The sequence below is a fragment of the Salmo salar genome, chromosome ssa11, assembly GCF_905237065.1.
Source record: "Salmo salar chromosome ssa11, Ssal_v3.1, whole genome shotgun sequence".
NCBI classification, from domain to species: domain Eukaryota; kingdom Metazoa; phylum Chordata; class Actinopteri; order Salmoniformes; family Salmonidae; genus Salmo; species Salmo salar.
This window is the reverse complement of record NC_059452.1, coordinates 87,897,386-87,969,474: the sequence shown is the minus strand read 5'-3', so window position 1 is coordinate 87,969,474 and position 72,089 is coordinate 87,897,386. Positions and strand designations below refer to the sequence as shown.

At 42.8% G+C, this 72,089-nt stretch overlaps 1 protein-coding gene and 1 long non-coding RNA gene across 4 annotated transcripts; one reads left to right on the top strand and one right to left on the bottom strand.

Annotated features, from left to right (window-relative positions):
• Positions 1 to 30,481: 30,481 nt before the first annotated feature.
• On the bottom strand, positions 30,482 to 65,525 carry LOC106563178 (protein mono-ADP-ribosyltransferase PARP14). Of its 3 annotated transcripts, none has more exons than XM_014128485.2 (14): positions 65,175 to 65,521; positions 64,895 to 65,010; positions 40,818 to 40,845; positions 40,283 to 40,540; positions 39,892 to 40,119; positions 37,015 to 39,683; positions 36,534 to 36,770; positions 34,455 to 34,676; positions 34,156 to 34,300; positions 33,879 to 34,028; positions 33,546 to 33,608; positions 33,131 to 33,316; positions 32,079 to 32,282; positions 30,482 to 31,948 (listed from the first exon to the last, which is right to left on the bottom strand). In XM_014128485.2, exons 1-14 carry the CDS (start codon positions 65,356 to 65,358, stop codon positions 31,293 to 31,295), a joined length of 5,346 nt encoding a protein of 1,781 aa, XP_013983960.2. In that variant the 5' UTR covers positions 65,359 to 65,521; the 3' UTR covers positions 30,482 to 31,292. The 3 variants fall into 3 exon arrangements, 2 of the variants coding, with proteins under 2 accessions (XP_013983960.2, XP_045545975.1); XR_006757675.1 differs by having other exon boundaries at positions 31,656 to 31,948; positions 32,079 to 32,166; positions 65,175 to 65,525; XM_045690019.1 differs by lacking the exon at positions 34,455 to 34,676 and having other exon boundaries at positions 65,175 to 65,523.
• A 4,179-nt stretch (positions 65,526 to 69,704) lies between these two features.
• On the top strand, positions 69,705 to 70,753 carry LOC106563353 (uncharacterized). The gene is made up of 2 exons (XR_001319234.2): positions 69,705 to 69,809; positions 69,926 to 70,753. It is a non-coding gene; the product is annotated as an uncharacterized lncRNA (long non-coding RNA).
• Positions 70,754 to 72,089: the final 1,336 nt, after the last annotated feature.

Below are 72,089 nucleotides of genomic sequence, written 5' to 3'. Positions count from 1 at the left end.
TTTCTCCGTAAAGCTATTTTAAAATCTGACACAGCGGTTGCATAAAGGAATTCTGTATCTATAATTCTTAAAATAATTGTTATGTATTTTGTCAACGTTTATGATGAGTATTTTTGTAAATTCACCGGAAGTTTTGGTGGGAATACATTTTCTGAACATCACGCGCCAATGTAAAATGCTGTTTTTGGATATAAATATGAACTTGATCGAACAAAACAGACATGTATTGTGTAACATGATGTCCTAGGAGTGTCATCGGATGAAGATTGTCAAAGGTTAGTGCTTCATTTAGCTGTGTTTTGGGTTTTATTGACACATGTCCTTGCTTGGAAAATGGCTGTGTGGTTATTTTGGTCTATGTAGTCTCCTAACATAATCTAATGTTTTGTTTTCGCTGTAAAGACTTTTTGAAATCAGACAATGTGGTTGGATTAAGGAGAAGTGTATCTTTAAAATGGTGTAAAATAGTCGTATATTTGAGAAATTGAAATGATTGGATTTTTGAGGTTTTGTATTTCGCGCCACGCTGTTCCATTGGATATTGGCTAGGCGTTCCGCACGTCTGTCTTCAACAGGCTAGATTCCCTCAATCTCACACAAATGACCAAGGAACCTACCAGGAACAACCCTAAATCCATTGGCACCCTCATAGATATCATCCTGACCAACTTGCCCTCTAAATACACCTCGCTGTCTTCAGCCAGGATCTCAGCGATCACTGCCTCATTGCCTGCGTGCGTAATGGGTCCACGGTCAAACAACCACACCTCATCACTGTCAAACGCTCCCTAAAACACTTCAGCGAGCAAGCCTTTCTAATCGACCTGGCCCGGGTTTCCTGGAAGGATATTGACCTCATCCCATCAGTAGAGGATGCCTGGTTGCTCTTCAAAAGTGCTTTCCTCACAATCTTAAATAAGCATGCCCCATTAAAAAAATGTAGAACTAAGAACAGATATAGCCCTTGGTTCATCACAGACTTGACTGCCCTTGACCAGCACAAAAACATCCTGTGGCGTTCTGCATTAGCATCGAATAGCCCCCGCGACATGCAACTTTTCAGGGAAGTCAGGAACCAATATACTCAGTCAATTAGGAAAGCTAAGGCTAGCTTTTTCAAACAGAAATTTGTTTCCTGTAGCACTAATTCCCAAAAGTTTTGGAACACTGTAAAGTCCATGGAGAATAAGAGCACCTCCTTCCAGCTGCCGACTGCACTGAGGATAGGAAACACTGTCACCACCGATAAATCTACGATAATCAATAATTTCAATAAGCATTTTTCTACAGCTGGCCATGCTTTCCACCTGGCAACCCCTACCCTGGTCAACAGCCCTGCAACCCCCACAGCAACTTGCCCAAGTCCCCCCCGCTTCTCATTCACCCAAATCTAGACAGCTGACGTTTTGAAAGAGCTGCAAAATCTGGATCTCTACAAATCAGCTGGGCAAGACAATCTGGACCATCTCTAAAATTATCCGCCAAAATTGTTGCAACCCCTTTTACTAGCCTATTCAACCTCTCTTTCGTATCGTCTGAGATCCCCAAAGATTGGAAAGCTGCCGCGGTCATCCCCCTCTTCAAAGGGGGAGACACTCTAGAACCAAAATGTTATTGACCTATATCCATCCTGCCCTGCCTTTTCTAAAATCTTCGAAAGCCAAGTTAACAAACAGGTCAACAAACATTTCGAATCCCACCATATCTTCTCCACTATGCAATCTGGTTTCCGAACTGGTCATGGGTGCACCTCAGCCATGCTCAAGGTCCTAAATGATATCATAACCGCCATCGATAAAAGACAGTACTGTGCAGCCGTCTTCATCGACCTGGCCAAGGCTTTCGACTCTGTCAATCATCTCATTCTTAACGGCAGACTCAATAGCCTTGGCTTCTCAAATGACTGCCTCGCCTGGTTCACCAACTACTTCTAAGACAGAGTTCAGTGTGTCAAATCAGAGGGTCTGTTGTACGGACCTCTGGCAGTCTCTATGGGGGTGCCACAGGGTTAAATTCTCGGGCCGACTCTTTTCTCTGTATATATCAATGATGTTGCTCTTGCTGCTGGTGATTCTCTGATCCACCTCTACGCAGACAACACCATTCTGTATACATCTGGCCCTTCATTGGACACTGTGCTAACAAACCTCCAAATGAGCTTCAACGCCATACAACACTCCTTCCGCGGCCTCCAACTGCTTTTAAATGCAAGTAAAACTAAGTGCATGCTCTTCAATATGTGGACAACTACAAATATCTAGGTGTGTGGTTAGACTGTAAACTCTCCTTCCAGACTCACATCAAGCATCTCCAATCCAAAATTAAGTCTAGAATCAGCTTCCTATTTTGCAACAAAGCCTCCTTCACTCATGCTGCCAAACATACCCTCATAAAAGTGACTATCCTACTCATCCTTGACTTCGGCGATGTCGTTTACAAAATAGCCTCCAACACTCTACTCAGCAAACTGGATGTAGTCTATCACAGTGCCATCCGTTTTGTCACCAAAGCCCCATATACTACCCACCACTGCGACCTGTATGCTCTCATTGGCTGGTCCTCACTATACATTCTTCGCCAAACCCACTGGCTCCAGGTCATCTATAAGTCTTTGCTAGGTAAAGCCCCGCCTTATCTCAGCTCACTGGTCACCATAGCAACACCCACCCCTGTAGGTATATTTCACTGGTCATCCCCTTTGGCCTCCTTTCCTTCCAGTTCTCTGCTGCCAATGACTGGAACAAATTGCAAAAATCACTGAAGCTGGAGTCTTATATTGCCCTCTCTAACTTTAAGCATCAGCTGTCAGAGCAGCTTACCGATCACTGTACCTGTACACAGCCAATCTGTAAATAGCACACCCAACTACCTCAATCCCATATTATTACTTACCCTCTTGCTCTTTTGCACCCCAGTGTCTCTACTTTTACATCATCATCTGCAACTCTATCACTCTAGTGTTAATGCTAAATTGTAATTTATTTCGCCTCTATGGCCTATTTATTGCCTACCTCCCTACTTTTCTACATTTGCACACACTGTACATAGATTTTTCTATTGTGTTATTGACTGTACGTTTGTTTATGTGTAACTCTGTATTGTTGTTTTTGTCACACTGCTTTGCTTTGTCTTGGCCAGGTCACAGTTGTAAATGAGAACTTGTTCTCAACTGGCCTACTTGGTTAAATAAAGGTGAAATAAAATAAAAATAAAATCGATGATCAGGAGTCATATGATGGTAAATATGTATGTAGCTAGCATGATGTTACCTTGTCATTACTTCATCATCCAAAGTAATCCCTGATCTTGTCATGAAAGGGATGGAAAGTGGCAGAAGAAAACGGTAGCCTCCTCTCACTGTGACTGGACACAAAGGAGGAAAGTTATAAATAATGCTCTAAGTTTGTGCTTCAACAGACTTGCAATCGCTGCTGGATAGCCTTAAAGTTCAGAGCTGTGGGGAGAACACAGAGAGGGAAGGTTGGTGCTGTAGAACCTTCCCTCATTGGCTAGCTCATAAATTCACAACATAGTCATCAATATTAATATTTACATATGCTCTATACACACACTGAAAACAAAGTATCTAGATTCAAGACTATAAATGGACCATGGCACTGTAGCTTAGCACAATAAATAGACCATGGCACAGTAGTTAAGCATAGCAAAACAAGACGTTTGAAAAACAAGCTGTGCATGTACAGTATGTGAATGCGTTTTGAAGTCCCTTCATCAGCAGCACCTTACATTTCTCTGTTCCTTGTTCGTCCTCCACACAGCCCCTGCCTCTTCTCTCCGTCTCCTCCTCCCTTCCTCCCTTCCTCCCTTCCTCCCACCTTCCACCAGCCTTCCTCACACCTGGAGGCCTGAGTTTAATTGGAGAGGGTGAGCAAAGAAACTCTGACTCTCTCCTGTCTGCTGAATAGATTCATTAAAAAATAAAATAAAACACTCCAGGCTGCACATATCCATGAAACTGACAAGAAATTAACAAGGTTGCAAACACGGTGGGTGGCAGTGGATAGTAGGTAAGAGGGAGAACAGATAATTCTGAAAACCTGCATGGAAAGTACAGTGTTTTCCCCCATTTTAATGGCTATGCAAGTTGCCACCCAGGGTTTCTGCAGGTTACCTGCAGACCCTGCGATGAGGCACTCACAGACAGACTGTAGTGAGAACAGAAACTACAGTAAAGCTTCACTCTGGTATTTTTCCACCAGTTTAATCAGATCTGGGTTCTGGACCCTTTCTGATATGAATCAGCGCTGCTTTTCTCCTGTTCATGCAGCTGGGGCTTTGCTCTAGCTTTAAGTTCTTCTAGACCCCAAACACACTGTTCAAACATGGATGGACTATGATCATGACAACCGTCAGAGGATGGAAGCCAGCAATGGGTTGTTTTTGGTTTGATTGGTGGATTATTCATTCCCTTGATGTTTCTTGCGATCATTCTTGCCTCTCACAAACAGGAATACAAGTCTGTTTTCATTGTCTTAAGTGCAGGAGTCATACTGTAGATAAAATACTGTTAGCATCTACTGTACTGTTTCCAGTGGTGTAAAGTACTTAAGTAAAAATACTTTAAACTACTACTTAAGTACTACTACTAAATTTGTTTTTGGGTTATCTGAACCTTACTTCACTATTTATATTTTTGACAACTTTTACTTCACTACATTCCTAAAGAAAATACTTTACTTTTTACTCCATACATTTTTCCTGACCACCAAAAGTACTCGTTACATTTTGAATGCTTAGCAGAACAGGAAAATTGTCGAATTCAAGCATTTACAAGGGAACACGTGGTCATCGCTACTGCCTCTGGCCTGGCAGACTCACTAAATACAAATGCATCGTTTGTAAATAATGTCTGAGTGGCTATCCATACATTTTTAAAACAAGAAAATGGTGCCTTCTGCTTTGCTTAATAAAAATAATTTTAAATTAGTTATACTTTTACTTTTGATACTAAAGTATATTTTAGCAATAACATTTACTTTGATACTTAAGTATATTTACAGCAAAATATACTGCTCAAAAAATAAAGGGAACACTTAAACAACACATCCTAGATCTGAATTAAATAAATAATCTTGTTAAATAATTTTTTCTTTACATAGTTGAATGTGCTGACAACAAAATCACACAAAAATAATCAATGGAAATCCAATTTATCAACCCATGGAGGTCTGGATTTGGAGTCACACTCAAAATGAAAGTGGAAAACCACACTACAGGCTGATCCAACTTTGATGTAATGTCCTTAAAACAAGTCAAAATGAGGCTCAGTAGTGTGTGTGGCCTCCACGTGCCTGTATGACCTCCCTACAACGCCTGGGCATGCTCCTGATGAGGTGGCGGATGGTCTCCTGAGGGATCTCCTCCCAGACCTGGACTAAAGCATCCGCCAACTCCTGGACAGTCTGTGGTGCAACGTGGCATTGGTGGATGGAGCGAGACATGATGTCCCAGATGTGCTCAATTGGATTCAGGTCTGGGGAACGGGCGGGCCAGTCCATAGCATCAATGCCTTCCTCTTGCAGGAACTGCTGACACACTCCAGCCACATGAGGTCTAGCATTGTCTTGCATTAGGAGGAACCCAGGGCCAACCGCACCAGCATATGGTCTCACAAGGGGTCTGAGGATCTCATCTCGGTACCTAATGGCAGTCAGGCTACCTCTGGCGAGCACATGGAGGGCTGTGCGGCCCCCCAAAGAAATGCCACCCCACACACATGCACATTTGTGGCCTGCTGGAGGTCATTTTGCAGGGCTCTGGCAGTGCTCCTCCTGCTCCTCCTTGCACAAAGGCGGAGGTAGCGGTCCTGCTGCTGGGTTGTTGCCCTCCTACGGCCTCCTCCACGTCTCCTGATGTACTGGCCTGTCTCCTGGTAGCGCCTCCATGCTCTGGACACTACGCTGACAGACACAGCAAACCTTCTTGCCACAGCTCGCATTAATGTGCCATTCTGGATGAGCTGCACTACCTGAGCCACTTGTGTGGGTTGTAGACTCCGTCTCATGCTACCACTAGAGTGAAAGCACCGCCAGCATTCAAAAGTGACCAAAACATCAGCCAGGAATCATAGGAACTGAGAAGTGGTCTGTGGTCCCCACCTGCAGAACCACTCCTGTATTGGGGGTGTCTTGCTAATTGCCTATAATTTCCACCTGTTGTCTATTCCATTTGCACAACAACATGTGAAATTTATTGTCAATCAGTGTTGCTTCCTAAGTGGACAGTTTGATTTCACAGAAGTGTGATTGACTTGGAGTTACATTGTGTTGTTTAAGTGTTCCCTTTATTTTTTTGAGCAGTGTACTTTTAGGCTTTTACTAAAGTAGGATTTTACTGGCTGACTTTCACTTTTACTTGAGTAACTTTCTATTAAGGTATCTATACTTTTACTCAAGTATGAGATTTGGGTTCTTTTTCCACCACTGACTGTTTCTGCATTCTCTCTCCTCAGATCCTTTCTCCTCTGCCATGTCTCCCTCATCTCATAATTATGCTCAGATAGTGGTGGAAAAAGTACCCAATTGTCATACTTGAGCAAAAGTTAAATATACCTTAATAGAAAACGGCTCAAGTAAAAGTGAAAGTCACCCAGAAATACTCCTTGAGTAAAAGTCTAAAGATATTTTGTTTTAAATATTCTTAAGTATCAAATGTAAAAGTAAATGCTATATATACTTTCAAATGTAAACCAGACAGCACATTCTTTATTTTTTTAATTTACAGATAGCCAGGGGCACACTCCAACAAGCAGGCATAATTTACAAACACAACATTTGTGTTTAGTGAGTCCACCAGATCAGAGGCAGTAGTGATGACCACGCATCCGCTTAGTAAGTGCATGAATTGGACCAGTTTCCTGTCCTGCTAAGCATTTGAAATGTAACAAGTACTTTTGGGTGTTTATAAAAAATGTATGGTAGTTAAAGGTAAAGATTTTCTTTAGGAATGTAGTGGAGTAAAAGTAAAAATTGTCTAAAATATAAATAGTAAAGTACAGATACCCCAAAACACGACTTAAGTATTACTTCAAAGTATTTTACTTAGTTACTTTACACCACTGCTAATAGATTAGGCATATATGAACTACACATTGACACATCCAGCCCAAAGGAGAGGTTTAAAAATTATATTTTTAGTCGCCAAAGTACCGGAGAATGTCTTTAAAGATAGTCCCTTTGTAACTCTTCCCCAAAACATAAGACTAATGCATCACACCTCAGTGGTTCAGTTTATGTCCAAGTGAAACAGCCCACTAAGTCTAGCATTACAGTGAAATCTTGACGTGTCCTAAGCACATCTACAGTATAACCCTCTATGATAACTCTCTATTCTCATCTGTTCCTTGTTCCACCACCTCTGCATCCTCTCATACATATCTCCAGTGTAATATCGTGTCCATCTTTACCCTTCCTAGTAAACCTTTCTGGACTGCTCTATTCCTTCTCCTATCGCTCACATTTCAAATTCTTCCTTGCTTCTAAAAACCTTGAAAAATATAACCTCAAGAGATCTCCTGGTAAAATAAAGGTAAAAATTATTGAATCTTTCCTTTCCCTTCACCTGCCATCCATTACCTTCACTCTTTTCATCATTCCTGTTCTCCTTTCAAGTAGCCCAGGGTTGCTAAAATGAACTTATTAAGGCAGGGATGCTTTAGTGGGTTTTTGTTTTCCATTTAGTAGGGTGTCAAAAACACATATTTTGACCAATGTAAGATAATATGTTAATTGTGTAGATAGTTCTCTAAGAAAACCAATGCCTCTATCATAATCCGTTCCAAAGTTATTGGAGGTTTCACCCTTGTAGAATGGCCAGAATTAGGGTAACTAAATCCATGGAGGCCAGAGAAAAAGTGGTCAACCTGACAGGCTCACTTTCCTGTTAACCTCGCCATCTTTCTTCTCGAATCTGCAGGACATATCGATTCTGAGACATTTTTATTATACGCTTTCATATTATTTCGAAATTCCTGTTCTTTTCTGAAGATCTCTCACAAAAACATGGTAATAACAAGCTTTTTATTTTCAAAGCATATTACAATTAAATCAGTTCGTGTCATGCAAAATGTAGCTTTTTACGACATGCGGAAACAACTTTGAAGACGATGGCCAGAAAATGTAAAATCCTCAAAAGTTGTTACGAGAAATCTGCTCCACTATGTCAACAGAGCTCAGTGCTTATTATCGGATGTATTAGGTTACGAAATCTGACTTTTGGGATATAATATTAATTATATGTTACAGAAAGATCTGAATGATTCAGAGTGGGTGGACACATTACATTTAGTGAAGAAATTTGGGAGCAGTCTTTTTGAATTTGTATTATTATTATTTAATCCACAATCCCCCGACCTCAACCAAATTGAGATGGTTTGGGATGAGTCGGACCGCAGAGTGAAGGAAAAGCAGCCAACAAGTGCTCAGCATATGTGGGAACTCCTTCAAGACTTTTGGAAAAGCATTCCAGGTGAAGCTGGTTGAGAAATTGCCGAGAGTGTGCAAAGCTGTCATCAAGGCAAAGGGTGGTGTCACGTCCTGACCCTAGTAAGATGTCATTTTCTATAGTAGAGTAGGTCAGGGCATGACAGGGGGTGTTTTGGGTTGTTCTATGTTTTCTATTTCTATGTTTAAGTTCTAGTTTTTCTATTTCTATGTTGGGATTGTTTGGGTTGATCTCTAATTGGAGGCAGCTGATCCTCGTTGCCTCTGATTAGAGATCATATTTAAGTAGGATTTTTTCTTCCTGGGTTTTGTGGGTAGTTGTTTTCTGTTTAGTGTATGTCACCTGACGGAACTGTTTTCGGTCATTTTGTTAAAGTATATTCATTAAAAGTAAATATGAGCACTATACACACTGCGCCTTGGTCCCCTTTCTACGACCCACGTTACAGGTGGCTATTTGACGAATCTCAAATATAAAATATATTTAGATTTGTTTAACACTTTCTTGGTTACTACATGATTCCATATGTGTTATTTCATAGTTTTGTCTTCACTATTATTCTACAATGTAGAAAATAGTAAAAATAAAGACAAACCCTTGAATGAGTCGGTGTTCTAAAACTTTTGACCGGTAGTGTATTTTTAAATGTCTGCTTTTTAAATGGAGCTGAATCTTTATGGAGCAACTGTGCTTTTTACCTCTGCCTTTCCCCTGTGTTCCCCAAAGGAATCACCATAATGGAGTATTGCAGCTTTGGCAGAACACTCATTCACACAAGCACGCCAACACCCACATACACCCACTTCCAAAAACACACACCCACATCCACACACATGCACACGCACAAACACTTACTCCCAATGCATAAACAAAATTACGTAAACACAAATTCAACACACGCATGTACCAACAGATATACATAATCTATACATGAAAAGAGGCAAAAATGTACGGTTTCTTAACATTTCCATCTATATAACCAAATGAGGACAGACACCAGGCAAAGAAACTGCAATCTGTGGAGGCCATCCACTTAACCAACTGGATCAAGAACCGTAACAACTTCTTAGTTTGACAATAGCAAGGTAAGGGCTTTGCACTACATAATGTGCTGTATAGATTATATCCTTTGTGCTATGTATATTAGACTTGGGGTCCTGTGTTTTCAGCTGTTTCCACTGGATGAGAGAAGAATATTCCTCTGTTATCTAGAAGGTAGTCTAGGGACCTACAGCAGACTGTGATGCTGATGGACTGCGTAGCGCGCTTGAAATGTATAATGCCCTGATCATACGGTTCATTCGTAAAGTATTCAGACCCCTTAATTTTTTCCACATTTTGTTACAATACAGCCTCATTCTAAAATGTATTAAATAATTTTTTCCCTCATCAATTTCAACATAATACCCTATAATGACAAAGGAAAAACTGGTTTTTAGAAATTATTGCAAAGTATGACATTTACATAAGTATTCAGACCCTTTACTCAGCACTTTGTTGAAGCACCTTGGGCAGCGATTATAGCCTTGAGTCTTCTTGGGTATGACACAACAAGCTTGGTACGCCTGTATTTGGGGAGTTTCTCCCATTCTTCTCTGAAGATCATCTCAAGCTCTACTCAGGCGTCACTGCACAGCTATTTTCGGGTCTCTACAGAGATGTTCGATCGGGTTCAAGTCCAGGCTTTGGCTCTGCAACTCAGGGACATTCAGAGACTTGTCCCGAAGCCACTCCTGCGTTGTCTTGGCTGTGTGCTTATGATCATTTTCCTGTTGAAAGGTGAACCTTCGCCCCAGCCTGAGGTCCTGAATGCTCTGGAGCATGTTTTCAAGGATCTCTCTATACTTTGCTCCATTCACCTTTCCCTTGATCCTGACTAGTCTCCCATTCTCTGCCGCTGAAAAACATCCCCACAGCATGATGCCGCCACTACCATGCTTCACCGTAGGGATGGTGCCAGGTTTCCGCCAAACGTGACACTTGGGATTTCAGGCCAAAGAGTTCAATCTTGGTTTCATCAGACCAGAGAATCTTGTTTCTCATGGTCTGAGAGTCCTTTAGGTGCATTTTGGCATTCTCCAAGCAAACTGTCATCTGCCTTTTACTGAGGAGTGGCTTCCGCCTGGCCACTCTACCATGACGCCCTGATTGGTGGAGTGCTGCAGAGATGGTTTTCCTTCTGGAAGTTTCTCCCATCTCCACAGAGGAACTCTGGATCTCTGTCAGAGTGACCATCGGGTTGTTGGTCACCTCCCTGATCAAGGCCATTCTCCCCCGGTTGCTCAGTCAGCTCTAGGAAGAGTATTGGTGATTCCAAACGTCTTCCATTTAAGAACGATGGAGGACACTGTGTTCTTGGAGACCTTCAATGCTGCAGAATTGTTTTGGTACCCTTCCCCAGATCTGTGCCTCGAGACAATCCTGTCTCAGTGGGAAATTATATAGACAGGTGTGTGCCTTTGCAAATCATGCCCAATCAGTTGAATTTACCACAGGTGTCACGTCCTGACCATAGTAAGATGTTATTTGCTATGGCAGAGTTGGTCAGGGCGTGACAGGGGGTGTTTTGTGTTTTTCTATGTTTTCTATATATATATGTTTAATTCTAGTTTTCTATCTCTATGTTTTTTTGGGGGGGATGATCTCCAATTAGAGGCAGCTGGTCCTCGTTGTCTCTAATTGGAGATCATAGTTAGGAAGGGTTTTTTTCCACCTGTGTTTGTTGGTAGTTGTATTCTGTTTAGTCTATGTACCTGACAGAACTGTGCGCTTTCGTTTTCTGTTTGTTATTTTGTCTTTAGTGTTTTTGAGTTATAATAAATTTCATCATGAGCACTCAACACGCTGCGCTTTGGTCCCCTCTCTACGACAGCCGTTACAACAGGTGGACTCAATTTAGAGTCTCATAGCAAAGGGTCTGAATACTTATGTAAATAAGGTATTTCTGTTTATTTTTAATACATTTGCAAAAATCTCTAAAAACCTGTTTTCGCTTTCTCATTATTGGGTATTGTGTGTAGATGGATGAGGATTTGTATTTATTTAACATCTATTGGGTAGGGGGCAGTATTTTCAAGTCTGGATGAAAAGCGTGCCCAAAGTAAACTGCCTGTTACTCAGGCCCAGAACCTAGGATATGCATATAATTGGTCGATTTTGATAGAAAACACTCTACAGTATGTCTGTGAGTATAACAGAACTGATATGGCAGGCAAAACCCCGAGGACAAAGCATCCCAAAAAAAAAAATTCAGCCTACCACTGTTTTCAATAACTGTCACTTTTATTATAAGGCGAAATCCTCCCAGATTGCAGTTCCTAGGACTTCCACTAGATGTCAACAGTCTTTAGAAAGAGTTTCAGGCTGGGTTTTGGAAAAATGAGCAAGAAATTGTAGTTTTTCTAGGTAGCTCCCATTTTGGCTGTACTGTTTCCAAGCGCGTGGAAGAGAACGCGTTCTTTGGTATTTTTCTCCGGTAAAGACAATAACGATTCTCCGTCTTAACCTGTTATGGCTAGGGGGCAGTATTTTCACGGCTGGATAAAAAACGTACCCGATTTAATCTGGTTACTACTCCTGCCCAGTAACTAGAATATGCATATAATTATTGGCTTTGGATAGAAAACACTCCAAAGTTTCTAAAACTGTTTGAATGGTGTCTGTGAGTATAACAGAACTCAAATGGCAGGTCAAAACCTGAGAGATTCCTTTACAGGAAGTGGCCTGTCTGACCATTTCTTGAACTTCTTTGCCATCTCTATCTTTTACAAAGGATCTCTGCTCTAAACGTGACACTTCCTACGTCTTCCATGGGCGCTCAGAGCCCAGAAAAAACCTGAATGTCGTCATCCCAGCCCCAGGCTGAAACACATTATCGCCTTTCTCAAGTGGCCGATCAAGGGACTGTGGGCTTAGGCGCGTGCCCTGGCCTTTGTGATTTTTCCTTTGTTTGCCGAAAAGGAGATTCCCGGTCGGAATATTATCGCTTTTTTACGAGATAAATTGCATAAAAATTGATTTTAAACAGCGGTTGACATGCTTCGAAGTACGGTAATGGAATATTTAGAATTTTTTTGTCACGAATTGCGCCATGCGCGCGACCCTGATTTCCCATTTCGGATAGTGTCTGGGACGCACGAACAAAACGCCGCTATTCGGATATAACGATGGATTATTTTGGACCAAACCAACATTTGTTATTGAAGTAGCAGTCCTGGGAGTGCATTCTGACGAAGACAACAAAAGGTAATCAAACTTTTATAATAGTAAATCTGATTTTGGTGAAGGCTAAACTTGCCGGGTGTCTAAATGGCTAACCCGTTATGGCTGGGCTATGTACTTAGAATATTGCAAAATGTGCTTTCACCAAAAAGCTATTTTAAAATCGGACATATCGAGTGCATAGAGGAGTTCTGTATCTATAATTCTTAAAATAATTGTTATGCTTTTTGTGAACGTTTATCGTGAGTAATTTAGTAAATTGTTAGCGGATTCCCAGGAAGTTTGCGGGGGGTATGCTAGTTCTGAACGTCACATTTTTTTTATATAAATATGAACTTGATTGAACAAAACATGCATGTATTGTATAACATAATGTCCTAGGGTTGTCATCTGATGAAGATCATCAAAGGTTAGTGCTGCATTTAGCTTTCTTCTGGGTTTTTGTGACATTATATGCTAGCTTGAAAAATGGGTGTCTGATTATTTCTGGCTTGGTACTCTGCTGACATAATCTAATGTTTTGCTTTCGCTGTAAAGCCTTTTTGAAATCGGACAGTGTGGTTAGATAAAGGAGAGTCTTGTCTTTAAAATGCTGTGAAATAGTCATATGTTTGAAAAATTGAAGTTTTTGTATTTTTGAGGAATTTGTAATTCGCGCCACGCCTATCATTGGATATTGGAGCAGGTGTTCCGCTAGCGGAACGTCTAGATGTAAGAGGTTAAATTTGATTGTTTATTTACGTGTTAGGGTACCTAAGGTTTGATTATAAACGTTGTTTGACTTGTTTGGAAAAGTTTATTAGTAATGTTTGAGATTCATTTTGTGTGCATTTTGATGGAGGGAAACTGGGTGAATTATTGATTGAAGCGCGCCAGCTAAACTGAGTTTTTATGGATATAAAGAAGGACATTATCGAACAAAAGGACCATTTGTGATGTATCTGGGACCTTTTGGAGTGCCAACAGAAGAAGATCATCAAAGGTAATGCATTTATTATATCGCTATTTCTGACTTTTGTGGCGCACCTGCCTGGTTGAAATATGTTTTTCATGCTTTTGTATGCAGGGCGCTGTCCTCAGATAATCGCATGATGTGCTTTCACCGTAAAGCCTTTTTGAAATCTGACACAGCGGCTGGATTAACAAGAAGTTAAGCTTTATTTTGATGTATTACACTTGTGATTTTATGAAAGTTAAATATTTATAATTCTGTAGTTTGAATTTCGCGCTCTGCAATTTCACCGGATGTTGGCCAGGTGGGACGCTACCGTCCCACCATAAGAAGTTAATACATTTTAGAATAAGGCTGTAACGTAACAAAATGTGGGAAAAGTCAAGGGGTCTGAATACTTTCCGAATGCACTGTCTATCACACTACTCTCTGGAAGATATATTCTCTCCACATCAAGGTAAACAAAAAAAGCACATCAAATACAACTGACACAATTCTCCGTTGCATACTATGCTGTAATGACGAGCACCCCAAAAATCTTAGTGGGTACAAAGTACGTGAGGATGGCTGAGGGGTGGTCCTGAGGGGGGCCTCCCTGACCTGAAACAGTGTTTTCCTGCAATCTAGAGCCTTAATCATACTTAATTCAATGTAAAAAATATGTATGTACTTTTCTGCATATGTAATCATCCCTCTTGAGCTGTCTGTATCCTGCTGACTGGTGGTTCTTATTTATAGAAACTAAATATGCTTCAACGCATCTTTGCTAAAATCTGGGTAAAAGATTGGGTAAAAGTTTATCAACCTTGCCAGCAGGCATACCAGCTAAGATAATTGTTAGACTAGCTAGCTACTCTAACTTGATTGATAGCCTGAAATGGCTTCATGGTAGCTAGTTATGAGGTTGGGAAATTAGGTATCTTTCTGGGCTAGCAAAACCAACTTCTGTCACACACTGATCTGTTTCACCTGTCTTTGTGTTTGTCTCCACCCCCCCATCAGGTGTGTCAAATCTTCCCCCATTATCCCCTGTGTATTTATACCTGCGTTTTCTGTTTGTCTGTTGCCAGTTCGTCTTGTCCCATCAAGTCCTACCAGTGTGTTCCCGTGTTTCCTGTGCTCTAGTTTTTGTTTTTCTTAGTCTTCCCAGTTCTGACCTTTCTGCCTGTCCTGATCCCGCCTGCCGTCCTGTACCTGCCTGACTCTCATTTGGATTATGACTATTTGCCTGCCTTGACTTCCCTTTTTGCCTGCCACTTGTACTATAATAAACTCTGAGACTCGTACTATCCGCCTCTTGTGTCTGCATCTCGGTCTTAGCCTTAGCCGTTATAACATGATATGATTGCTAGGTGGCTAGTAGTATTACAGAGAAACAACAACAAATTACAAGAAATATATCTATATATATTTTTTATCCTTTCACACGTACCATCACACGGGTGTGATCGTTCTACAGTTGTCCCTGAAGTGTACGATCACACCCGTGTGATTAGAACGCTTATTTAGAATGCCAGTTTCGAATGACGCAACAATCACCATTTGAGCTGGCCACACTTTTTTTCAGAAACTATTTACACAAACACAGTCCTTACAAAGTTATGTCCAGAATGTGAGCAGTTTATTTTTGGATGCAATGTTCAGATATTCACAGAAGTATCTATAGCATAACACAATCATCCTAACCGGGAAAATGTAGGCTACATTTGTCCTAGCGATAACTGAGGAAAGATTGACACAACACAAGCGGTCATATTTTCTTACTCTCGGCTGACATAAACTACAATATCAATTAGCTAATAGCAATTACTATGTATAATTAATCACATCACAGGTGAGCTCACGATTGAGCTCACCACAGCCACTGCTAGCTAGCCAACTTTACCAACTAGCAGCACTGTAGAAACTAAATACATTACAACGGAACGATTTGATTAGTGTAACGTTAGCTAGCTACATAGTTGTCTTTGTGTCAAAGATAAAGGTAAACGCAGCCACTGCTAGCTAGCCAACTCTACCAGCTAGCGGTACTGTATCATTTTAGTCAATAAGATTTTTGCAACGTAAGCTTTCGAGTTGTGTAGTCCACTTGTGTAGCTAGCAGGACTGACTTTGTGTTAGCTAGCCAACGTTTAATTACTTCTGCGTTATGAAAGGAACTAGACACGGACACGAATGATCCATTGGTAGTTTGTTGTAACCAAGTATTGGTGCTAACCATGTGTTATTGGATGCTAGCATGCTAGTTAGCTACGGCGTCATAGGACACGGTGCACTGGGTGGGTTTCACGGAAGAATACTGTACCAAGTTATCTAGCTGAATAAACTAAGTTTGAGCCTATTCCAGGAAAAATTGAACCACTGTAGTTTACATCAATTATAATTTCTAAGTGGAAGTTGGAAAAGTTATCCTGTTGGGGATAGGGGGCAGTATTGACACGCTGGATAAAAAACGTACCCGATTTAATCTGGTTACTACTCCTGCCCAGTAACTAGAATATGCATATAATTATTGGCTTTGGATAGAAAACACCCTAAAGTTTCTAAAACTGTTTGAATGGTGTCTGTGAGTATAACAGAACTCATATGGCAGGCAAAAACCTGAGAAGATTTCATGCAGGAAGTGGCCTGTCTGACAAGGTGTCGTTCTTCTTGTCTCTGTTTATTGAAGAGTGAGGATCTTAGCTGTCCCGTGACACTTCCTACGGCTGCCATAGGTTCTCAGAAGGCGGCAAAACGCTGAATCGTGGCTTTGCAGGCTCTGGCTGAAAAAAGTAGCGCGTTTGGGTAGTGGCTGGTTACAGTACTGTGAGACTCAGGCTCGTGCCCGCGTCGACCGAAAGCTGTGTTTTCTTTCCTCTGTTTAGCTAAATGGACATTCCCGGTCGGAATATTATCGCTTTTTTTTACGAGAAAAATGGCATAAAAATGGATTTTAAACAGCGGTTGACATGCTTCGAAGTACGGTAATGGAATATTTAGATTTTTTTGTCAGGAATTGCGCCATGCGCGCAACCCTGATTTACCATTTCAGATAGTGTCTGGGACGCACGAACAAAACGCCGCTATTCGGATATAACGATGGATTATTTTGGACCAAACCAGCATTTGTTATTGAAGTAGCAGTCCTGGGAGTGCATTCTGACGAAGACAACAAAAGGTAATCAAACTTTTATAATAGTAAATCTGATATTGGTGAGTGCTAAACTTGCCGGGTGTCTAAATAGCTAGCCCGTGATGGCTGGGCTATGTACTTAGAATATTGCAAAATGTGCTTTCACCAAAAAGCTATTTTAAAATCGGACATATCGAGTGCATAGAGGAGTTCTGTATCTATAATTCTTAAAATAATTGTTATGCTTTTTGTGAACGTTTATCGTGAGTAATTTAGTAAATTGTTAGCGAATTCCCCGGAAGTTTGCGGGGGTATGCTAGTTCTGAACGTCACATGCTAATGTAAAAAGCTGGTTTTTGATATAAATATGAACTTGATTGAACAAAACATGCATGTATTGTATAACATAATGTCCTAGGGTTGTCATCTGATGAAGATCATCAAAGGTTAGTGCTGCATTTAGCTGTCTTCTGGGTTTTTGTGACATTATATGCTAGCTTGAAAAATGGGTGTCTGATTATTTCTGGCTTGGTACTCTGCTGACATAATCTAATGTTTTGCTTTCGTTGTAAAGCCTTTTTGAAATCGGACAGTGTGGTTAGATTAACGAGAGTCTTGTCTTTAAATAGCTGTAAAATAGTCATATGTTTGAGAAATTGAAGTAATAGCATTTCAAAGGTTTTGAAAATCGCGCCACAGGATTCAACTGGCTGTTGCGTAGGTGGGACGATTTCGTCCCGCCTAGCCCAGAGAGGTTATATTTGATTGTTTCAGTGAATGGTTAATGAGGGAGGCCCTCGGCTCTCTCGCTTCCCCAGTTGTTTAGTTAATTTTCATTCCAATCTCCTTTACATTAGCGTAGCCTCTCCTGTAGCCTGTCAACTATGTGTCTGTCTATCCCTGTTCTCTCCTCTCTGCACAGGCCACACAAACGCTTCACACCGCATGCCACTCTAACCTGGTGGTCCCAGCGAGCACGACCCAAGTGGAGTTCCAGGTCTCCGGCAGCCTCTGGAACTGCCGGTCTGCGACCAACAAGGCAGAGTTCATCTCAGCCTATGCTACCCTCCAGTCCCTCGACTTCTTGGCGCTGACGGAAACATGCATTACCACAGAAAACACTGCTACTCCTACTGCTCTCTCCTCGTCTGACCACGTGTTCTCGCATACCCCGAGAGCATCTGGTCAGCGGGGTGGTGGCACTGGAATCCTCATCTCTCCCAAGTGGACATTCTCTCTTTCTCCCCTGACCCATCTGTCTATCTCCTCCTTTGAATTCCATGCTGTCACAGTCACTAGCCCATTGAAGTTTAACATCCTTATCATTTATCGCCCTCCAGGTTCCCTTGGAGAGTTCATCAATGAGCTTGACGCCTTGATAAGTTCCTTTCCTGAGGATGGCTCACCCCTCACAGTTCTGGGTGACTTTAACCTCCCTACGTCTACCTTTGACTAATTTCTCTCTGCCTCCTTCTTTCCACTCCTCTCCTCTTTTGGCCTCACCCTCTCACCGTCCCCCCCTACTCACAAGGCAGGCAATACGCTTGACCTCATCTTTACTAGATGCTGTTCTTCTACTAATCTCACTGCAACTCCCCTCCAAGTCTCCGACCACTACCTTGTATCCTTTTCCCTCTCGCTCTCCTCCAACACTACTCACTCTGCCCCTACTCAGATGGTATTGCGCCGTCGCAACCTTCGCTCTCTCTCTCCTGCTACTCTCTCCTCTTCCATCCTATCTTCACTTCCCTCTGCTCACCTTCTCCAACCAATCTCCTGATTCTGCCTCCTCAACCCTCCTCTCCTCCCTTTCTGCATCCTTTGACTCTCTATGTCCCCTATCCTCCCGGCCGGCTCGGTCCTCCCCTCCTGCTCCGTGGCTTGACGACTCATTGCGAGCTCACAGAACAGGGCTCTGGGCAGCCGAGCGGAAATGGAGGAAAACTAGCCTCCCTGTGGACCTGGCATCTTTTCACTCCCTCCTCGCCACATTTTCTTCCTCTGTTTCTGCTGGTAAAGCCACTTTCTACCACTCTAAATTCCAAGCATCTGCCTCTAACCCTAGGAAGCTCTTTGCCACCTTCTCCTCCCTCCTGAATCCTCCTCCCCCTCCCCCCTCCTCCGTCTCTGCGGATTACTTTGTCAACCATTTTGAAAAGAAGGTTGACGACATCCGATCCTCGTTTGTTAAGTCAAACGACACTGCTGGTCCTGCTCACATTGCCCTACCCTATGCTTTGACCTCTTTCTCCCCTCTCTCTCCAGATGAAATCTTGCGACTTGTGATGGCCGGCCGCCCATCAACCTGCCCGCATGACCCTATCCCCTCCTCTCTTCTCCAGACCATTTCCGGAGACCTTCTCCCTTACCTCACCTCGCTCATCAAATCATCCTTGACCGCTGGCTATGTCCCTTCCGTCTTCAAGAGAGTGAGGGTTGCACCCCTTCTCAAAAAACCAACACTCGATCCCTCCGATGTCAACAACTACAGACCAGTATCCCTTCTTTCTTTCCTCTCCAAAACTCTTGAGCGTGCCGTCCTTGGCCAGCTCTCTTGCTATCTCTCTCAGAATGACCTTCTTGATCCAAATCAGTCACGTTTCAAGACTGGTCATTCAACTGAGACTGCTCTTCTCTGTGTCACGGAGGCTCTCCGCACTGCTAAAGTTAACTCTCTCTCCTCTGCTCTCATCCTTCTAGACCTATCTGCTGCCTTTGATACTGTGAACCATCAGATCCTCCTCTCCACCCTCTCTGAGTTGGGCATCTCCGGCACGGCTCACTCTTGGATTGCATCCTACCTGACAGGTCGCTCCTACCAGGTGGCGTGGCGAGAATCCGTCTCCGCACCACGTGCTCTCACCACTGGTGTCCCCCAGGGCTCAGTTCTAGGCCCTCTCCTATTCTCGCTATACACCAAATCACTTGGCTCTGTCATATCCTCACATGGTCTCTCCTATCATTGCTACGCAGACGACACACAACTAATCTTCTCCTTTCCCCCTTCTGATAACCAGGTGGCAAATCGCATCTCTGCATGTCTGGCAGACATATCAGTGTGGATGACGGATCACCATCTCAAGCTGAACCTCGGCAAGATGGAGCTGCTCTTCCTCCCGGGGAAGGACTGCCCGTTCCATGATCTCGCCATCACGGTTGACAACTCCATTGTGTCCTCCTCCCAGAGTGCTAAGAGCCTTGGCGTGACCCTGGACAACACCCTGTCGTTCTCCGCTAACATTAAGGCAGTGACCCGATCCTGTAGGTTCACAACATTCGCAGAGTACGACCCTGCCTCACACAGGAAGCGGCGCAGGTCCTAATCCAGGCACTTGTCATCTCCAGTCTGGATTACTGCAACTCGCTGTTGGCGGGGCTCCCTGCCTGCTCCATTAAACCCCTACAACTCATCCAGAACACCGCAGCCCGTCTGGTGTTCAACCTTCCCAAGTTCTCTCACGTCACCCCGCTCCTCCGCACACTCCACTGGCTTCCAGTTGAAGCTAGCATCTGCTACAAGACCATGGTGCTTGCCTACGGAGCTGTGAGGGGAACGGCACCTCCGTACCTTCAGGCTCTGATCAGGCCCTACACCCAAACAAGGGCACTGCGTTCATCCACCTCTGGCCTGCTGGCCCCCCTACCTCTGCGGAAGCACAGTTCCCGCTCAGCCCAGTCAAAACTGTTTGCTGTTCTGGCACCCCAATGGTGGAACAAGCTCCCTCATGACGCCAGGACAGCGGAGTCAATCACCACCTTCCGGAGACAGCTGAAACCCCACCTCTTTAAGGAATACCTGGGATAGGATTAAGTAATCCTTCTAACCCCCCCCCCCCCCCACCCTCCCCCCCAAAAAAGATATAGATTTACTATTGTAAAGTGGTTGTTCCACTCGATATCATAGGTGAATGCACCAATTTGTAAGTCGCTCTGGATAAGAGCGTCTGCTAAATGACGTAAATGTAAATGTAATGTAAATGTAAACAGACGATTACATGAAACCCAGAATGCATTGTATGTCAACAAACATGGCTACACAGCTGGAATTAGCTTAGCTCATCATAATCAGTACAACCTTCAAAAAAGTTTTTTACACACATATGTGCCCATTACAATCTATGAAAGAATCGGAATGCGTGATTTGTCACCTGTAATTGAAAACATGTGAATAAAACAGTAAATGTATAAATAATTACCACACAAAACATTTTCTGATAGAGATTTATTAATACAAGTGGCGGGTGACGGCAGTCAACCACGTACCTCTCACTCCCACTCTGAGCCATTCAGTATTGTTGTTTTTGTATGTAGCTAGTGAGCTAAGCTGTAGCGTTAGCAATATCTTTTCAAAGGAGACAACTCACAAATGTGGAAATTCTGGAGATTTTCTACAATTCTGACAATGACTCTTTGTATGTAAGTCAGGAATCAGATTCTGACAGTGACAGTCAGGAGCTGCCCCCCAACCTTGAAGCCATTGAGAACCATGAATCTGAGGTTTCCTTGTCCACTGACGAAGTCCCAGGTCCCTTTGAAGATGCTGGTGGTGATGGAGGCAGACCGACAGTGGATGCAGTAGAGGAGTTCTGTGGTAGCTGGAAGGCCGCCAGCCATTTCACCCCTCCTGGCCCTGCTGTTTGCTTTGATGAGTCCCAGTCTGGAGTGCAACGCCCCTTGCCATTTCCATCTGAGGCAGAGTGCTTCAAGTTGTTTCTGACAGAGGAGCTGGTGGGAAACATAGTAGAGGAGACCAATCGCTATGCCTTGGAGCTACAGGAGAAGAGAGAGCCAGGAGTGAGGGGGAAACTCGCTAAATGGGTGACAACCACAATTAGTGAAATGTATACCTTCCTGGTGACAGTCCTTATCATGGGGATAGTAAAGAAGAACTCCCTAGGAGAATACTGGAGCACAGATCCTATGTTTGCAACTCCCTTCTTTGCCACCCTCTTTTCCCAAGACCGCTTCCTAGTTCTGCTTCGATGCCTGCATTTCGTCAACAATGCTACTGCCATCCTAAGTGACCCGTTATACAAAATAAGAAATGTTCTTATCAGCCTGACATCAGCATTTGGTTGGGTCGTTGTGCCATGCAAGTATCTATGCATTGATAAGTCCCTGATGTTACGGAAAGGTACGCTGGCGTTCCGTCAATATATTCCCTCCAATAGGCACAGGTTTGGGGTCAAGTTCTTTGTCATGTGCAACATGAAGACCAGATTTGTCCAGGACATTATAGTTCACACAGGGTCCACCACTGACATCCAACATTATGAGGGGCTCGGGGTGTCTGGGTCCATGGTGATTTACATTTTAGTCATTTAGCAGATGCTCTTATCCAGAGCATTTTTTTTTTTAAATACTGGCCCCCCGTGGGAATTGAACCCACAACCCTGGCATTGCAAGCGCCATGCTCTACCAACTGAGCTACAGTGGGACTCGTGATGACCATGCTGGCTCCATAAAACAATATGACCATGCTGGCTCCTCATCTTGGCAAGGGACACACTTTGTACGTGGACAATTGGTACAGCAGTCCCACACTCTTCCAGCATCTGCTCTCCAACAGCACAGGTGCCTGTGGCAGTCAGGTCGAACAGGAAGGGGATGCCGGCATTCGGATGCAGGAAGATGCAGAGAGGGGAGGTGGAGTTCAAGGAGAACGGTCAACAGCTGGCAGTAAAGTGGCATGACAAACGAGACGTCCATGTCCTCTCCACTGTCCATACAGCAACCATGTCGGCCACAGGGAAGGTGGACCACCTGACGGGAGAGAGAAAAATCAAACCAGACTGTGTGCTTGACTATAACCTCAAAATGGGGGCAGTGGATAAGGCGGACATGATAAACAGCTTTGTGGAATGCACTCGGAAAACGACCAAGTTGTATAAGAAGATATTTTTTCCATCTGTTCGACACTGCTGCTCTCAACGGCAACATAGTTCACCGCCAACTAACAGGTGAGATGATTACTGAACAAGGTATTTTTGTAATTGGATGTACAGTTCACATACAAATCCATTATGCAATTATAGTGACAATATCTCACCCACCTACCCACTGCCTCATCATCCTCTCCCTTTCCTCATCCTTCCCACTCCCTCATAGGTAAAGTAATTACCTACCAAAAGTATAGAGAAATCCTCATGAGAGAGCTGCTGGAGGAGCCCCACACCTCTCGGGGCCCATCCACTGTGGGTCGCCCTGCTGCGGATAATCCCTTACGCCTCACTACATTGCATTTTCCCTGCAAAGTCCCTCAAACTGCTGCTCAAGGTAGTCACACACAGAGGCACTGCGAAGTCTGCCTGTCTGGTACCAGGAGAAGTAAGCAGAGGAAGTTGACAAAATACATGTTTAGCTTGTGATACACCTCTATGTATTTCACCATGCTTTGAGGAGTATCATATGCTCAAGCACTATTGAGCACATCTGCAGCAATAAGTGACTGACTGACCTGACAAGTGACCTGCCATGATACTATGCCTTTAGAGGTGGGGGTGGAAATGCAGTTGTTGTTCAGTCACTGCATGAATATTAAATATGGGTTATGCATATTCCGTTTTTTTTCCTCTAGTAAAATAAGTTGTTGTTGAACCAACCACCAATACTGCAATAAAATAGACGACTATTACATATTGGCCTATCTGTTTTCTTGCTGTGTTTTCATCCAGTAAAACTGTTAAGGAGTCTACACTAGCATACAAAAGCTGGCCTCAACCTTCAGCTCCAAAGATGTCCAGCTCCAGTTCTAGTTATGATATTGGCAAATACTGATTGTGGTTTCTGAAAGTACAGAATAAAGAGGAATTATTAATTAGAATACAATATAAGGATATAGCAATAAAACAATATTACAAAGAAGTAACATAATAAACACTGCTAAAAAAATAGTATATTGCATTGACAAAATCCCAAATTTGAGTTATAACAGTAAGGGGGCAAGACAGGGCAGAACAGAGCTATGCTGAATAGACCAAATAAACAAACCATGGTCATATTTTTTTATTTATTTAACTAAGTCATTTAATAACAAATTATTATTTACAATGATGGCCTACACCGGCCAAGCTCAGACAACACTGGGCCAAATGTACACCGCCCTATGGGACTCCCAATCACAGCCGGTTGTGATACAGCCTGGATTCGAACAAGGGTGTCTGTAGTGATGCCTCTAGCACTGAGATGCAGTGCCATAGACTGCTGCGCCACTTGGGAGTCATAAGGCCAGGGTAGCTTCAAAATACAACACAAGCTAATACTTCTCTGACGCAATTAGCATTGTTTTACAGAGCTGATAGAAGAATGTAGCTAGCTACATAAGCATTATTGAATATAACACCATAAAGGTTATGAAATGAGTAATGTTACCTCACGTGTCCGTGGTTATAAGGAATATACACAAAACTATTATGCTCCATAATACAGTAAGGTACAATAGAAACGACATACAGAAACTATTACAACGTAATAAGGCACTTACTTTGATAGAAACGCACACATTTCCAAAGTTATTATTAGTAACGAAAACAACAATGACTGCGATGCGGGCAACAGATGGAAAATGTGAACATGTGTGCCGATCCTGTTCTGACGAGAGATGCGCAAATGTCTGCAGACTTGAACTGCACAAACAATTGGGAAGTGCTTGGGGAATTTTGTCCGAGTCAGAAATGTCCCAAAAATGAAATTGTCAGCAAAATTTAAAATGACTATTTTTATGTGAATGAATGAGTAGGCGGAACACACCTCAATTCAAACTGTTCTTAGAAAACAAAAACTTGTTAGAAAATCATTTGAAATTGAAGTTGAAACAGCCTATAAATAAAAACAGGCTTAATTCCTTGGTTTGAGAGCAGCACGGATGAAATGTACTGTTGCGTAACAATCACATTCTGGAATGGAGAGAACGTTCTAACATCACGTGCATAAAAAAACTCACGCTGGGGTGATCGTTAGAGATATTTGGAACTCATGCATGAAAGGGTTAACAGGACAAATCTGAGGGGGCACGTGGCCCTGTGCCCCCTATGGGCGTGATGCCTCTGATGACGCGTCCAATATGACTGCAGGATTGAACTGTTTCTCAGTAAAGACACAGAGGACATTTGTGATGTAATGTGTTAAATTGTCAGTGGAAGCTGAGCCCTTGACCAGAAAGGGGACTTTGCATGAAGAAAAGTTTGCCTCCTAAACAGCAGCGCAATGAGTTTTACCATCATTAATAATGCAAACTTTCACAAATACAGTGAATCTACAGAATGCAGTCATACAGGCTGCAGCAGGAAGCTGCTGGGGACACAGAGGACACACACGCATGCCTGCGGTCACACGCACACACCAAGAGATTCATTCACTCAGGCATACAAATATACATTCACAATACACCCAGAGAGACATACACACACTGGATTGGGACCCATTATGTAAGCTAGCTCTGTATGGAGACACAGAGCTTTTAGACCACATTCTGTTTCTCACTCCACTGAACTGGGGAAGTGCTTAGTCAGTCAATGCAGGAGGCTGCTCTCTCACTCCGTCTAATTCTATCTCCACCTTTAACTGTCTAGAAATGGACAATTATTGCTCAGACAATTTTACCCCCACAATTACCTTTTCTCGTCACTGACAAATACCAACAGTTCATTGAAATATATGAAGTGTTTATATTCTATTTATAAACCCACACAAACACACACACACTTCTTTCATGACCTGAGGTGGTTCACACAACCCTGTCTCCCAGGAGAGGAGCACTTTACCAAGAGAGTCAGGGTAAAAATAGCACTCCATAAATAGCCACCCACATTGTCAGAACCAGTAGCAGCATATCATACAGCATATCACTAATCCAGTCAAACCTCCTCTTTGAAGGTTTGCTTTAAGCAGCTTTTGTAAAGTGTGTAGCTATTATGAAAGGTAGATACAACTGAAATGAGTGTTAATTGGATCAGTTAGAGGAAATTAAATGAATGGTGAGCAAGAAGAAAGAAATATGAAGACATGAATATGTTAGATGGGAGGATGAGTCTTTGCATAAAGGAGTGAGAGAAATAGAAAAGTCTTGAGGGTTGTGTAGAGTAAAACCATAGTTGTATTATTAAACACATTTCAAATGAGAGGAAGCTCATATACATGACTGAGTCGATTTGGCAAACAGCCAACAGCCAACAGCCAACCCTTCCCTCCAGTATCCATCAACTGCACTAACTGCCACTGCCAGCTCAACTGGACGCACGGGGTCTGGGGGGCCCACTGGAGAATTAGGAATTAGAATACTAGAATGGATATGAACCTTATTATGATGGGATAAAGGTCAGACATTTTGGTCTGGGAGTTGGTCAACTATGGTTTGCCAGTGCAGTGATAAGATATTGTGCAAAATAATTAATTTAAAGAATTGATCTGCACTGTACAGTTGAAGTCAGAAGTTTACATACATTTAGGTTGCAGTCATTAAAACTTGTATTTCAACCACTCCACACATTTTTTGTTAACAAACTATAGTTTTGGCAAGTCAGTTAGGACATCTACTTTGTGCATGACACAAATTTTTCCAATAATTGTTTACAGACAGATTATTTCACTTAGAATTCACTGTATCACAATTCCAGTGGGTCAGAAGTTTACATACACTAAGTTGACTGTGCCTTTTAAACAGCTTGAAAAATCCAGAAAATGCTGTCATGGCTGTAGAAGCTTCTGATAGGCTAATTGACATCATTTGAGTCAATTGGAGGTGTACCTGTGGATGTATTTCAAGGCCTACCTTCAAACTCAGTGCCTCTTTGCTTGACATCATGGGAAAATCAAAAGATATCAGCCAAGACCTCCACAAGTCTGGTTCATCCTTGGGAAGAATTTCCAAACTTCTGAAGGTACCACGTTCATCTCTACAAACAATAGTACGCAAGTATAAACACCATGGGACCGCACAGCGGTCATACCGCTCAGGAAGAAGACGGGTTCTGTCTCCTAGAGATGAACATATTTTGGTGCGAAAAGTGCAAATCAATCCCAGAACAACAGTAAAGGACCTTGTGAAGATGCTAGAGGAAACAGGTTCAAAAGTATCTATATCCACAGTAAAAAGAGTTTTATAGCGACATAACCTTAAAGGCCGCTCAGCAAGGAAGAAGCCACTGCTCCAAAACCGCCATAAAAAAGCCAGACTATGGTTTGCAACTGCACATGGGGACAAAGATCGTATTTTTTTGAGAAATGTCCTCTGCTCTAATGAAACAAAAATAGAACTGTTTTGGCCATAATGACCATCGTTATGTTTGGAGGAAAAAGGGGGAGGCTTGCAAGCTGAAGAACAATCAAATGTATTTATTTATAAAGCCCTTCTTACATCAGCCGATGGCACAAAGTGCTGTACAGAAACCCAGCCTAAAACCCCAAACAGCAAGCGATGCAGGTGTAGAAACACGGTGGCTAGAAAAAACTCCCTAGAAAGGCCAGAACCTAGGAAGAAACCTAGAGAGAAACCAGGCTATGAGGGGTGGCCAGCCCTCTTCTGGCTGTGTCAGGTGGAGATTATAGCAGAACATGGCCAAGATGTTCAAATGTTCATAGATGACCAGCAGGGTCAAATAATAATAATCACAGTGGTTGTCGAGGGTGCAACAGGTCAGCACCTCAGGAGTAAATGTCAGTTGGCTTTTCATAGCCAATCATTCAGAGTATCTCTACCGCTCCTGCTGTCTCTAGAGAGTTGAAAACAGCAGGTCTGGGACAGGTAGCATGTCCGGTGAACAGGTCAGGGTTCCATAGCCACAGGCAGAACAGTTGAAACTGGAGCAGCAGCACGGCCAGGTGGACTGGGGACAGCAAGGAGTCATCAGGCCAGGTAGTCCTGAGGCATGGTCCAAGGGCTCAGGTCCTCCGAGAGAGAGAGAGAAAGAAAGAAAGAATTAGAGAGAGCATACTTAAATTCACACAGGACACCGGATAAGACAGGAGAAATACTCCAGATATAACAGACTGAGCCTAGCCTCCGACACATAAACTACTGCTGCATATATACTGGAGGCTGAGACAGGAGGGGTCAGGAGACACCGTGGCCCCGTCCAACGATACCCCTGGTACCCCCCATCCGAGAACACCATCCCAACCGTGAAGCATGGGAGTGGCAGCATCTTGTTGTGGGGTGCTTTGCTGCAGGAAGGACTGGTGCACTTCACAAAATAGATGGCATCATGAGGTAGGAAAATGATGTGGATATATTGAAGCAACATCTCAAGACATCAGTCAGGAAGTTAAAGCATGGTCGCAAATGGGTCTTCCAAATGGACAATGACCCCAAGCATACTTCCAAAGTTGTGGCAATATGGCCTAAAAACCTGTTTGGGAAAGGCGTGCCGCTAGCGGGACACCTCGACAACATCCGGTGAAATTGCAGAGCGCCAAATTCAAATTACAGTATTATAAATATTTAACTTTCATAAAATCACAAGTGTAATACATCAAAATAAAGCTTGACTTCTTGTTAATGCAGCCGCTGTGTCAGATTTCAAAAAGGCTTTACGGCGAAAGCAAACCATGCGATTATCTGAGGACAGCGCCCAGCACAAAAAAACATACAAACATTTTCCAGTCAAGTAGATTAGTCACAAAAGTCAGAAATAGCAATAAAATGAATCACTTACCTTTGATTATCTTCATATGGTTGCACTCACAGGACTCCATGTTACACAATAAATGTTTGTTTTGTTCGATAAAGTCCCTCTTTATGTCCAAAAACCTCAATTTTGTTGGCGCGTTTTGTTCAGTAATCCATTGGCTCAAAGGCGGTCACAACAGGCAGACGAAAAATCCAAATAGTACCAGTAAAGTTCGTAGAAACATGTCAAACGATGTATATAATCAATCCTCAGGTTGTTTTTTGTGTAAATAATCAATAATATTTCAACCGAACAATAGCGTCGTCAATATAAAGGAAAAACAACGAAAGGCGCGTGCTCACCAAACAGCTCTGGGACTTTCCACTGTCCATTCATTCAAAGTAGTCATTCTCCCTAATTTTTCAGAATAAAAGCCTGAAACAATTTCTAAAGACTGTTCACATCTAGTGGAAGCCACAGGGAACGCAATCTGGGTCATATCCCTTTCAATGGAAAAACACCCATTTCAAAATAATGGCACTTCCTGGATGATTTTCCTCAGGGTTTCACCTGCCATATCAGTTCTGTTATACTCACAGACATTATTTTAACATCAGTACATAGCATCTCAATGTATTATAAAAGCTTTATCCTTATTAATACATTCTATACAACCATTATGATGCAAGTCTCAAGCTGAGGCTATTATATAAACAGTTTTATGGTAATATGGCTATATTGTCTCTTCTGAGTATCACACAATTGTACCAAGCGTACCAGTTCGTAGCTGGATTCTTCACCAATCTTCCATACCTTCTCCAGAACACAAATGTCGCTTGGCTCCCCAATTCTGTGAGTTGGAAGAATTTCCTGTGTCTCTCTATGGGCCATGTGGCCAGAGACTCTCCTGGAATTTTAGAGTTTTTACAACCCTTTCACACAGGGCCTGGGTTGGGGGGAAGGTAGGTTGGGTGGTGGTGCAAAAGGGAGGGGGTCAACTGTCCTCCCTGTACCAAAAGAGGCCAACGTCATGACACTGCAGAGTCATGATTCAACATTCTGGCGCCTTCTGAGAGCCTATGGGAGCCTTAGAAAATGTCACGTTACAGCAGAGATCCTTTGTTTTGGATAGAGATAACAAAGAAGGCCAAGAAATGGTCAGAGAGGGCGCTTCCTGTTTGGAATCTTCTCAGGTTTTGGCCTGCCAAATGAGTTCTGTTATACTCACAGACACCATTCAAACAGTTTTAGAAACTTTAGGGTGTTTTCTATCCAAATCAAACAATTGTATGCATATTCTAGTTACTGGGCAAGAGTAGTAACCAGATTAAATCGGGTACGTTTTTTATCCGGCCGTGCAAATACTGCCCCCTATCCCTAACAGGTTAATGTGATAGAATTGTATTTCTGTAACCAAGTCTAACTCAGTCATAGGCACGCCCCCAGGGACACATACAGGACCAGGCGTCATTTGACAAGCCTGTTCAAGGGTCACTATAAAACACACCCTGATTTACATTTCTTTAGACCAGGCCTCCACTCCATGGCCAATAGTTTAATTTGGGCACGCCTTTCATCCGGACGTCAAAATACTACCCTAGAGAAGTTAATAGAAAATGACTCAAGTAAAAATGAAAGTCACCTAGTAAAATACTACTTGAGTAAAAGGCTAACATATTTGGTTTTAAATATACTTAACTATCAAAAGTAAAAGTATGAATCATTTCAAATTCTTCACATTAAGCAAACCAGACAGCACAGCTTTTTTATTTTTTTATTTACGGATAGCCAGAGGCACACCAACACTTAGACATAATTTACAAAAGAAGCATATGTGTTTAGTGAGTCCACCAGATCAGAGGCAGTAGGCATGACCGGGATGTTCTCTTTATACAGTAAGTGTGTGAATTGGAAAATGTAACGAGTACTTTTGGGTGTCAGGGAAAATGTATGGAGTAAATAGATGGGGAGACCAGGGATGGCTGTAACACTTCTCACCTTTCCGTCAGTTTCTCAGAGATTGTTTATGGTAGTGTACTCAAAACTTGATACAAACAACCTACATTTGTCCTTTACAAATTGGTGTGGTTATTATGTAAATCAAACTGCAAATGCATGGTGTGGTCATAAATACAAGGAGTGGTCTGGGTTAGTTCTAACAGTGCTTGGGGTGAATTGTAACAGATTGAAAAAGTGCATAAATCATAACAATTATTTATTGAATGCCTATATTGAGATCATTAGAGCAGGTAGAGACGCAGATGTATCGTCTGGACAAAACACAGTAGAGAGTTTGGCATTTAGGTGTCAATTCATTCCGCAATAAGTATTGTCATTAAAAAGACTCAATCATTCACAACTTTACATGCATATTGATGACATACTCAGTTCCATGACATGTGCTGCAGCAGTAGGCCTAACCGCGGAAAAACATCGCTAGAACGACACATTCCTCTCTTGCTCAATAAAGGTGAATTAAACCAAAAAATCTAAAATGTTTTTTTGTACTTATTTTTTTACCTAAAAAAATTGTCTTCTGATGTGAGGTAAACATTGACCTGCACTCAGAAAATTAATTTTAGTTGTTTATCTATGAATAATTGCAATATTGAGAGTAAAAAATAGACAAAAATAGTTAAAACAGAGAAAACAGAATTATGGAAAATACAAGAGAATTGTATGAGGCCTGTCATGTCAAATAGTGCTTATTAACCATTATTTTACCAGGTATATTGACAGACGAGTTGTAGGGTAGAGGATAAGAGAAGAATGTGCCTATATTAAAGCTATAAAGTAGCTATTGCGAATTAAAAAGGTTGGAGACCCCTGATATACTGTATGCATCCACAACATTACACAAAAAATGTGTTCTTAAAAAAAACACATTCTTTTATATTTAATATCACCGTTCTCCATAATTTCATATTAATGCAGTCTAGACAGATGAGGATTTATTATGGATGGACCCACCTTTCAGGTCTTTTCTCAGTAACTCAATTTCTCTTTTTCCCCCAATCTTGACAGCTCTCTTGTGGGCTACATTTGCCTCATAATCCTTATTGTTGATCTTGATTGTCACTTTGCTGTTGTCTCTCACAGCCTCCTCCAGGTTGTAGTTGGTGAACATGTCAAAAGACACCATTGTCCCACTGTAGTCTTGGTACTGCCACTCCACCAGGCTGCTCACCAGGAAAGCTGCCTGTCTGCGGTACTCTGCCCTCTCCTTGTCCAGGACCATGTCCCTGATGAGGCCGTCTGCTGTAAGCACATCGCGGCTCAGGCCCGCCAGGCGGATCAGGGAGTCAGGGCCCTTCTTCTCCAGGCATATCCTGACCGTCAGCTCCCTCTGCATGGCCTGCAACTTCTCCACATCCCCCTGGCTCAGCTGGCTGATGTACATGTTCTTGATGGTTTTCTCAGTTTGCTCCTTCACTATGAGGTTTTTAACCCAGTCTCGGGCATGGCTCACAGCCTGGGGGCTCTCTGCACACAGCTGGAACACGGTCGGGGCAAACTCCTCTCCCTGCATGACAAAGTTCTCACGGGCAGAGCGCTCATCACTGGGTCCCATAAAGTAGGTTGTCACTGTATCTATGAAGAAAGAGCACACACAACATAAACTCCTTGACAAAATGTCACTTATGATTATAATAACTCTATTGTATTAGTACACATTAAGCTCATATTGTCTTCTACCTCGCACACTTCCATTCTCACTGACCTTTTAACCTGGTTAAAATGCCCTTTTCTTCCACTATCTCTCCCACTCTCCTCTTCATGCTCTTGTGGAACTCAGTCACCATGGCAGTCTGGAATATCAGGATGTTCACACTTCTCACAATCTTTCCCTTTTTCTTCTTCACAAACTCCACCACTGCGTCAATCATAGCGTCCGCAACAGCAGAGGGACTCGCCCCACCCTGGCCTGACAGACAGACAGACAGACAGATGGAGGCAGACAGACAATGACATGGCTATGGAGGCAAACAGAAAGACATAAATGCAGACAGAAGTACAGATAGACAATGACATGATGGAAGCAAATCTGTCCCTGAAAGTGACTAATCAAAAAAAATATGGAAGGGAAGGAGACAAGAAAAATATGGAAGGGAAGGAGACAAGAAAAATATGAAAGGGCAGGAGACAAGAAAAAGATGAAAGGGAAGGAGACAAGAAAAAGATGAAAGGAAGGGAAGGTGACAAGAAAAATACATAAGGGAAGTAGACAAGAATAAGATGAAAGGAAGGGAAGGTGACAAGAAAAATACATAAGGGAAGTAGACAAGAATATGATGGAAGGAAGGGAAGGTGACAAGAAAAATATGGAAGGGAAGAAGACAAGAAAAATATGGAAGGGGAGGAGACAAGGAAAATATGAAAGGAAGGGAAGGAGACAAGAAAAAGATGCAAGGAAGAGAACAAATCAAGTAAAAGAGTGAGGCAAAGTATGTTTGGGGGGGAGCAGAATGATGAAGAAAGAACAAGATTTATTGAAAATTAGGCTAAGAAAAGTAGCAGGTAGTCATTATGAGTAGCAGGTAGTCATTATGAGTAGCAGGAAGTCATTACGAGTAGCAGGTAGTCATTATGAGTAGCAGGTAGTCATTATGAGTAGCAGGTAGTCCCTTTCAGAGCACATGGAAGCAAAGCATATGGCCACTTTACAACCTCACAATAGAAACAAAGAACACAACAGAACAGGCAACAAGTACAAGAAAAACATGCAACTACACAAGACAGTGTAGTCCAATAAAGACCATTACAGCAGAGTACCTGTTCCAAGCGCTGGGAAGGACACTGAGGTGGACTTTTGTTCCTCACACTTCTTGAGAACATTGTACACAGTCTCTTTAATGATCTCAGGGTCATTCTGTCCCACAATGTGCATGATGTATTTGCATGGGAGAGATCCTGCTGATGTCACGATCATACTGCATGGTTGGAAGCTTGGGGATTTGACTGTAGAGGCATAAAAGGAAAGGTTTAGAGGTCAAGAATCTATTCCTAAAATGTAAAATCAATGCACACCAGTGTTGTAGGACCCATGGACTGGAAACTGACTAGACTTTTACCAGACAGTATCAAACAGTACTGAAAAGTCATCTCATTCATATCCAACATGACTACCAGTATCCTTGACCAGTAACATGACTACAGTATATGTTGACTCAAGGACATGGAAACACACCAATCTCTGAGCACTCCAACTCCACCTTCAATCCAGCTCCTTCTAAAATGGATTTGCATACACCTGAAGAAACAAAGACATTAGTACAATATGGCTCTTTATTCTAAGTCAACAATTTTACCATTAAATAAGTTGTGTGTCTGTGGGGTTGTATGGGATTTAGCTTGCTTCCTGATTGTGTAGCTGTAAACACTGTTCATTTGGATTTCTAACATTTCAGCTGTGTACATGTTAAACATCCTTATAAGGTGTTCCTTAGCATTTGTCTTAGTAGCCTCATGAACATGAAACAGTGGTTACTACACCTATGCTATTGTCAGAGGTACAAGTCACCTGATTTGAGGTTAAAGTCCTTATTGGAGGAGTTGACAATGACGTCACTGGACTCCTTGGTGATGTCTCCTGATGACACTTCAAAAGTAATGTGACCAATCTGCATGCTGTACACACCCAGAGAAGGGGATGTCACCTGTCCAAAGAAGCCTGCGCCAAATGAAAATAACATGTTTAGACAAGAGGTTTCTGTGGAAACAGACACGCTCTAGAGGCAGCAGGGTCTCAATGGTAGAATATTTTTGGGGAGACTTTGAAGGCTGTGAATTAAGCTTACCAGATGGCTGCTGTGATTCGCCAACATAGGATTTGGGATGTTGTGATTGGCCAACATAAGATTTGGAATGTTGTGATTGGCCGGAACCTTGTGAACTCTGCCAAGTATACCCTTGTGTCTGACCTTTGAATTCCCTGACAAAGCACTGTAAACAGGAGATATAAAAGTGTGGAGCATTTATCAAACATATCTAAGAGCACAATACACACGGACAAAGGTGAGGTTATGCAACAATATTATCTCTGTGTGATGATAAGCACTGAATCTCCCTTTAAACCATTTTCCATCTTCAAACTTACATCCACAGTTTGGGTGTCACTGGGGTGGACCACGATGGCCACCTCTTTAAGGTGTGTGGAGTTTCTTCTCTGGCTGAAGTCTTTGACCTCCTGCAGAAGAAGCTTGGACACCAGGCCCTTAGGGAATCCCATGTTCCCAGTTCCAATGGCAGGGAAAGACAGGGATGCCAGCCTATGCTTCTCTGTCTTACTCAGGCAAACTCTGATCATCGTTATGAATATCTTAAATCACAAACACATGGACAATTTTAGAAATGTTTTACTAAAACCTTTCGATGCACTCCCACTCTCAATAATCAGTGCTTAATTTGAGCTGGAACCTGTTCCGGCACCTCTCAGATTTGACCTCGTTTGTTCAGGCACCTATTTGGACAGATCCAGTACCTCTCACGACATGATTTTTTAATTGTTTCACTGTTTGCACCGGATACATTCTAATAAAAGTTATCAGCGTTAAATCAAGTTGCCTCCTCGTTATTTCGCCTGCCCAACAGAAAGGCCATCATGTAAAGGTGTGGGGATCCTTTATCCTTTCCTGCCACTCTGATTCCAGACCTGCTCTCTTATTTGTACATAAAGGTTATGGGGAGGGAGGGTGGGGTAAGTAACTGATCTCGACACAGGTCTTGGTAGAGGTGGTCAGCTAGTGAAGAGGTCCCTACGTAATCACATTATGTAGTCTAGGCTAGTCGTCTCCCTACTGAATTTGAATCATGGGAAAGCCAAATAAAAAATGGATAAGAAAAGGCAATCGAGTGAAATTTTTCAAGTCCAAAAATCTAGAGAAAGATGGTGAATTGAACCCAGAACAAACCAGAGAACTGTCAGTGCAGGAGGAGAGGTGCAAACCGATGGCAATGCCTAAGCAAGCAGCGCTGCTAATCCCAACAGTTCAGCATCACCTCCGGCACCTCCACTAGCTAGTAGGCCTACTAGAGAGTCAGACTCAGAGGGAGAGGCAGACGGAGAGCTGGGGGGAGGGGGGCAGTGCATTCACAGACTAAGTGCTCGGAGTAGGTGCAATATGCAGTTCAAGCAAACACATAACCCCTGGCTTGTCACGCATAATTCCAATTTGGGCTGTACAACATGCAAAAAGGTAGAGAGCTTGGGTCTAGAAACGACTGGAGGGATTAAACTAGCAAAAGAGTGGGCGGAATGTATAGTAAGTTAACATCCTATGCCTCAGACGTAAAACAAGGTTTTTAAACATGCCCGAACCAGGGCACATTTGGTGGCAGCAAGCCTTGTAGATGAGGCTAAAGAGGACACCCAAGTTGTTAACACTCAAAATAAAAAAATAGCCAGTCTTCAGAACAGCCTTAGAAGGAGGCTAAAGGTCACAGCCACAGGCCCGCTCATTGCTTTGAGCAAGAAATTGACTCTCAGGAGTTAAATGGACTTGACATGGGGAGAGTCATTGTGGGAGGTTTGGAAAACTAAGGTAGGACATTTCTTTCCCTTTACAAACTTGTTCTGTACTGTGAAAGTAATCTGAATATGTGCTTCATATTATCACAATGGCAGGAGGCCTATATATTCTCATATGTGTGTTCTGCTGTAGCCTACAGAGATTTATTTTATTTGAAGTTATATTCTGATATTGTGATATTTGTTCTACTGCTACATTGATGTCTTGAAAATGATATTAAATTGGGGTCTTGTAAGCCCCACAGCTGAGTTTGTGTGCATATGATGGGTGTTCTGCAGTGTTGTCTAAAAATTTAGCTGTACATCGATGTCTAGAAAATTAGGCTATAAGAAACTCGGACTTGTGTAAGCCCTGCAGCTATACTCAAGTATGTGGGCATACTGCAGTGAAGTTTAAAATGCTTTCAATTAATCAGCACCTTGGAGAGAGCAGCACCTTGGAGAGTGCTGTCCGTTTCACCAACATAGACAGTAGGCCACTTGGCTGTTTACTCTGTCTGCTGTGCTGCTACGTTGTGTTTGAAACTTTTTTTCTCAATGTGTTCCAGCACCTCAGAACCCTCCGGATACCCTCACCCCTCGCACTCACTATGTGTTCCGGGACCTCCCAATTTACAAATTAAACACTGTCAATAACTCATAGTTTACCTTCTCTGCTGAGCCAGCTCCCTGGTCCCAATGGGGGCAGACAGTATGGATCACCCTCTGACATCGCAGGTTGTAACCGTCGGTGACCACAACGTCACCATAGGCTAATCTGTTGGAGCGAGCTTCATCTGTGGCTGCTGATTGGAGCCCAGGACCGGCTGCCTTTAGGATAGCATTGGACACAGCACCTTTGCTCAGGTCCAAATCCTCAGAGATGGTGTTGACGATGCCCTCAGACTAGAGGTGTCAAAACAAATGACCAAACATTCATGAAGCGAGAAGGGAACAGCTATGTATTTCTATTTAAACATAAAATATGACTTCTACAAGACAGCTGTCATTCCAGATAAAGAAGAGTAGAATGAAAGGTAAACAAATTATACATCTTATACTCTGGGTTATCTGATGTACTACTTACAATACATGTATTATACAACAATCATTTACGTGGTGCTCTGATAACTACGGTATGTGTACTTACATATTCCTCCTGGATATTTCCCTTCCTTAGAATGATCTTCAGACCCCCTTGTGTGTAATTGGTCTGTAGGATTTCCCCACTGCCTGCCCCCTCAAACTTCCTCTCTTGGCCATACTCTCTCCTCTGCTCCTTTTGGTTTTCATGATAATTTCTTTGAGTTATGCTTTCTCTAACTCCTCCTCCCCTATCTCCATGTCCTCCTTTACCTCTACCTCCTCCTCTACCTCCACCTCCTCCTCTACCTTCTCCTCCCCCTCTACCTCTACTTCTACCTTCTCCTCCCCCTCTACCTCCTCCTCCCCCTCTACCTTCTCCTCCCCATCTACCTCTACCTTCTGCTCCCCCTCTACCTTCTCCTCCCCCTCTACCTCCACCTCTTCTGCCATGTTCCCATTGCCCATGTCCCCATGGTGAATGTCCCTGATATCCAGGTCCTTGATGTCCGTAACTATGTTGTCCTCTTCCCCGTCGTCCACTTCCCTGTTGTCCACTTCCCCGTTGTGCACCCTGCAGAGGCCTGGTCATTTTTGGGTGCAGGTCATTGAACGTTTTCTGGACAGCGCTGGCCAGGGCTCTCACAGTGTTGTCATTGTTGTCCACCAGGTGAATCTCAGTCAGAGAGGTCTGACCTCTTAGGTTCTCACAGTAGTCACGCACTGCCACAGCAATAGTCTCAGTGCACAGGTCCAGAGGAAAGCCGAATATCCCAGAGCTGACGGCCGGGACGGCAACAGTTGAGCAGTTAACCTTCGCAGCCTCCCTCAGGCTCTCATTCACAGCTTGTTTCAGACGCTGTATGGCTGTTCTCTGGTCAAAGTCTGTGAACCGTGGACCAACCGCATGAACCACATACTTACAGGGCAGATTGCCTGCATCTGTCACAATGGCGTCTCCTGGCTGCAGTCGGCGGTTATTACGGACATGTTGATCACTGAGCTCCTGCAGCCGTGGACCAGCAGCCTTGAGTAGTGCTGAAGCCAGGCCTCCAATATGCTGCAGGTCTTCATTGGCTGCGTTGACTACTGCATCCACTTTGAACTTGCAGATGTCAGCCTTACTGACGGAGACCAGGATTCCATTGGGTGTCCTCACCTCACAGCAGGATGACGGACCAAACCCTTCCTCCTCATCTTCATCCTCGCCCTCTTCTTCCTCGAGCATGTAGTCTTCCTGCAGCAGCACCACACAGCCGTGCTCCTTCATCGCCATTGAAAAAACCATGCTTCCCTTCTCTTGGAAGTACTTCCTTGCTCCAGGCTTCATGATGGTGAGCTCATCAGTGCAGAAGGCTGCTACCATCTTCTGAAATGACCCCTTGGCCTTCTTGACGTAGAGACGGGCTCCAGAAAGGACAATTTTGGGCCTTCTGAGGTCAAAGTGGATATTCACCTCATCACGCTTGGCAAAATGTTTCCAGTCCTTAGATTTGTACTCCTGGATGAATTTAACAACGGCACAGGACTTGAGATGGACAGCCTCTTTGACTCGTGAGTAGTTTTCAACAAAGTCCCGTAGACTGTTGCTGACCTCTCTGACCGGGTCCAGGAAGCCAGACACAATGATTCTGTCTCTGCTCTCTGGGTGATGCTTTATTACCACCGTTCTTTTCTTTAAGGAGTTGTAGGCATCCACCAGCTGGTTGTTCAGATCCTTCCACTCAGGCTTTCTCAGCACCTCCTGGTCCTCCACCTTCAGGCTCTGCAGGGACAGGGCAGTCTTTACCCTCTGCTCTGCATCAGCCAATGCTTTGTCTGAGCTACCAGTCAGAAGTACCTCTCCACCCTCCACGCTGTACTCAGCACTGATGCCCCGGGACGTGAACAGGTCCTGGGACATCTCCATACTGTCCACTGACCGCAGGAAGTCCAGGAGTTGGGTGTCCAGCTTCAGCTGCTTCTTATCCATCTTGAGCTTCCTCTCCAGGATCCAGTTCTGCACCTTGTACACCTCTGCGACAAGCCCTGAGAGAACCAACTTCTTGGTGTCGTCTCTGTAAGAAAAACACATCTCTGGGGCTTCGTCTGCTGCGTGCTTCAGAAGCCCTTTCTGCTGCAGGATGTAGAACATGGCAGGGGACACGTCCATCTCCTCCGAGATGCCGTCCCTCTGCCTCTCTATCTGACTCATGGCCCTCTGCATGAGGTCTTCCACCAGCCCCCTGAGTCGATTCGTGTCTTCGGCCAGACCTGCAACTGTCAGAGACCCTTTAGAGGCATCCATAGCTAGGACAGCATCCTCTTTCACCACCGAGCGGACTTCTTTCTCCACTGCCTTCCATGCTGGGGCACTTACAAAACACTCAAACACAGCATATTTGGCCATTATGTCACAGAAGACGATCAAGGCATTCTGCTTCCATCCATCTACGTGTTTGCTTGTTAGTCCTTTCTGCCTTAGCAGGGTTGGCAAAGGACTGAGTTTTACCTCAGGAGTATCCATGTCTACTTGACAGAAGTGGGCCTTCATCTGGTCAGTGATGCGGGAAAACTGTCTCTTCATGGAGAGGAATTTCCATACAGCAGAATGCACACACTCTATGAAGGGGTCAGGCATCTTCCACATTGGCCTTTCCTTTCCATACAAGGCAGTTCCTAAGGACTCGTAGTATGGATACACGTTGACTGGGACTTTGCCAATTACAAGACGTTTATTTAGAGTGGTTTGCACAACTGAAATGACATAGATAACGAACTGTCTGTTATAGCATGAACTGAGGGCAGAAACTAAATATTTCTGTAGAGGCCAAGAGACTGCTGCAGCAACAGAATAGCAATGCTACATTCAATTATTCTTATAATAGAAAGAAAAAGATTACCAAATAAACAAATTGATTAACATTTATTTAATAAAACCGCTCATTCAAACAGCAGGTTTTACCTTCTGGTGCATGGAAGGTGACAATGGCTGCCTGTTCCTCATGGAATACAGTGATGTCCTTTGCTGGGCCAGCCCAATTCTCAATGTAGAGCTCCAGCATATCTTGAAGTATGTTGGAGGGCAGGTTCTCCACTCTCACACTCTGGCACCTCTCTAGCAACCGGCCAATCATACCCTGCTTCTGGAAACTCTTGTTGCTCTTGCTCTCAGTGAGGAAACGCTCCACATCTAACGACAGACAGCAATCATATCCTTAATATCATGCACAACAGTTTTTGAAAATATAATCCCTTCGTGTGAGGGAGAGATCTGTTTTATAATACTTCAGAAGTTAAATTCATTGTTTATTTTTTGTCGTTTAAAAAATAGATAATTTGAAATAGTGACCAACCTTTGGGATTATTGAAGGTCACAACAGCTCTGTTTGTCTCACTGATGACCTCCAGGGAGAAGTTGTCGACCTCCATGGAGAAGTTGTCTTCCTCCAGGCCAGAGATGGTCTCCACCAGCAACGTCAGCAAGTCTCTCGGCATGCTCTCAGGAACCCTCTCCAGCACCACAGCAGAGCTCTGAGGGAACACCTCAGCTCCACCCTCCTCTCCAGGCCCACTCTCAGAGTTGGGAGCTTCCTGTGCTTCACTTGACACATCTGGGATTAAACACACTAGATATTCATATCCAATAATGTCATTCATATTTTCACATTTCTCTGACTTCATTGGCACATTTCTGCCTACGACAAATTTACAAGGAGATATGGCCTGATAAGGCTGCATTTTGCAACACTGTCTAATGATATGCCAATAGCGATTATTATGAAATGTATTAGGCAAAACATTCAATATAATAATATTAGGTCAAGGGAATGCATCAACAAGTCTGATCTGTTCTGTCTAATCACCACAGAAGCAAGGAAAGGATGTTACCTGACAATTCATTGCTTGTAGCACCAAGCTGGAAAACAAGCAAAACAAACAAAATGTATATGTCAAATAGTTAACCAATGGGAAACATTACAAGTATGCTCTTTAAAATTAGCCATACAAAGAATGTATTATCCATCAGTTTGAAGCCCTGGCTAGCCTGTCGAGCCAAGACAGCACTAATTTAGCCTACAGTTAAACTGTTAAGCCAAAATTCAAATCTTGCAAAATTTGGACAGCTGCATGCTTAGATTTTTGTTTTTGGTCCGAAAAGAGTGTAAAATCACGAGAATTTCATTGAGGGAAAAAAGTATTTGATCCCCTGCTGATTTTGTACGTTTGCCCACTGACAAAGAAATGATCAGTCTATAATTTTAATGCTAGGTTTATTTGAACAGTGAGAGACAGAATAACAACAACAAAATCCAGAAAAACGCATGTCAAAAATGTTATAAAATGATTTGCATTTTAATGAGGGAAATAAGTATTTGACCCCTCTGCAAAACATGACTTAGTACTTGGTGGCAAAACACTTGTTGGCAATCACAGAGGTCAGACGTTTCTTGTAGTTGGCCACCAGGTTTACACACATCTCAGGAGGGATTTTGTCCCACTGCTCTTTGCAGACCTTCTCCAAGTCATTAAGGTTTCGAGGCTGATGTTTGGCAACTCGAACCTTCAGCTCCCTCCACAGATTTTCTATGGGATTAAGGTCTGGAGACTGGCTTGGCCACTCCAGGACCTTAATGTGCTTCTTCTTAAGCCACTACTTTGTTGCCTTGGCCGTGTGTTTTGGGTCATTGTCATGCTGGAATACCCATCCACGACCCATTTTCAATGCCCTGGCTGAGGGAAGGAGGTTCTCCCCCAAGATTTGATGGTACATTGCCCCGTCCATCGCCCCTTTATGCGGTGAAGTTGTCCTGTCTCCTTAGCAGAAAAACACCCTCAAAGCATAATGTTTCCACCTCCATGTTTGACGGTGGGGATGGTGTTCTTGGGGTCATAGGCAGCATTCCTCCTCCTCCAAACACGGCGAGTTGAGTTGATGCCAAAGAGCTCCATTTTGGTCTCATCTGACCACAACACTTTCACCCAGTTGTCCTCTGGATCAGTCAGATGTTCATTGGCAAACTTCAGACGGCATGTATATGTGCTTTCTTGAGCAGGGGGACCTTGCGGGCGCTGCAGGATTTTAGTCCTTTACAGCGTAGTGTGTTACCAATTGTTTTCTTGGTGACTATGGTCCCAGCTGCCTTGAGATCATTGACAAGATCCTCCCATGTAGTTCTGGGCTGATTCCTCATCGTTCTCATGATCATTGCAACTCCACGAAGTGAGATCTTGCATGGAGCCCCAGGCCAAGGGAGATTGACAGATCTTTTGTGTTTCTTCCATTTGCAAATAATCACACCAACTGTTGTCACCTTCTCACCAAGCTGCTTGGCGATGGTCTTGTAGCCCATTCCAGCCTTGTGTAGGTCTACAATCTTGTCCCTGACATCCTTGGAGAGCACTTTGGTCTTGGCCATGGTGGAGAGTTTGGAATCTGATTGATTGATTGCTTCTGTGGACAGGTGTCTTTTATACAGGTAACAAGCTGGGTTTGGGGCACTCCCTTTAAGAGTGTGCTCCTAATCTCAGCTCGTTACCTGTATAAAAGACACCTGGCAGCCAGAAATCTTTCTGATTGAGAGGGGGTCAAATACTTATTTCCCTCATTAAAATGCAAATCAATTTATAATATTTTTGACATGCGTTTTTCTGGATTTTTTTGTTTGTTATTCTGTCTCTCACTGTTCAAATAAACCTACCATTAAAATTATAGACTGATCATTTCTTTGTCAGTGGGCAAACGTACAAAATCAGCAGGGGATTAAATACTTTTTTCTCTCACTGTAGATATACAGTGCCAGTCAAAAGTTTGGACACACCAAACTATTTTCTACATTGTAGAATAATAATGAAGACATCAAAACTATGAAATAACAAAAAGTGTTAAACAACTCAAAATATATTTATTATTTTGAGATATTTTATATATGAGATTCTTCAAAGTAGCCACCCTTTGACTTGATGACAGCTTTGCACACTTGGCAGTCTCTAAACCCGCTTCATGAGGTAGTCACATGGAACGCATTTCAATTAACAGGTGTGCCTTGTTAAAGTTAATTTGTGAAATTTCTTTCCTTCTTAATGCGTTTGAGCCAATCAGTTGTGTGGTGGTGGTACAGAAGATATATAGCCATAATTGGTAAAAGACCAAGTACATATTATGGTAGGAACAGCTCAAATAAGCAAAGAGAAAGGACAGTCCATCCTTATTTTAAGACATGAGGTCAGTCAATCCGGAAAATTTCAAGAACTCTGAAAGTATCTTCAAGTGCAGTCGCAAAATCCATCATGTGCTGTGATGAAACGTGCTCTCATGAGGACCGTCACAGGAAAGGATGACTCAGAGTTACCTCTGCTGCAGAGGATAAGTTACCAGCCTTAGAAATTGCAGCACAAATAAATGATTCACAGAGTTCAAGTAACAGACACATCTCAACATCAACTGTTCAGAGTGGACTTCGTGAATCAGGCCTTCATGGTAGAATTGCTGCAAAGAAACAACTAAAGGACACCAATAAGAAGAAGAGACTTGCTTGGGCCAAGAAACACAAGCAATGGACAAACCAGTGGAAATCTGTCCTTTTGTCTGATGAGTCCAAATTTGAGATTCTTGGTTCCAACCACCATGTCTTTGTGAGACGCAGAGTCGGTGAACGGATGATCTCCGCATATGTGGTTCCCACCGTGAAGCACGGAGGAGGAGATGTGATGGTGCTTTGCTGGTGACACTGTCTGTGATGTATTTAGAATTCAAGGCACACTTAACCAGCATAGCTACCACAGCATTCTGCAGCGATACGCCATCCCATCTAGTTCTCTCTTAGTCCCACTATCATTTGTTTTTCAACAGGACAATGACCCAAAACACACCTCCAGGTTGTGTAAGGGCTATTTGACCAAGATGGAGAGTGGTGGAGTGCTGCATCAGATGGCCTGGCCTCCACAATCACCTGACCTCAACCCAATTGATTTGATTTGATTTTGAGATGGTTTGGGATGAGTTGGACCACAGAGTGAAGGAAAAGCAGCCAACAAGTGTTCAGCATATGTGGGAACTCCAAGACTGTTGGAAAAGCATTCCAGGTGAAGCTGGTTGAGAAAATGGCAAGAGTGTGCTAAGCTGTCATCAAGGCAAAGGGTGGCTACTTTGAAGAATCTAAAATCTAAAATATGTTTTGATTTGTTTTACACTTTTTGGTTACAATGTAGAAAATAGTAAAAATATCGAAAAACCCTTGAATGAGTAGCTGGTCGAAACTTTTGACTGGTACTGTATATAAAAAAAAACACTCACTACCAAGTTCCAAACTGCCTCTTGAAGTAATGTCAGCACAAGAACTGTTGGTCTGGAGATTCATGAAATGGGTTCCCATGGCCAAGCAGCCATGCACAATGCCAAGCATCGGCTGGAGTAGTGTAAAGCTCGCCTCCGTTGGACTCTTGAGCAGCGGAAACGCGTTCTCTGGAGTGATGTATCATGCTTCACCATCTGGCAGTGCAACGGAAAAATCTGGGTTTGGCGGATGCCAGGAGAACGCTATCTGCTCCAATGCATAGTGCCAACTGTAAAGTTTGGTGGAGGAGGAATAACAGTCTGGGGCTGTTTTTCACGGTTCGGGCTATGCCCCTTACTTCCAGTGATGGGAGATCTTAACGCTACAGCATACAATGACATTCTAGACAATTCTGTGCTTCCAACTTTGTGGCAACAGTTTGGGGAAGGCCCTTTCCTGTTTCAGCATGACAATTCCCCAGTGCAAAAGAAAGGTCCATACAGAAATGGTTTGTCGAGATCGGTGTGGAACAACTTGACTGGCCTGCACAGAGCCCTGACCTCAACCCCATCAATTGGAACGCCGACAGCGAGCCAGGATTAATCGCCCAACATCGGTGCCCGACCTCACTAATGATTTTGTGGCTGAACAGATGCAAGTCCCCGCAGCAATGCTCCAACATCTAGTGGAAAGCCTTCAGAGAAGAATAGAGGCTGTTCTAGCAGCTTTGGTCATGTAGTGTATAGATACAGTTGAAGTCAGAAGTCAGAAGTTTACATACACTTAGGTTGGAGTCATTAACCTGTTGGGTCTAGGGGGCAGCATTTGCACGTCTGGATAAAAAAAATGTACCCGATTTAATCTGGTTACTAATCCTACCCAGTAACTAGAATATGCATATACTTATTATATATGGATAGAAAACACTCTAAAGTTTCCAAAACTGTTTGAATGGTGTCTGTGAGTATAACAGAACTCATTTGGCAGGCAAAACCCTGAGACATTTTCTGACAGGAAGTGGATACCTGATGTGTTGTATTGACTTTAAACCTATCCCATTGAAAAACACAGGGGTTTAGGAATATTTTGGCACTTCCTATTGCTTCCACTAGATGTCACCAGCCTTTACAAAGTGTTTTGAGTCTTCTGGAGGGAGATCTGACCGAACAAGAGCCATGGAACGGTGATGTCCCATTAGACACCTGGCGCGCTACTTCATGTTGGGTACCCTCGTTCCAATACGTTATAAAAGACTATGCATTCGTCCACCTTGAATATTATTCATGTTCTGGTTAAAAAGGCCCTAATGATTTATGCTATACAACGTTTGACATGTTTGAACGAACGGAAATATATTTTTTCCCCTCGTTCATGACGAGAAGTCCGGCTGGCTTACATCATGTGCTAACGAGACGGAGATTTTTGGACATAAATGATGAGCTTTTTTGAACAAAACTACATTCGTTATGGACCTGTGATACCTGGAAGTGACATCTGATGAAGAGAATCAAAGGTAATGGATTATTTACATAGTATTTTCGATTTTAGATCTCCCCAACATGACGTCTAGTCTGTATCGCAACGCGTATTTTTCTGGGCACAGTGCTCAGATTATTGCAAAGTGTGATTTCCCAGTAAGGTTATTTTTAAATCTGGCAAGTTGATTGCGTTCAAAAGATGTAAATCTATAATTCTTTAAATGACAATATAATATTTTACCAATGTTTTCTAATTTTAATTATTTAATTTGTGACGCTGACTTGACTGCCGGTTATTGGAGGGAAACGATTTCCTCAACATCAATGCCATAGTAAAACGCTGTTTTTGGATATAAATATCAACTTGATAGAACTAAAAATGCATGCATTGTCTAACATAATGTCCTAGGAGTGTCATCTGATGGAGATTGTAAAAGGTTAGTGTATCATTTTAGCTGGTTTTATGGTTTTGGTGACCCTGTCTTTGACTTGACAAAACATTACACACAACTCTTGTAAATGTACTGTCCTAACATACTCTAAATTTATGCTTTCGCCGTAAAACCTTTTTGAAATCGTAAAACGTGGTTAGATTAAGGAGATGTTTATCTTTCAAATGGTGTAACATAGTTGTATTTTTGAAAAATTTGAATTTTGACATTTATTTGGATTCAAATTTGCCGCTCTTGAAATGCACCTGCTGTTGATGGAGTGCACCACGGGTGGCACGCTAGCGTCCCACCTAGCCCCAAGAGGTTAAATCTCGTTTTTCAAGCACTCCACAAATTTCGTGTTAACAAACTATAGTTTTGGCAAGTCAGTTAGGACATCTACTTTGTGCATGACACAAGTAATTTTTCCAACAATTGTTTACAGACAGATTATTTCACTTATAATTCCCTGTATCACAATTCCAGTGGGTCAGAAGTTTACATACACTAAGTTGACTGTGCCTTTAAACAGCTTGAAAATTCCAGAAAAGGATGTCATGGCTGTAGAAGCTTCTGATAGGCTAATTGACATAATTTGAGTCAATTGGAGGTATACCTGTGGATGTATTTCAAGGCCTACCTTCAAACTCAATGCCTCTTTGCTTGACATCATGGGAAAATCAAAAGATATCAGCCAAGACCTCAGAAAAAAATTGTAGACCACAAGACTATTTCATCCTTGGGAGCAATTTCCAAACGCCTGAAGGTACCACGTTCATCTGTACAGTACGCAAGTATAAACACCATGGGACAACGCAGCTGTCATACCGCTCAGGAAGGAGACGCGTTCTGTCTCCAAGAGATAAATGTACTTTGGTGCGAAAAGTGCAAATCAGTCCCAGAACAACAACAAAGGACCTTGTGAAGATGCTGGAAGATACAAAAGTATCTTTATCCACAGTAAAACGAGTCCTATATCGACATAACCTGAAAGGCTGCTTAGCAATGAAGAAGCCACTGTTCCAAAACTGCCGTAAAAGAAAGCCAGACTACGGTTTGCAACTACACATGGGGACAAAGATTGTACTTTTTGGAGAAATGTCCTCTTGTCTGATTAAACAAAAATAGAACTGTTTGACCATAATGACCATCGTTATGTTTGGAGGAAAAAGGGGGAGGCTTGCAAGCTGAAGAACACAATCCCACCGTGAAGCACGGGTGTGGCAGCATCATGTTGTGGGGGTGCTTTGCTGAAGGAGGGACTTCCCAAAATAGATGGCATCATGAGGTAGGAAAATTATGTAGCTCTATTGAAGCAACATCTCAAGACATCAGTAAGGAAGTTAATCTCTGGGCTAGGCGGGACGAATTCGTCCCAACCTGTTTAGAGCAGAGATCCTTTGTAAAAGATAGAGATGGCAAAGAAGTTCAAGAAATGGTCAGACAGGCCACTTCCTGTAAAGGAATCTCTCAGGTTTTGACCTGCCATTTGAGTTCTGTTATACTCACAGACACCATTCAAACAGTTTTAGAAACTTTGGAGTGTTTTCTATCCAAAGCCAATAATTATATGCATATTCTAGTTACTGGGCAGGAGTAGTAACCAGATTAAATCGAGTACGTTTTTTATCCAGCCGTGAAAATACTGCCCCCTAGCCATAAGAGGTTAACGAGAGTCTTGTCTTTAAAATGCTGTAAAATAGTCATATGTTTGAAAAATTGAAGTTTTCGGATTTTAGAGGAGTTTGTATTTCGCGCCACGCCCATCATTGGATATTGGAGCAGGTGTTCCGCTAGCGGAACGTCTAGATGTAAGAGGTCATGCACTATGTATAGCTAATAAACAATGTACTACATTTCAATAACATTTCAACAATATTTATTGCACATTTTCAATGTAGACACATTAAACATGAGGTAAAATAAATATATAGCCTAATCATAAATAAAAGTAGTCCAATCACAAATGTTCTCATTTTAAGCAAAACAAGACTGCATCTTCACAAAAATAACAAACGTTCTTGAGCCTGAAAAAAGTGCTTTGATTTTTGAACAAATAAGAAACCACAGATTTAATATTTATCTTTCCTACTCTCTCCCACTTCACTTCTCCATCTCTCTTCTTTAGTGAGAGAAACGGGCTTTTGCTTGCCCTGCCAGTAATTTGAACCTAGGCTAGAATGGATTCAGTGTCATTCTAATGCACTTATTCAGGTGCTCATTGGTGAGTCTAGAACGGTACTTTTTTTTAATGATGTTCATAGTGGAGAAAGAAGACTCAACTCTATGTGGAGCCAAACATGGTCAAGGTGTGTAGTGCTATTTTGGTTAGACCAGGGAACACAGTCTCAGACACAGCCTGCAGCCAGAAAGTGTCATGATCATTTAGTTGAAAGTGCTCTCTTAGTGCAACATTTGCTTGCAGATCAATCAGTTCCATCTGTAGAGATCCAGCATGTGCCCACTTGAAGGTCTGTGTCACCTCCTTTCAAAATCCCCTGACATCTGTGATGAGGAATGGATTCTCAATTAGAAGAAGGAGCTGCTGTCCAAGGCTGAAGCTGTCAAAAAGATTTCTGAAGTTTCCAGTCAGCTTATCTATGAAGTCAGCATGAGGAGAAAAATCTCTCTCACCCAGAATCTGTTCCTGCACTTTTGGGAAGTGTGCACAGTCTCCTTGAAGATCTTCCTTGAACACTTTCAGTTTCCTCTGGAAGGAGCAGACAGATGTCATCAAATCACAAACTGAATTGTTCTTGCCATGTAGTTTCATGTTGAGCTCATTAAGGTGTGATGTCTACCAAAAAAGCAACAACATCCATTTTGCTTGCATCTTACAAAAAAAAGTTAAAACTGTGTTGCCTTCTGACTCTTGAGCTGTACTAGAAAAGCTGTTATTTCCTTTCGAATGGACCAAAAGCGTTCCAACACCCTGTCTTTACTGACCCATCTTACGTTGTTGTGCAGCAGTAGGTTATTTGCATTTGCCTCAACTTCTTTCAGGAATTCTCTCAGCAGGCAATGTTGATGATATGAGGATGCCCTGAGGAAGTTGATGAGTTTCATCATTGTATTCATCACTTCAGCATACTCTTCTGACAGATTGGCGCACAGGACGAATGAATGACGCGGTGGTAAGTTGTGAGATCAAGGTTGTCCTCTTTCAGCCGTGCCACAGCTCCTCTCTCTCTTCCCTTCATGGCAGGGGCCCCGTCTGAGGTGATAGAGACCACTTGTTTTAGATCTATCCCCCTCTTTCTCAGTGTCTCCTTTATGACCGTGTACATGTCCTTTCCTCTTGTATGTGTCTCGAGTGGTGTTACACCTAACATGTCTTCACAGAATTCCTTCTTCTCTGTGTGGTAAAATCTAACATACACCAGAAGCTGGGTGTATCACATCAGTAGATTCATCAACAGCTAATGTTATGCGTGGTGCACTCCGAATAGCTTCATCAAGCTGTGTTAATACTAGAGGTCGACCGATTATGATTTTTCGACGCCGGTACCGATTATTGGAGGACTAAAAAGCCGATACCGATTAATCAGACAATTTTTATTTATTTATTTGTAATAATGCCAATTACAACAATACTGAATAAACACTTATTTTAACTTAATATAATACTTAAATAATGAAACATGTTCAATTTGGTTTAAATAATGCAAAAACAAAGTGTTGGAGAAGAAAGTAAAATTGCAATATGTGCCATGTAAAAAAGCTAACGTTTAAGTTCCTTGCTCAGAACATGAGAACATATGAAAGCTGGTGGTCCCTTTTAACATGAGTCTTCAATATTCTCAGGTAAGAAGTTTTAGGTTGTAGTTATTATAGGAATTATAGGACTATTTCGCTCTATACAATTTGTATTTCATATACCTTTGACTATTGGATGTTCTGATAGGCTTTAGTATTGCCAGTGCAACAGTATAGCTTCCATCCCTCTCCTCGCTCCTACCTGGGCTCAAATCAGGAACACATTGACTACAGCCACCCTCGAAGCAGCGTTACCCATGCAGAGCAAGGGGAACAACTACTCCAAGTCTCAGAGCGAGTGACGTTTGAAACGCTATTAGCGCGTACCCCGCTAACTAGCTAGCCATTTCACATCGGTTACACCAGCCTAATCTTGGGAGATGATAGGCTTGAAGTCATAAACAGCGCAATGCTTGAAGAATTGCGAAGGGCTGCTGGCAAAACGCACGAAAGTGCTGTTTGAATGAATGCTTACGAGCCTGCTGGTGCCAACCATCGCTCAGTCAGACAGCTCTATCAAATATCAAATCATAGACTTAATTATAACATAATAACACACAGAAATACGAGCTTTAGGTCATTAATATGGTTGAATCCAGAAACTATCATCTCGAAAACAAAAAGTTTTTTTTTTCAGTGAAATACGGAACCGTTCCGTATTTTATCTAAGTCTAAATATTCCTGTTACATTGCACAACCTTCAATGTTATGTCATTATTACGTAAAATTCTGGCAAATTAGTTCGCAACGAGCCAGGCGGCCCAAACTGTTGCATATTCCCTAACTCTGCGTGCAATGAACGCAAGAGAACTGACACAATTTCACCTGGTTAATATTGCCTGCTATCTAGAAAAAAGAAACGCACACCTATAAAGGCGAGGTGCTGGCTAGCGTAGTAGAAAACTAGAAATAAGGGAAAGCCGCACACTCTAAGAGCTCAGATGCAAAAAATGTATAACCTAATAACCAACGTTTCGACAGCAAAGCAGATACCCTGATGAAGACAGCTTTGCTGTCGAAACGTTGGTTATTAGGTTATTACATTTTTGCATCTGAGCTCTTAGAGTGTGCGGCTTTCCCTTATTTTCTAATATTGCCTGCTAACCTGGATTTCTTTTAGCAAAATATGCAGGTTTAAAAATATATACCTCTGGGTATTGCTTTTAAGAAAGGCATTGATGTTTATGGTTAGGTACAGTCGTGCAACGATTGTGCTTTTTTCGCAAATGCGCTTTTGTTAAATCATCCCCGTGTTTGGCGAAGTTGGCTGTCTTTGTTAGGAAGAAATAGTATTCACACAGTTCGCAACGAGCCAGGTGGCCCAAACTGCTGCATATACCCTGACTCTGTTGCAGAGGTGACACATTTTCCCAAGTTAAAAGAAATTCATGTTAGCAAGCAATATTAATTTAACTAAATATGCAGGTTTAAAAATATATACTTGTGTATTGATTATAAGAAATACATCGATGTTTATGGTTAGGTACACGTTGGAGCAACGACAGTCCTTTTTCACGAATGCGCACCGCATCAATTATATGCAACGCAGGACAGGCTAGATAAACTAGTAATATCATCAACCATGTGTAATTAACTAGTGATTATGATTGTTTTTTATAAGATAAGTTTAATGCTAGCTAGCAACTAACCTTCGCTTCTTACTGCATTCGCGTAACAGGCAGGCTCCTCATGGAGTGCAATGTAAAGCAGGTGGTTATAGCATTGGACTAGTTAACCGTAAGGTTGCAAGATTGAATCCCCAAGCTGACAGGGTAAAAATCTGTCGTTCTGCCCCTGAACAAGGCAGTTAACCCACCATTCCTAGGCCGTCATTGAAAATAAGAATGTGTTCTTAACTGAATTGCCTAGTTAAAAAATATTATACTTTGTTTTTTAATCGGCAAATCGGTGGCCAAAAATACCGATTGTTATGAAAACTTGAAATCGGCCCAAATTAATCGGCTATTCCGATTAATCGGTCGACCTCTAGTTAATACCTCCTGTCAGTATTTCACTCTTTCTTGCCGTTGTTGTACGTGACATTGGGATTTGCTTTATCTTTTCACACAGCTCGTCTTTTTGTTTACCATCAAGTAAAGTTTCAGCGACAGCATTCATACACTCCATCACCACTCCCCTGTCAGTAAATGGCTTTTGGTGTTGATCCAAAATCCAAGCTATTTTTAGTGAACATTCGTTTGCACGTTGTTGGGCAGTGAATGCATGGGAGAAGACTCTGGTGGATCTATCCAGAGTGAGCGATGTGAGCCATGACCAGCCTTTCAAAGCACTTCATGGCTACAGACGTGAGTGCTACGGGGCGGTAGTTATTTAGGCAGATTACGTTGGCGTTCTTGGGTCCAGAGACTATGGTAGTCTGCTTGAAACATGTAGGTATTACAGACTCGGTCAAGGAGAGGTCGAAGATTTCAGTGAAGACACTTGCCAGTTGGTCAGAGCATGCTTTGAGTGTACGTCCTGGTAATCCGTCTCACCCTGTGGCCTTGTGAATGTTGTCCTATTTAACATTGGCTATGAAGAGCGTGATCACACAGTCATCCGGAACAGCTAGTGCTCTCATGCATGGTTCAGTGTTGCTTGCCTTGAAGCGAGCATAGAAGGCATTTAGCTCACCTGGTAGGCTTGCGTCACTGGGCAGCTCGCAGCTGGGTTTCCCTTTGTAATCTGAAATAGTTTGCAAGCCCTGCTACATCCGACGAGCATCAGAGCCGGTGTAGTAGGATTCAGTCTTAGTCCTGTATTGACACTTTGCCTGTTTGATGGTTTGTTGGAGGGCATAGCGGGAATTGTTATAAGCGTCCAGATTAGTGTCCCTGTTCTAGCCTTCAGTTCAGTCCGGATGTTGCCTGTAATTCATGGCTTCTGGTTGGGATCTGTACGTATGGTCACTGTGGGGACGACGTCGTCAATGCACTTTTTGATTAAGTCGGTGACTGATGTAGTGTACTCCTCAATGCCATCGGATGAATCCCGGAACATTTTCCAGTCTGTGCTAGCAAAACAATCCTGTAGCTTAGCATCTGCGTCATCTGACCACTTCCGTATTGAGCGAGTCACTGGTACTTCCTGCTTGAGTTTTTGCTTGTAAGTAAGAATCAGGACGATATAAATATGGTCAGATTTGCCAAATGGAGGGCGAGGGAGAGCTTTGTGTGGAGTAAAGTTGGTCTAGAGTTTTTTTTCCTCTGGTTGCACATGTCACATGCTGGTAGAAATCAGGTAAAACAGATTGCATTAACGTCCCCGGCCACTAGGAGCTTCTGGGTGTGCATTTTCCCGGTTGCTCATGGCTCCATACAGCTCATTGAGTGTTGTCCCAGTGCCTGCATCGGTTTGTAGTGGTAAATAGACTACTCCAAAAAATATACTCGCTGGTGATGGCTGTAAAAAACTATATTTGGAAGTCTATGAAATATTTTAGTAGCCTACAGCAAACAGATTAAAGTCTACTCTTTCAGCAGAAGCCATTTGCTTTGCAACCTGTGTTTTACCGTTATTGTATTTGAAACATGGCGAAAGGCCTGTTTAGACTTCATCCTGTTATTTCACTGACAGATTTCCCGCGCGTTCCCGACTGTAGGCTATGCCTTGTTATTGGCCTACACTCCACAGCTGGGCTATTTTTAAATAAATAAACTATTGATCCTCTGTGGCTAACCTTCTCATGGTGTAGTAGGCTATTCTGAATTATTTCATTTATTTCTGAGCAGACAGCAGTAATTATATGACTTTGGCAAATTTATTTCAATTGATCAGGGGTGCTGCAGCTCCTCCAGAACCCTTTGCGATGCTATGATTCCATAAGGAAATAAAAAATGAAGTGCAACACTGGAGGAGATGAGAGTTGCAGGCTCATGTCTATCAGAGCAGAGAGATGGAGAGAGATCATAGAAAGTGTATCTCATTCTAGTTCTGTGATAGATACATGGGCACCTTTCACACAACCACGGTCACGCGTTGGTCTCAAACAATAACACTATGTTTACATGTTTACATGCACAGTAGTAATTCGATATTAAACTGATTATGGCAGTAGGCAGATTGTAATAGTTATGTAAACACCTTACTCTGCTTATCTTAAACGGCGTAGCTTATTTTAAACGGCGTAGCTTATCTTAACCGGCATAAGGTCAAAATCTAAGTAAGCACGTGTCGATTAAAACACCTTTTTTCATTGCAATCTTTTGAATTATTAGGAGATGTAAACACCTTAATCTGCATTCCAGCGGTATATTTGATTAATGGATGTGCTAGCAGCACAGGAGCGAGCCTACTGTAACTCTATAGCGCAAATTAAGTGAGTTCAGAACAACTGAATATATGCGTCTTAAAAGTAGTTTTCACATACAAACTTTATATGTTTGAACTCAGAATCATATATGTTTGCCAAAATTAACATGGTCAATGTGGTAGAACGTTTATTTTGATTGGCGATTTTCTACATTTATCAGAGTGCCATCAAGTCACCTGATTTCAGATGTAAACAGGATAATTAGGGTAATTGTTTTTCTTGCAAAACATGTAAACGTTTTATTCAAACTGTTATATTAATCTGATTATCTATAATAATCGCATTATTGTGTGCATGTAACCGTTGAGCAAACCATAAACTCAGGCCGGCCCAACCCGAAACAACTCTTGCAATGCGAGCGGTGTGGTCAGCATGTGTGTGCAAGCGTTGCAAAATAAATGTACACATACATGTTATTCAATCATTGCACCCACACTGCTTGCACATCAACGAGCGTCTGTGTAGCCAGGCGCTGAACTAAAACTTGGTTCTATTTGTGAAGCTTGACACATGGCAAGTCCTGCCTCTCCCATCTCCTCCTTGGTTTTGAGGAGCATATACCCACATTCCATCTCCTCATTGGCTTTTAGGAGCATATACCCACGTGGGTGATTGAGAGATGAACTGAGGTCCACACTTCAGTCCAGTTGGTAGTGGTAATGCACCTAAAAGTTGGTTGCCTACCGCCATATGAGGTCAGAAAAAGAAGAAGCCTGAAGGAGGAGATATTACTAAAAACAAACTCGGTTTACACTTTTATCTGCGGATGAATTGTCGGACTAGAGGACCTTGTGCATTTCAGGTAAAATAATAACCCAATGTTTATATCCAAGGACAAATGAGCTAGCAACAGGAAGCTTGCTAGCTAAATTGCCATAAATGTTTACTGCTTATCGACATGACCCCAAATTAATATAGTTACCAACAATGACGAGACAGCCTACAGGGAGGTGGTGAAGGCCTTGGGAGAGTGGTGCCAGGAAAATAAACTCTCACTCAACGTCAACAAAACAAAGGAGCTGATTGTGGACTTCAGAAAACAGCAGAGGGAGCATGCCTCTATCTACATTGATGCGTTGTATTGTATAACATAATGTCCTAGGAGTGTCATCTGATGAAGATTGTCAAAGGTTAGTGCATAATTTTAGCTGGTTTTCTGCTTTTGGTGACGCCTGTCTTTGAATTGACAAAACATTACACACAGCTATTTTCAATGTACTCTCCTAACATAACCTAACTTTTGCTTTCGCCGTAAAGCCTCTTTGAAATCGGACAATGTGGTTGGATTTAGGAGATGTTTATCTTTCAAATGGTGAAAAATAGTTGATTGTTTGAGAAATTGAAATTATTAGATTCTTGCAGTTTTGAATTTCCCGCCATGGTATCTTGTCAATAAATCACGTTAGCGGGATCAGAGCGGGAAGGGGTCCTCTAGAGGTTAAGGCCATCAGACTGTTAAATAGCCATTACTAGCCGGCTTCGGTTACGCAACCATGCACCTTGAAGGCTGCTGCCCTATATACAAAAACTTGGAATCACTGGCCACTTTAATGCAACACTAGTCACTTTAATAATGTTTAAATGAATGTTTCGCCCTAAAAGCTCATCAATAAGCTAAGGACCCTGGAACTAAACACCTCCCTCAGCAACTGGATCCTGGACTTCCTGACGGGCCGCCCCCCAGGTGGTAAGGGTAGGTAACGACACATCTGCCACGCTGATCCTCAACACAGGGGCCCTTCAGGGGTGCGTGCTCAGTCCCCTCCTGTACTCCCTGTTCACTCATGACTGCACGGCCAGGCACAACTTCAACACCATTAAATTTGCCGATGACACAACAGTGGTAGGTCTGATCACTGACAACGACGAGACAGCCTATAGGGAGGAGGTCAGAGACCTGGCCATGTGGTACCAGGACAAAAACCTCTCCCTCAACGTGATCAAGACAAAGGAGATGATTATGGACTACAGGAAAAAGAGGACCGAGCACACCCCCATTCTCATTGCTGCAGTGGAGCAGGTTGAGCGCTTCAAGTTCCTTGGTGTCCACATCACCAACAAACTAACATGGTCCAAGCACACCAAGACAGTCGTGAAGAGGGCACGACAAAACCTATTCCCCGTCAGGAGACTGAAAAGATTTGGCATGGGTCCTCAGATCCTCAAAAGGTTCTACAGCTGCACCATCGAGAGCATCCTGACTGGTTGCATCACCGCCTGGTATGGCAACTGCTCGGCCTCCGACCGCAAGGCACTACAGATGGTAGTGCGAACGGCCCAGTACATCACTGGGGCCAAGCTTCCTGCCACCCAGGACCTCTATACCAGGCAGTGTCAGAGGAAGGCCCTAAAAATGGTCAGAATCCAGCCACCCTAGTCATAGACTGTTTTCTCTGCTATCGCACGGCAAGCGGTACTGGAGCGCCAAGTCTAGGTCCAAGAGGCTTCTAAACATCTACCTCCAATAGTTAGTATATTACATTTACGCAAATCATGAATGCTTTTAAAAATATATTTATTACTTTCCAAATAAACTTTATATTTCCATGGAAATACATGGGTAGCCATGAGAAAGACCCCCCCCAATAGCGATCAAGGATCGCTATGGGGCGCAATCGGGCGATGCAGGCTTGTACACAATCGCTCAACCTTAACACACACACACACACACACACACACACACACACACACACACACTGTGTGTGTGGTTACAGTATGCTAACATATGTCAATGGCTTTAGGAACAGCAGTAACATCAGGCAGGGTTTAGGCTACCAACTGCCTAGCCAGTTGTAGCTCAATCTTGGGTGCAATGATCACGTTCCCGTACTGACTGACTGTGTGGAGGCTCATTGATTTAACGTTACATTAGCCAACATGCTACACTGGCAAAGTTATGAATGATATAGCTGTTGGCTATATTAGCCATGACTTATCGTTCTTTGTGCAGCTTCAAATGTCGAACAAAGTTGGAAGTTGTTGCGCCTCAGTCTGTAATTTTCTTCCCGCATGTTTTGCAAGTTGCAATCCGTTTTTGTTGATACAGCGTAGTCTTTATATCCGAAAATAATAGTTTGGGGTATCATCTTTCCAAGGGCTCCATCTGAATTTACTCGCCGACGTTCCTGGGCTTGGGGAGGGTATCAAGTCAGTTTGAGTCAAAAGGCTCAAGTCCAAGTTAAGTCACGAGTCATTGGTGTCAAAGTCGAGTTGCAAGTCATCATATTTGTGACTGGAGTCTGTCAGTATATACTGTATTTTATTCTACTGTATTTTAGTCAATGCCACTCCGACATTGCTCAAACTAATATTGATATATTTCTTAATTCCATTCTTTTACTTTTAGATTGACGTGTATTGCTGTGAATCATTTTCAGATACTACTACACTGTTGGAGCATTTCACTACACAGGGAAAATATATTATTTTTTGATTTGCTTTGATTTGGTTCAGAGTTCGTTTTGATATTTCAACCTACGTGTCCTGATCGCGTCTGGTGTGGGTGGACAAAATCAACATGTGCGCGATGGTGGACGAACGGTCTGGTTAGCATGTTACATGCTGACGACACCGCTCGAGTAGCGTGTGCGAGCTTTGCAAAATAAATGTACACATACATGTTATTCAAATGTCGAACAAAGTTGGAAGTTGTTGCGCCTCAGTCTGTAATTTTCTTCCCGCATGTTTTGCAAGTTGCAATCCGTTTTTGTTGATACAGCGTAGTCTTTATATCCGAAAATAATAGTTTGGGGTATCATCTTTCCAAGGGCTCCATCTGGTATCATCTTTTCCAGTGTCTCCTGATCCCTCCTGTCTCAGCCTCCAGTATTTATGCTGCAGTAGTTTATGTGTCGGGGGGCTAGGGTCAGTCTGTTACATCTGGAGTATTTCTCTTGTCTTATCCGGTGTCCTGTGTGAATTTAACCTGTTATGGCTAGGGGGCAGTATTTTCACGGCTGGATAAAAAACATACCCGATTTAATCTGGTTACCACTCCTACCCAGTAACTTGAATATGCATATACTTATTACATATGGATAGAAAACACTCCAAAGTTTCTAAAACTGTTTGAATGGTGTCTGTGAGTATAACAGAACTCATTTGGCAGGCAAAAACCTGACAAGGTTTCAGGCAGGAAGTGGCCTGTCTGACAAGGTGTCATTCTTCTTGTCTCTGTTTATTGAAGAGTGAGGATCTTAGCTGTCCCGTGACACTTCCTACGGCTGCCATAGGGTCTCAGAAGGCGGCAAAAAGCTGAATCGTGGCTTTGCAGGCTCTGGCTGAAAAAAAGTAGCGCGTTTGGGTAGTGGCTGGTTACAGTACTGTGAGACTCAGGCTCGTGCCCGCGTCGACCAAAAGCTTTGTTTACTTTCCTCAGTTTAGCTAAAAGGAGATTCCCGGTCGGAATATTATCGCTTTTTTACGAGAAAAATGGCATAAAAATGGATTTTAAACAGCGGTTGACATGCTTCGAAGTACGGTAATGGAATATTTAGATTTTTTTGTCACGAATTGCGCCATGCGCACGACCCTGATTTACCATTTCAGATAGTGTCTGGGACGCACGAACAAAACGCCGCTATTCGGATATAACGATGGATTATTTTGGACCAAACCAACATTTGTTATTGAAGTAGCAGTCCTGGGAGTGCATTCTGACGAAGACAACAAAAGGTAATGAAAGTTTTATAATAGTAAAGCTGATATTGGTGAGTGCTAAACTTGCCGGGTGTCTAAATAGCTAGCCCGTGATGCCTGGGCTATGTACTTAGAATATTGCAAAATGTGCTTTCACCAAAAAGCTATTTTAAAATCGGACATATCGAGTGCATAGAGGAGGTCTGTATCTATAATTCTTAAAATAATTGTTATGCTTTTTGTGAACGTTTATCGTGAGTAATTTAGTAAAATGTTAGCGAATTCCCCGGAAGTTTGCGGGGGTATGCTAGTTCTGAACGTCACATGCTAATGTAAAAAGCTGGTTTTTGATATAAATATGAACTTGATTGAACAAAACATGCATGTATTGTATAACATAATGTCCTAGAGTTGTCATCTGATGAAGATCATCAAAGGTTAGTGTTGCATTTAGCTGTCTTCTGGGTTTTTGTGACATTATATGCTAGCTTGAAAAATGGGTGTCTGATTATTTCTGGCTTGGTACTCTGCTGACATAATCTAATGTTTTGCTTTCGTTGTAAAGCCTTTTTGAAATCGGACAGTGTGGTTAGATAAAGGAGAGTCTTATCTTTAAAATGCTGTGAAATAGTCATATGTTTGAAAAATTGACGTTTTTGTATTTTAGAGGAGTTTGTATTTCGCGCCACGCCCATCATTGGATATTGGAGCAGGTGTTCCACTAGCGGAACGTCTAGATGTAAGAGGTTAAATATGCTCTCTCTAATTCTCTCTCTCTTTCTTTCTCTCGGAGGACCTGAGCCCTAGGACCATGCCTCAGGACTACCTGGCATGATGACTCCTTGCTGTCCCCAGTCCACCTGGCCGTGCTGCTGCTCCAGTTTCAACTGTTCTGCCTGCGGCTATGGAACCCTGACCTGTTCACCGGACGTGCTTGTTGCACCCTCGACAACTACTATGATTATTATTATTAGACCAAGCTGGTCATTTATGAACATTTTAACATCTTGACCATGTTCTGTTATAATATCCACCCGGCACAGCCAGAAGAGGACTGGCCACCCCTCATAGCCTGGTTCCTCTCTAGGTTTCTTCCTAGATTTTTGGCCTTTCTAGGGAGTTTTTCCTAGGGAGTTTTTCCTAGCCACCGTGCTTCTTTCACATGCATTGCTTGCTGTTTGGGGTTTTAGGCTGGGTTTCTGTACAGCACTTTGAGATATCAGCTGATGTACGAAGGGCTATATAAATAGATTTGATTTGATTTTGATTTGATGATTTATTCAATCATTGCACCCACACTACTCACAAGCGGCTGTGTAGTCAGGCGCTAAAATATAACTTGGTTCTATTTGTGACTCTTGATGTGCTGGAAGTCCCGCCTCTCCCATCTCCTTATTGATTTTTAGGAGCATATTCCCACGTGGGTGATTGAAAGATGAACTGTGGTCCAGATTCCAGTCCAGTTGGTGGTGGTAATGCACTTTATCCTCTACGGGATCGCTATCCTTAAACCTTTATTTTCAAATGTAGGAACTGGTTCTACAGTTTGACCCCACTAGTGTCTCTGGCTCCTCATCCCCCGCACAGCCATCTAGATGTGGGAAGCTTAGTGTATTTTCTGTAGGGAAGCTAATGATCCATGTATGACATTCCTGGGATGTATGACATTCCTGGGAGTGTGTAAACTTTTTTATTACGATAGCATTTTTGCATGTTCTCTATAGTCATGTACTTGAAAATGAATAAATGTACCAATTCGGCACATTTGGGCAAACTACTGGCAGACTTTATACAAAATGTTTTGAAGTAATGTAATTCTTCACTGGATCAGTCTGAAACTTTGCACACACACTGCTGCCATCTTGTGGACAACATCTATGTTACACCTAAAATTCTATCTGAATGTATGACCTTTCTCTTGCATTTCAAAGATGATGGGGAAAGTATTTTTAAAACGCATGTTTTTTGTTTGTATTATCTTTTACCAGGTCCAATGTGTTATATTCTCCTACATTAAAGTAAAATAACAACCCAATGTTTAAATCCCAGGACAAAAAAGCTAAATTGCCATAAATGTTTAATGCTTTTCGACCTGTCCCCAAATTGACATTGTTGGTTCAGAGTTCGTTTTGATATTTCAACCTGCATGTCCTAATCGTGTCTGGTGTGGGTGGACAAAATCAACATGCGGACGGGCAGTCAGACTGGTCAGCATGTTAGAATATCAGGCCCGGGCTGAAAATCATTTTTTTTACATTATGTTTTTTTATGAAGGGGGAAGGGGGGGCAGATGAATTAACGAAGAGACAACTCAAATTAATATATATGCTCACATCCTTTTTTAATTAAATTTTAATTTGATATTTTTTACTTTTTTTCACATTTTATAACAGTCCATTTATATTTTCCAACGGGGCTATACATTTGGGTGAGGTTTTTTTCTCGCCTAAGTAGCCTCGTTTCACTGCCAAAAATAAAATTAAACCATCTAGTGTTCAGCGAAATAACAACACAATGTCAAATACAGGTAGCCTAGTCAAATAATTAACATCCAATCACATTAACCGTTACTCTCTCACGGGAATTCCACTCACGGTCCGTATGGAGCCAAACGTAGCTGCTGCTCACGTTGGTATCTGTACTGATGGCGCAAAAGCCATGACAGGGAGACATAGTGGAGTGGTAACGCGCATGCAAGCAGTTGCTCCCGACGCCACTTGGGACGCCACTTGGGTACGCTGCAGCATCCACCGAGAAGGGAATGCTTGACAGCTTGAAACGTTTTGGACACTACAGTGAAAATGGTTAACTTTGTTAAAGCAAGGCCCCTGAACTCTCGTCTATTTTCTGCATTACACAATGATATGGGCAACGACCATGTAACGCTTTTACAACATACAGAAGTGCGCTGGTTATCAAGAGGCAAAGTATTGACAAGTTTTTTTTAATTGAGAGACGAGCTTAAAATGTTCTTTACTGACCAGAATTTTCACTTGTCTGACCGCTTGCTTGATGATGAATTTCTCACACGACTGGCCTATCTGGGTGGCTCGACGACTCACTGCGAGCTCACAGAACAGGGCTCCGGGCAGCCGAGCGGAAATGGAGGAAAACTCGCCTCCCTGCGGACCTGGCATCCTTTCACTCCCTCCTCTCTACATTTTCCTCTTCTGTCTCTGCTGCTAAAGCCACTTTCTACCACTCTAAACTCCAAGCATCTGCCTCTAACCCTAGGGAAGCTCTTTGCTACCTTCTCCTCCCTCCTGAATCCTCCTCCCCCTTCCCCCCTGCTCCCTCTCTGCGGATGACTTCGTCAACCATTTTGAAAAGAAGGTTGACGACATCCGATCCTCGTTGCTAAGTCAAACGACACTGCTGGTCCTGCTCACACTGCCCTACCCTGTGCTTTGACCTCTTTCTCCCCTCTCTCTCCAGATGAAATCTCGCGTCTTGTGACGGCCGGCCGCCCAACAACCTGCCCACTTGACCCTATCCCCTCCTCTCTTCTCCAGACCATTTCCGGAGACCTTCTCCCCTACCTCACCTCGCTCATCAACTCATCCTTGACCGCTGGCTACGTCCCTTCCGTCTTCAAGAGAGCGAGAGTTGCACCCCTTCTGAAAAAAACCTACACTCGATCCCTCCGATGTCAACAACTACAGACCAGTATCCCTTCTTTCCTTTCTCTCCAAAACTCTTGAACGCGCCGTCCTTGGCCAGCTCTCTTGCTATCTCTCTCAGAATGACCTTCTTGATCCTAATCAGTCAGGTTTCAAGACTGGGCATTCAACTGAGACTGCTCTTCTCTGTGTCACGGAGGCTCTCCGCACTGCTAAAGCTAACTCTCTCTCCTCTGCTCTCATCCTTCTAGACCTATCTGCTGCCTTTGATACCGTGAACCATCAGATCCTCCTCTCCACCCTCTCCGAGCTGGGCATCTCGTTGCGCCGCCCACGCTTGGATTGCGTCCTACCTGACAGGTCGCTCCTACCAGGTGGCGTGGCGAGAATCTGTCTCCGCACCACGTGCTCTCACCACTGGTGTCCCCCAGGGCTCTGTTCTTGGCCCACTCCTATGCTCGCTATACACCAAGTCACTTGGCTCTGTCATATCCTCACATGGTCTCTCATATCATTGCTATGCAGATGACACACAATTAATCTTCTCCTTTCCCCCTTCTGACAACCAGGTGGCGAATCGCATCTCTGCATGTCTGGCAGACATATCAGTGTGGATGACGGATCACCACCTCAAGCTGAACCTCGGCAAGACGGAGCTGCTCTTCCTCCCGGGGAAGGACTGCCCGTTCCATGATCTCGCCATCACGGTTGACAACTCCCTTGTGTCCTCCTCCCAGAGTGCTAAGAGCCTTGGCGTGACCCTGGACAACACCCTGTCGTTCTCCACCAACATCAAGGCGGTGACCCGATCCTGTAGGTTCATGCTCTACAACATTCGCAGAGTACGACCCTGCCTCACACAGGAAGCGGCGCAGGTCCTAATCCAGGCACTTGTCATCTCCCGTCTGGATTATTGCAACTCGCTGTTGGCTGGGCTCCCTGCCTGTGCCATTAAACCCCTACAACTCATCCAGAACGGCGCAGCCCGTCTGGTGTTCAACCTTCCCAAGTTCTCTCACGTCACCCCGCTCCTCCGCTCTCTCCACTGGCTTCCAGTCGAAGCTCGCATCCGCTACAAGACCATGGTGCTTGCCTACGGAGCTGTGAGGGGAACGGCACCTCCGTACCTTCAGGCTCTGATCAGGCCCTACACCCAAACAAGGGCACTCCGTTCATCCACCTCTGGCCTGCTCGCCTCCCTACCTCTGAGGAAGCACAGTTCCCGCTCAGCCCAGTCAAAACTGTTCGCTGCTCTGGCACCCCAATGGTGGAACAAGCTCCCTCACGACGCCAGGACAGCGGTGTCAATCACCACCTTCCGGAGACACCTGAAACCCCACCTCTTCAAGGAATACCTGGGATAGGATAAAGTAATCCTTCTAACCCCCCCCTTAAAAGATTTAGATGCACTATTGTAAAGTGGTTGTTCCACTGGATATTATAAGGTGAATGCACCAATTTGTAAGTCGCTCTGGATAAGAGCGTCTGCTAAATGACTTAAATGTAAATGTAAATGTTTGTTCTCACCTGAATGATCTGAATCTAGGATTACAGGGACTCTCCGCAACTATATTCAATGTGCGGGACAAAATTGAGGCTATGATTAAGAAGTTGGAGCTCTTCTCTGTCTGCATTAACAAGGACAACACACAGGTCTTCTCTGTCTGCATTAACAAGGACAACACACAGGTCCATCATTGTATGACTTTTTGTGTGCAAATGAACTCAAGCTTAATGTCAAATATGATATAGCGAAGCAACTGAGTGAGTTGGGTGAGTAATTACACAGGTACTTTCCTGAAATGGATGACACAAACAACTGAGAGCCTCATCGAAATTGCAATAAGCAGTTCTGTGAAAATTTTATTTAATCAGAAGCCACTGCCAGATTTCTGGATTGGGCTGCTCTCAGAGTATCCTGCCTTGGCAAATCGTGCTGTTATGACACTGATGCCCTTTGCAACCATGTACCTATGTGAGAGTTGATTCTCAGCCCTCACTAGCATGAATATTAAATACAGGCACAGGCTGTGTGGAAAATTCTTTTAGACTGAGACTCTCTCCAATACAACCCAACATTGCAGAGTTATGTGCATCTTTTCAAGCACACCCTTCTCATTAACCTATGGTGAGTTATTCACAATTTTCAATGAACAAATAAGGTTTTAAGATGGTTAAATAAAGAGCAAAATTATTGATTATTTTATTATTATTTGTGCCCTGGTCCTTTAAGAGCTCTTTGTCACTTCCCACGAGCCAGGTGGTGACAAAAACTCACACCTTATTCTTATGTTAAATAAATGTATCATATAGTGTGCGTGCAGTAGGCTTACAAAAAAACAACATTTGAGATTGCGCTGACCCTGGTGCTAGAGGGGATCCTCAGCTGGAGGTTGAATGTTTGAAGGGGTACGGGACTATAAAAGGTTTGGGAACCACTGACATGAACTACTCACCGACGGAGAGCAAGCCTCTTTCAGATTTTCCCCCGATGATGATGACAAGCGCAACTTCACAGTTTCATTGTCTACAGTTATTTCGTGGTTATCCCTCGATAGAACCCTTTCCCTGACTGTGGAGACAAATGCGACATCATGCACACGTCACTTTACTGGAAGTCACTTGTACATATTTACATTTTTATGGTTAACATTATTTCACTATTATGATATCCTACAGTAGGCGTGAAAATGACAACTATACGATACAAATCTTCATCCGTGGTGATCTGCTTACCATCCTCAGATTTGAAATAAACAGTTGCTCTAGTGGAACGTTGATCCTCGTAGAGCACCAAGCAGTCCCCTCCACTCGACTTCTTTTTACTTTGAAAATAAATCTGAAGCTTGTTCTGTATCCCTTTAGAGACAGACTTTGTCCAACTGACGTCTACAGTGATGGGATAAGGATATTCATCCATCGTTTCTCCCCTCTCATGCGAATACTGTTTGGGTATGAAACGCGTCGTCCTATTTCACTGCATCCACTGTTTCACTTTCGTTTCAGGCTCGGTTGAGGAGGAAATCGTGTGTACAATGGACCTACTGATCCTATAACCACGCCTTATATGAGGAAGGTACACATGTTCACCAGCAGATAACACTATGCCTCAGATAATAACTTTGCTAGAATTGTCTGAGAGCTGGAGCAATGAAGGAATCCTCTTTCTGTCTCTCTGCATAAATCATTCTCTTTCCATGGCTCTTCACACAGAAAAACAGATTGACAGTCGCTGGATCCAGGTTTGAGTCCTGGTCGGGGGTAGCCCCCAAATTTGCTACACTAGTTAACTGCTGCGCTGCACTCATTTTCCTGGCAGTAAACCCTCAGTAGTCTATTGAGTCACAGGTGTAGGACTACCCGATGACGTACAGAGGGAAATATGGCACAGTGGAGGGAGGGAAAGCATGGGCTAAGGTTGAGGTGGGGCATTTGCTGCTCAGGACACTGACAGGTACTGTATGCTGACAGACTGCATTCTCCTGGCGTTAACAGTATGTAGTCTATTGAGTCAACGGTGTAGGACTACCCGATGACGCACAGAGGGAAATATGGCACAGTGGATGGAGGGACAGCATGGACAAAGGCTGGGGTGGGGCTGTTGAGAGAGAATATATATATATTTGGGGTTTTAGAATGTACATTTAAATATCTGTCTGTATCTCTCTCTCTACACAAGAGAAATTGGTTAGTTGGGGTGTGTGTGGCTTTGAAAACGTTCACACCCACGTGGGTGTATATGTACAGTGAGGAAAAAAAGTATTTCATCCCCTGCTGATTTTGTACGTTTGCCCACTGATAAAGAAATGATCCGTCTATAATTTTAATGGTATGTTTATTTGAACAGTGAGAGACAGAATAACAATGAAAAACGAAAGTCAAAAATGTTACAAGGCACACCTGTTAATTGAAATGCATTCCAGGTGACTACCTCATGAAGCGGGTTTAGAGAATGCCAAGTGTGCAAAGCTGTCATCAAGTGAAAGGGTGGCTACTTTGAAGAATCTCTTATATAAAATATCTCCAAATAATAAATATATTTTGAGTTGTTTAACACTTTTTGTTATTTCATAGTTTTGATGTCTTCATTATTATTCGACAATGTAGAAAACAGTTTGGTGTGTCCAAACTTTTGACTGGCACTGTATATCTACAGTGAGGGGAAAAAAGTATTTGATCCCCTGCTGATTTTGTACGTTTGCCCACTGACAAAGAAATGATCAGTCTATAATTTTAATGCTAGGTTTATTTGAACAGTGAGAGACAGAATAACAACAAAAAAATCCAGAAAAACGCATGTCAAAAATGTTATAAATTGATTTGCATTTTAATGAGGGAAATAAGTATTTGACCCCCTCTCAATCAGAAAGATTTCTGGCTCCCAGGTTTATTTTATACAGGTAACGAGCTGAGATTAGGAGCACACTCTTAAAGGGAGTGCTCCTAACCGCAGCTTGTTACCTGTAAAAAAGACACCTGTCCACAGAAGCAATCAATCAATCAGATTCCAAACTCCCCACCATGGCCAAGACCAAAGAGCTCTCCAAGGATGTCAGGAACAAGATTGTAGACCTACACAAGGCTGGAATGGGCTACAAGACCATCGCCAAGCAGCTTGGTGAGAAGGTGACAACAGTTGGGTGCGATTATTCGCAAATGGAAGAAACACAAAAGAACTGTCAATCTCCCTCGGCCTGGGGTTCCATACAAGATCTCACCTCGTGGAGTTGCAATGTTTCACGTCCTGACCATAGTAAGATGTTATTTTCAGGGCGTGACAGGGGTTAGAGAGAATAAAGTAGACGGCATCGGTCAAAATCGTGATTTATGACCCTATGTCCGGATGACTCGTACATGCCCAAATAAGGGCATCCAGTCAGGACATCCACGTGGTTAGGGCCATATAGTTGCATCCTGTTCTGTCACGTGTTAGAGTGTGTGTTATTTTATATCTATATTGCATCTTTTCCTTTGAAGTTGTCATGATGATTGATGTGTAGGGACCTCGTTGAACTGGGGGGGTTGTGTTTGAACATTTCAAAGAGGATGGCCCCCACACCCCACCCAGGAATGTCGGGGGGGATTGTGTTGGCTGCAGACGCCTTATAAATAAGACCCAGAACAACACATGCGGCCCCAGAACACTAAACAAGATTTAAAAAATAAAACCCTGAACATTAAACAGAAAAATATGTCTCCTAGGCCAATTCTCGGGGTACTATGCGCCTCTTGTTTCGAGCCCAATGATAAAAGCATCGAGGACCTATTGGGTGAGGCACCGGAATGTTTTAAAGGAGTCTTGGATACGAGTGATGGCCATATGACTTACATATTCCAACCGGAGGATTCAACTGTGAAGATTTTCACAGACAGCGGTCCCAACCCCCTTTACCATGCAAAGCCCGGGAGTTTTTCACCTGCGCTGCGTATGCGAGAATGGCTTAAGATACGGCTAGTACTCTGTAAAATTGAACAGGCCCTGAGTGGTACAACCGTGCCAGGCTATGCATTGGAAGAGCTTGTGGGTGGGCGCAAATATTTGAAAGCCATAAGGATCTCTTCAATGGCTTATAGCCCCGACTCCAAAGTGACAATTTTAGCATGTGAACAATTTGACAGTACAAATGCGACGAAGTCTGTCAGTTCATATGTATTTTCCAAAGCCTGCAAGGATGTGAACTTTTTTATGCCTGTGTTTAGCTTTACATGGATTGATTACCCTATATTCATAACCCTGATGAATAAGCTGGACAGTCTTTTCCAAAATCGTGAACAATTACGTCGCTGGCTGCTTCTGTCCTTAAGACATACCCAGAGTCTACATGCAAGACGTATGATCTATCCATGGAGTGAAAACTTACGGAGCCTTGACGGAGCGAGTGTGGGTTATCCTGCGAGCAAGAGAGCCTGTTATGACGAGGGGGAATTGGAAACTGAGGGGGGGGGTCAGGGACAACCCTATAACCGGGGCCCTTTATCTGTAAGAAAGGCACAGTAAAAAAATGTTTTGTATTAATTATGAGATGTTTTTAAAAGGTCTGTACTAAAGATTTAGAATTAAATAATGGGTATTAATGCTATATCTCACCCCTTAACGAACGGGAATCTGTCATTTCTCTCTCGCCCCGGTCTGTCGCGGAGAAATGCAATGTCTTATTTTATACAAATAGTCTTTCCTACAACAACATGTCTTTCCTACATTACATGTGCCAGGTAATGGTGGCTGACCTGCGGTACAAACATTGTTTATACATAAAAAACATTATTGCATGTTTCAATATTGCACAGTAAAAATGTTTAAGTAATTATTGCATGTTTAAAAAGGTCTGTACAAAATATTATGAATTAAATAAATGGTGTTAAAGCTGTATCTCACCTTTTTAACGAAGGGGCTGTGCATTTTCGAGCCATCCACAAGCCTGTCCCGGGAGAAAAAAGGATTCCGGAAAGATGTGTGCGTGCGCGGGGGGTGTGTGCGGGAATGTAGGTGTGTGTGTTTCAAAACAAATAGGGGGTGGGGGTGTGTGTCTCTGCATGGGTGGCTTTTGAAACCAGAAAAGGTGTGTGAGCCTGTTTAGGATTGTGTGCGTCTCTTCAATTGAGCTTGGGCATGTATTCTTATATTTTAAACATGTATATATAGTATAAATATATGTTAATATTAGTTTAACGTTTGTAGGGTCTCAATCCTTTACACAGATGCTGAAGGGAATAGATGATTTGGAACAGCCTTCGTTAGAGGGGGTTTCAGTGGAGCAAAACGCATGCAGCCAGTTCCCATCACACCATTGTCGATGTAAGTCCAATAATAAAATCCATAAGAATATTTATACATTAAAAACAAAAAAGTGTGAACCCTATATTAAAAGCTATTTTTTGTGTTTACAGCTGACAGACCACAAAAAAAGGATCCCTGCTGCATTATGTACTCTGAATGCTGACATAGTTGCTATTCTCCCGTTCTGTACGAACGTTTTTTCAAACGCACCGAGAATCGTCACATCAACTCCCCCGGGAACCATCACTCTCCAGACTCCCGAGTCCCGACCCAAACAAGCAATGCACAACATGTGCGCAAGTGCATTGCGCAGAATCACCCCAGCCCGAAAGGTGTTACTGGTCCAGAAACTTACTGCTTCAAGTAACGGCACTACATGGACAAGGTATGAAGCCATTATATATGTTATTAGTTATACATATTTTATTATAATTTATACATTTTTATGATTGAATATGTTAAAACAATGACAAATAATGTTTTTTCAGACTCCAACAAGACATGCCCTGCAGAATCTGGAAGGCCTGGTGAAAAAAGTCTAGAGCCCACGATTTCCGCGATTCGTCAGAACAGCACGCGTCAAAAAAGCCGAGGTAATTTAATTATGTATTGTTAATATATAGTATTATGTCTGAAATGGATTTTACATTTTTTACCTAAGATATTTCTATATTTAATCATCTATTTTGTATATATTATTTTCTTTCAGACTCCTCCCCGGTGTATAACGGCACAGAAGACCATACACACCGAGAGCACGCGGAGGATTTCGTCGCGCCGGACATTCCCAAATAAACAACGAAACCGGATGATTTCACCGTTTTAAATGACATTCCCGAGGTAGACGACTTGCTCCTCTGCGAATTTGCCAACCTTCTTGATTCCTCCAATTCTTATGTAGAAACACCCAAACCTGAAATAGAACAAGCTAGGTTTATTACTGCCTTTTCCAGGGCTCTAAAATCCAGAAATGTCTTGCTACACAAACGAATGGGGGCTTTACTTGGGGGCTTTACGGCAATACAGTCAGGATCTATCCTTCTGGCGTAGAACAATGCCCCGCGTGTAAACTTGGAATCAATCACACGCTTGGTCGAGGGGTTTATAAACGACCGGAATAGTGACTTGGAGATTTTGAGCTCCTACAAAAAAATTGTTAGGGATAAAAAGGGCTTCCATCTAAAGAATGCACCACTTACTAAAAGATTCAGGGTAGTCTATGACAAGAGACTGCTTTTACCTGACGGGACCACATTGCCCTTTGGCTACTGACTTATGCTACAAGCCCCAGTGTGTCTTAAAGCTTAAGATATAATGGCTGCTGTAGAAGGTTTTGACCCCCGGTTGCAACTACCATTTTCGGCCTTAATCGCAGGCCCCTCCAACAGTGGTAAAACTTGTTTTGTAAAAAGTATTTTAGAGAATTCTGGACATGTGCTATCTCAGAAGCCTGACAATATTGTGTGGTGTTATTCTTGTTATCAGCCTTTGTATGATGAACTGTTGAAGAAAATAAAAATCAAGTTTGTTGAAGGAATACCTGAATCCCTGTCTGATGATGAACCTTTACCTCATAAAAACAATCTGCTGGTTTTGCACGATATGCTATTTGCAGGTAGCGAACATCCTGAAATTGCACGAGCTTTTACCCAATATACTCATCATAGAAACCTGTCCGTGCTGTACTTGGTGCAGAATGTGTTTCACCAAGGTAAAAATAACCATACCATTAGTTTGAACGCCAATTACATGGTTTTGTTCAAAAACCCTAGAGACAAACTACAAATTAACACTCTAGCTCAGCAGATGTACCCGGGAAGGAAATCCTACTTTATAGGGAGATCTGAGGACGCTACCAAAGCGCCATTTTCTTATTTAATCGTGGATTTAAAAGCAAATACTCCAGAACACCTGAGGCTCCGAACCGGCCTGTTCCCGTGGGAGTGGCCGACTGCGTACATTCCTAAAAAGTAACCGCTATGTCGCTGCGTTTAAAAAGAAACCTGCCCCTCTTGAGAAGCCTAGTTGGGGCTACAGCTAAAGAACGGAAGGCCATCTTGGGTCACTGTTCTTCAGATCTCATATTATCCGTATGTGAGATTGCTTTGAATCTTCTCAAAGGGCGCATTCCACTCACCCTGACCCAATTAACAAAATGTAAGAGACAAAAGACCGTGATCAAACTCTTTGCAAATAAAACAACCAGTCTTCAAAAAAAAAGACAACCCCCAGACTGTTGTAGGCTTTCTTCTGCCGTTGTTAACTATAGCTGTGCCCTTCATCACCAGCCTTATTGCTGCCAGACGTGGGGGTTGAACACAGAGTGTGATGGTAAATAAAATGTACTTGGTGCCTCAACAAGAGTTGGATAGACTTAAAAAACAAATGCAGGGTCCTGAAAATATCAGACAAACAGTGGAAAATGATTTGGATATGGCCATGAAGGATATTTTGAACCGAAAAGGATTGAACCCCTATGATAAGGTTCATAAATACACAAACCTCGTGCAAAGGTATTTGGCCTTGGTAAAACAAGGTGAGAGAGACCAACCATTTAACGCTTTCCCTACCGGAACCTTTAAAAGATGACGCGCCTAGAGAGAGCCAAGCCCCTGTAATGCCTGTACCTGCGATCTTACCGGCTGAAGATCAAATGCGTGTTGAAGATAATGTTATGCATGACATGTTGACACATGTTCCGGCACGTAACAGGAAAAATGTTAGATACATTATGAACAAGATAAAAGACTCAAAGGGACCGCTACTTGGAATGACCAAGGAGAGTTTATCCTTCAGGGCGCTGTTGTCAAGGGTTCACATATGCTTGACTTGCTTAAAAGTACCACGGCAGCCCACAAGGTTGCTGATGACCG

What these genes read in the sequence shown, in the direction of transcription:
- LOC106563178 (XM_014128485.2), bottom strand. Translation starts at nt 65,358, where the DNA reads ATGGATGAATATCCTTATCCCATCACTGTAGACGTCAGTTGGACAAAG. An exon ending in TACAAGCAATGAATTGTCAG is followed by an intron (nt 40,541 to 40,817) that starts GTAACATCCTTT and finishes GTTTAATCCCAG; the next exon opens with ATGTGTCAAGTGAAGCACAG. An exon ending in CGAATCACAGCAGCCATCTG is followed by an intron (nt 34,029 to 34,155) that starts GTAAGCTTAATT and finishes CATTTGGCGCAG; the next exon opens with GCTTCTTTGGACAGGTGACA.